General features: G+C 39.7%; 3 protein-coding genes and 1 long non-coding RNA gene across 5 annotated transcripts in view; 2 read left to right on the forward strand and 2 right to left on the reverse strand.

Moving 5' to 3' along the window:
* The first annotated feature begins 1755 nt into the window (after positions 1-1755).
* On the forward strand, positions 1756-45575 carry LOC147176776 (uncharacterized). Its single transcript, XR_015094479.1, has 5 exons — positions 1756-1956; positions 23120-23196; positions 33706-37963; positions 44573-44717; positions 45289-45575. It is a non-coding gene; the product is annotated as an uncharacterized LOC147176776 (long non-coding RNA).
* pou4f1 (POU class 4 homeobox 1) lies at positions 28503-31614 on the reverse strand. Its single transcript, XM_086071376.1, has 2 exons — positions 31160-31614; positions 28503-30780 (listed from the first exon to the last, which is right to left on the reverse strand). The coding sequence occupies exons 1-2, from the start codon at positions 31280-31282 to the stop codon at positions 29767-29769; spliced, it is 1137 nt and encodes a 378-aa protein (XP_085927502.1). The 5' UTR covers positions 31283-31614; the 3' UTR covers positions 28503-29766.
* Positions 32302-38258, reverse strand: obi1 (ORC ubiquitin ligase 1). Its single transcript, XM_086072457.1, has 6 exons — positions 38125-38258; positions 37802-37937; positions 37161-37252; positions 36613-36834; positions 36405-36493; positions 32302-34859 (listed from the first exon to the last, which is right to left on the reverse strand). The coding sequence occupies exons 1-6, from the start codon at positions 38194-38196 to the stop codon at positions 33593-33595; spliced, it is 1878 nt and encodes a 625-aa protein (XP_085928583.1). The 5' UTR covers positions 38197-38258; the 3' UTR covers positions 32302-33592.
* An 18436-nt stretch (positions 45576-64011) lies between the features above and the next one.
* LOC147176779 (uncharacterized) overlaps positions 64012-67419 on the forward strand; it is a 22636-nt gene continuing 19228 nt past the window's right edge. Inside the window, exons 1-4 of one of the 2 annotated variants that reach the window (XM_086072420.1) lie at positions 64012-65670; positions 66276-66419; positions 66511-66673; positions 67065-67125. In XM_086072420.1, the coding sequence (XP_085928546.1) occupies positions 66639-66673; positions 67065-67125 (96 nt within the window). In that variant the 5' untranslated portion in view covers positions 64012-65670; positions 66276-66419; positions 66511-66638. Of the gene's footprint in view, positions 65671-66174; positions 66420-66510; positions 66674-67064; positions 67126-67419 lie in introns of those variants that run through there. The other variant, XM_086072419.1, reaches the window with a different exon arrangement.

Raw genomic sequence — 67419 nt, forward strand, 5'->3', positions numbered from 1 at the left:
CTACTCTACTCTACTCTACTCTACTCTACTCTACTCTACTCTACTCTGCAAAAGCCCCGTCTCCACCAACAATTCTACCCGGCTCTACTCTACTCGCTTTTTCTGGTATTGCCCCTATGCGGTTCTAAAAAAAAAAATTAGCCCAGTTCCAAAGTGTGACGTAATTATTTTGGAGGCCAATGATTGGTTCGAGACATGTCGCATCAATGTCAAACTGATTAATGCTTGGACTTTTGAGGAGGTGCCAACCTTTTTAACATCATTAAATGCAGTCTTCTGATTGCTACAATATTCATTCGATGTCTTCTGGCTGAAATAAACAGGCACAAACCAAGCACCGGGTACGCGCTCTCCATTGTTTTTGCCTGTGTGCGCAGTGCACGCCAGCTGCGGCCGCTTTAGCATGACATCACTGGCGAGTTGAGGAGGGTGTCCCGGGTGGTGGCCATGGCAGTGGAGACGCAATGCTCTTTGGTGTAGTGCCAAGAAGAGCAGAGCAGAGTAGAGTAGAGTAAAGTAGATACCGTCGGTGGAAACGAGGCTTTTGTGTTGCTTCCAGATATGGCTTTCATAATTAATTGCTCTCTCTGTACGCACACGCACACAACAGGAAGCCAAGGCAGCCAATCACAGTGTGGATGTTAAAGGCCAACGGGAGCTACAGGTGCACCTGACTGAGAAGGATTTCTGTTATATGTGTTACTAGTGCTGCACTTGTAGACCTCCAATTGTTTCCCCACTGTTTTTATTTAAACACTAAAAACATCAACTTTAAAGAGCTGAATATGTTCCACTTTTTTTCTGTGGCTACAGAGTGATGTGCTTGTCATCAAAAAAAGCACCGACAAAAACACTGCGCCGTAAATGATTTCCTTTTCTTTCTTTTTTTTCTAACTATGCGCAGAGCACTTTTCATAAGAGGCACTGGCATTTTCAAGTGGCGTCTTTATGCAGCTGCATGGGCTTCTTTTCTATTTCAAAGGGAGGAGCAGCAGCAGTATCAGTCAGCACTTGTAGGGTCCATTGCTGCAGCTTCAGAAGGGCACATTTACAAAGCAAGCTGTTTCTCTCACTTTTTCGCTCTCTCACTTAACAACTCTCCCCTTTCTCTGCTCTCGTTCTCCTCCGCTTTTGCAACGTAAACAAACACCATTTGGAGTGATTCCTCGCAATCCCGTCCCTGTGCTTGTGTAGTGTGCTTGAGCCCGGTTGCCTGCTTGAGCTTGTCAGAAGAGCTTCTTTCATCCCGGCGCCGGCGCGTGGCGTTCAAGGCCTTCTCCTCCTCGCAGCCATCTCGCCTCTTCATCTGTCAATCGCAGCAGCTTGGAAAAACTAAAGCCCCCGATGCCTTTATTTCAGGAGGTGCCTGATCAATATCATCAATCCGTCTACTTTACCCCGCCTGCATCCCCCCCCCCCCTCCCTATGCCACACACACACACACAAACACAGACACACTTTCTCTTCATCCTCCTCCCTCATTCTCTCTCTTTACTCCCCCTCACCCCTTCTCTACCCACCCTTCTCTCTCTCTCTCTCCCTCTCTCTCTCGACTGCTGCAGCTGTATCCATTTCCTCCTGGCAAAAAGGGACTTTATGAATAAATGATACTGAATTGCTGAAGGTTCAGATACTAAATAATGAATTTCACCACCAAAAACACAACAACTTCTCCAATCATAAAATAGCTCTCTCCTTCCATATTGATTGTGCTTGTGCAACCAGATGCAGAGAGCACAGTCTGCATCCGTGCAAGGTGGGAGACCATACGGGGGCAAAATGTATAAAATGAAGGGCAGCGAGACGCTTTTTAGCGCGAGCTCTTTGATAAGAGAAGGTAACAGCTGGGAGCATATGGCGGCTGCAATTTCTCTGGGCTCGACTCTAAGGTCTGGTCTGAGGGAGGCGCGGGAGAGAAGAAAAAAAGTGAAAACTTTCCTTCACGGGACATTTAAAGTAAGTGCGGTCATCTATTCTGTGCTAAGGCAACGGGCGATTGTTCACGCGGATATGGGGGAGAGCTGTGAGCGTTGTGTGGTTATAACGCGCGTGCGTGCGTGCATGTGTGCGCGCGTGTGCGTGTGTACGCGTGTGTGTGTGTGTGTGTGTGTGTGTTGGAGCTGGCTCGAAGGCGAATGAGTATTATCCGGCTGGTGAGGCCATGTTTTTTTTCCTCTCAGGTCAGAGCTGGTTGAGTTGCAGCTCTGCAATGCTGAAATTAAGATTTTGATTAGTCATCTCTTTTTTTTTTTGTCCTGCAGTAATAATAGTAATAGTAATAATAATAATATAGGGTGAGCAAAACAGCTCACACGGGCACAAGCATGGAAACAGGAATGTGTCTCAGGGGTAATGACATTATTGAATGAGAGCTTTCGGAATATTGCATTTCATTCTTATCTTTGCATGTGTTCAGATTCCTGCACTAAATGCGAGGAGAGAAATTATTTAAGAAAAGTGTGTGCGTGCGTGTGTGTGTGCAAAAGGTAGTACTCCATAGTGTATACTCTGAGAAGAAAATATATATATATATATATTAATTAAACAAAATTACTTGTGTTTTATTATAATGTAATGAAATGAATAACATGTTGAGACATGTCTATTTCAAAATGAACAAAATATTTTATTAAATTAAAAGGGCGGATTCTGTTTTTCGCATTTTTTTTTTATCTTTGGATTCATCATCACCCACTTTCCCATCATTGTTATTTCTTATTATTTCCCACTGATTTATCTCACATAACCTATGTATTATTCAGTCAATTGCCTATGCTGGTATGGTATACTGCATGGAGTCACATGGTAATGCAGCCAGTCATTGTGCTAAGGGATAAATAATTGATATCTCAATGAATATGCAAATGAGGAGTCGGCAGAGGAGAGAGCCTTGCTGCTCATGTGTAGCTCAACAAAAGGCCCGTGTGATTTCCGTGGTCCAATTAAGAAATATTACAGCCACCATGTTGAGACTGCAACCGTTTAGAGTTGTTTTGGGTCCCGTATTCATGTAGTTTGGTGCTGTGCTTTTGGGAAAGCCTTTGAAGTAATTGTGTTATATATTTCCCTCGGTAGGATTTTTATTTGTACATGTTTAACTCAATAGACTATAATTCAATGAAGGTTGGGGATTCATTTTAATGAAGTTGGGCTCCATTAGTATGTAACAGATGGATATTGTATTCACAAATGTACAATTCATTTCAATAGCATGTGCGGTCATCAATAATATATTGCAATGTATGGTGTTAAGTTTAAATGTAAGACGTTTATTTTACATCCTCTTCTGTCTTTCTGTCACCATCTGGTTTTATACTTTGCACATTTCATAACACGTTCCCTGCCTTGCATTAGCTTTATAACTAACAAACTCAGCACCGAGAGCGTAACAACCTTTCAGTGCACAACTCGGAGAGAGAAATTAAAATTTGATGCTGATCAAGTAGGCCGAGAGCCAGAGATGACAGGTGCTTTCTACTCTACTTACCCCCGTCTCTTTGCATTTGGTATCACCACTCTGCTTCAACACAGACTTACCCTTTTTGGCCTCTTCAAGTGGAACTTGCCTATCAGTCATTTCATGTTTTTGGAGCATTTATGATCTGGACCCGATGAGTTGGATGGTGATGGCAAAAACTGAAACTGTGAGACTTCTTGTGGAAAAACGTGTTTTTAAATATATTGTCATCCTGATCATACAAGATTTAGTTTAAATTTACAAGGGGAAAGTATCATCACGTAATTCCATTTAATTAATATCCTGCTTGTTAACCCAGCATCACTCCATGTGGGCTTGCTTCTTTCTCCGGAACAGACACAGACTGATAATAATTTGTTATTGATGTGGATATTTCATTATTTTATAAAATATGTAACATCCTAAAGAATAAGTTGATGAAATTGCTATGTAGCCAAGACTGCTCTTCTAATAGACTTACTTTACTTCCTCATAAATGCGTATATGTGGATGTGGAACTTTCTCAGCATCTTAGCATCTGTTCGTGTTTAAGAGGTTGCATTGAATTCATATGTTTCAGATTCATTTTTTAATTCAGTTTCTGGTTCGCTAATTTTTTATTTGTGTAATTTGTTGCAACTGTTATTACAGATGTCATTTTTATGCGATCTTATGGAAGTCAGTTTAAGTTAACATTTGTAAAAAGGAATGTCAGAAAAACAGCTGTTTGACTTCACGTGTAAACGTCGGTTAGCAAAGAGGCTGTTAGCTGTGAGAGAAGCTAGATAAATAATACGAAACAATAATATATACTACTTCATTCAGGAACATTTTTTACAAAGTAAATTGTGTAGAGTAAATTTCACTCTATTTAGAGTAAATGTGACTCTATTTAGAGTAAATTTGACTCTATTTAGAGTAAATTTAACTCTATTTAGAGTGGGACCAAATACACTCAGTTTTAGAGTACCGGTAGGCTAAGATTTTTACTAGGAAAAGAGTAAAATAAAAAATGTAAAAACAAAAATAAAAGTCACTCAATTGTTGAGGAACAAACTCACGACCTTCAGCTTGGGAGACTGCCACACTACCACCTGAGCTATGCCCCTCCTACTGTTTGCTTATCTGCAAGAGACCAAAGACATGTTTTTTTATTTATATATATATATATATATATATATATATAATTTATTTAAATTTAAATTTTAATTTAAATTTTAATTTTTATTTCATTTTAATTTTTCTTTTTATTTTCATCATCATAGCTAATAGCAGTGTAAAAATAAATTGTGATTGGCATGAGTCAAGTATGTCTTCTCACAATTCGAATAGACCCAGATTTTTTTTTTTACTTTTCCCTTAAGAAGTTCAAAGGCAAGATTCTAATTAACCAGATTGCTTGTGTCGTCCCTCTACTGCCTTCTTGCATGCTAGCTGGGGACTGCTATGATATTCTGTGTGCATATTAAACTGCATTGTAGTCTTCAAAAATGTGCACATAATTCTTACATAAATGTGTATTTGTATTTAAAATTTCTTTACAAAAGGATTTATTTTGGTCAAGATTCACAATTTTAAAATTACAACGTGAATGTCTCCAAATCGAATCCACAATCTCTATAATCCATTCTTTATTTCTCATCATCTTCAAATTATGGGGTTAATCCCCTTACACACTCCACACCACACACACTCTCATATCATCCCCGGGGGAGCAAGCTCTCAGACAGGAGTCACAAGGTTGAGTTGATCATTATGGAGGTCCTTGACGAAGGCTTTACACGATCTCGCGATCCCTAACATGGCCCTCCTCCATTCCCCAGTGAGCAAACGTGGAAACAAAACGTGAGTGTGTGTGCGTGTTGCAGGAGGGGGAAGTGAAGTCGAGCGTTGGAGGCTAATTACCTCAATCAAGTCTCACCTGCACATTGTTCTTCTAACTGTGGTCCGATGTAACTTTAATAATGTTAGGATCAATGTCCTGTATGGTTCTGCAATCTACGACTGTCTCTATCACTTCTTGGCTTGCTGATTTGTGCCGGCTGCGTATCAGACCAGCAGCAGCTTTGGAAGATGGAGCTCCTCTGCATTTTACAACCATTTTAAATCTTTGTACCCTTCTTCATGGGCAAGAACCAAATATATTCTTCCATTCTGCCCGCCGACTGAATTATTAGGGGCATCCGTATCTGTAGCGCATTGCCACGGGTTCCAGACGGTATCTGCTTTCATTATTAGTGTCAGCTCAATTATAGCTCACACCCAACTGTTTCTCAACATTTAATAGCGCCAATCGACAGGGATGGTTGATGAGCCGGCTCCTGCGCATGAACATTTGCTAGCACACACCGCCCATAATTTCAGCGGTGCGCATTCGTACCTCCCGCCCATGCCTTTGCATTCCGTCATCTTGCTAATGCACGCGGCTGGGAGGAAGCACGGGGCTTATAATGGAGGCCATGTTCTTAGTGGCGATGAGCAGCTGATGCAGCCTAGCCCATTTTCATCAAATATTAATAGCATGGAAAAATACACGCGGACTGAGCCTGCGTCCGCAGCTAAACTGAAGAGGTTGGGGGAAAGAGCAATGGGGAGAAAGTGCAGAGAGTGTGTTTAGAAGTACTGTCTGATGGCCATAATTAGGGCTCCCCAATTAAAAATTCAAAAGCCCCAGTTTATTTGAGCGCATGAATCTTCCACTGGCTGCGGCATTTATTTCCCTTTTACAAAGTATTTTATTTTACAACGTCAATTGCACGGAGCTGTTGTGTCTCTCTTCACTACTTTCCTCTGTCTCTCGTTTTCACTCACTGCCTTTCAGCCATTAAAAGGAAATAGCACAAATATAGACGTATCACATAATGGAGACGCAAACAATGAAGACGCATGCGGCACAAATGCACTTGTTGGGGTTTGAAACAAATGAAAATAAAAAAGATATTATGATGTACACCAAAGCATTCACAGGAGCCATTTTTTTCCCATGCCGATTACTAAGGTTTGACAGGCCGCAACCAAAATTATCGAGCACAGCAAGCTGCTCTTGCTCCATTATAAGGCAATTGGGATGACACAGTGCAACTTAAGGCATGCAAGAAATAAGGAAAAACAGCAGCATTGAAACAATTGCTTCACCATAGGAGAAGAGATCAAAAGAATGAGGTGACCATGTCTTCCTTCATTTTTTTGCTCACAATAAACGCCTTTCACGCACCCTTTCACCATCATCTACTGTACTTTCACCCATTTCCCCTCTCTTTTCCATCTCCTTTCTCTCCTCCAGCTCCTAGATGCACACACAAACCGATGTGAACACGACACACCACGGAGTCGTCTATTCTTCTTTTGAATAACACCTCTTTTATTAGGTTGGGTCTTTTCTCCCTTGCCTGCTTTAAACAGAAAGGGGAGATGGGATTCTAAAGAGCTGCCAGGGGCTCAGTTTGCACAGCGCTTTGATGTCACGGAGATGCTGCGAGTGCAAACAACACGCGCAAGTCGCAAAGACACCTCCACATACGGAATGGAGGCATCAGGACCCCAATCGTTCTAAAATGCATTTGACCACAGCCCAATGGAGGTTTAAGGCAAAACTGCTCCACATTATCAGCTGTAATTCTTCATGGTTAATATACTAGTGTATTTGGAATCTTTTTAACCTAAATAATATTCATCCATCCATCCATTTTCTATACCGCTTATAAACTTTAGCCAATAAATCGGTTAAAGTAATCTTATTAATTTACCAACCGTTTTGAAGCTCACAGCTACTTCTTGGGTAGGCTACCCATTTATATGAAGGCCTACCAGTTTGATTCTCAAATGAATCTTTAGTAATGTTATTAATTCATTTATGTGAAAACACTGATCATGTTGATCATTTCCTGTAAGAATTTCAAAGCAGATAAATATTAATATGAAGCCCCTTTTTTTTTTTAATCAATCTCTGCCAGTGTTCACATTTTCAATGGATCACGACAGATCTTCACCATTCTTAGGAAATCACAATCTCCCATTACAGGTGAGCTATGTTTAGAAGAGGACAACAGGCTACTTATGTGGTCCCGCCCATCACATGACTCATGAAATTGTTACTGTTGTGCTACTGCTAACAGTCGCTGACTAGCATTTGTGAATCTATCATTTTGCTTACACTAATAGATACAGTAGTTTTAGTTTTATATATTAACCAAATCTATGGATCTTTTAAAAGCTGAGCCCATTTAGACTTGCCTCCGCTCATCAATGATACAAGAGCGCTTAAGTGGCTTGCCAATCAGAAGTATCAACAGTTGTCATATAAAAAACAAATTGATGACTTTCCACCAAGATGCAAACGTTTCGCTCACAGCGATAGACATTCAAAGGCAAAGCAAAGAGAACTAAAGCACCTTGCTAAAATTACTAAAATGTGTAGTATTTAACCTGGATTTTAAAAGCATTTTTATATATAGGGCTGAATTCACTTCTATTAGCAATTTATTAGATTTGCCTGCAGCATAACAGCCAAATGCTGCTTCACCATGTTTGGTTTAGATTTGTTTTGTATTTTTATTTTAGCTTGATGTAACTTATACTTAATATTTATTTATGTCATTCCGGTTTGAAATTATTTTAATTTAGTATTGCAGTACTACATTACTACTACATTTGTGATGTGGAGATATGGGGTCGGGTGCAGGCGCCAGATAAAACTTCACTTAACACCCCAATTTGGTCAGGGGCAGCCATGATGCTAAAATGTAGTTATTAATGTTACTCTTGAGTAGAAAAAAAATGATTGAAATGCTTCATTTCCATTCCTGTTGAAAATATGATAGCTTACTGAAGTTGTAATATTCCACATGAAATCACTTCATGATGCTTGATACTCTCTTGTTGTTTTCTTTTATAACAGGTGGTCTATTATCCATATTGAGTGGTCTAATATATACCACCCTCTATTAGCATCACACAGGGACATTAGCACGTTAACTTCCTTTGCCCCGTTTAAATGAGCTTTGGTCAAAAGGCTGAGAACAATATTATTAAAATGGTTCTTTTAGTCCCCCCAAAGATACACATTCATTCTCTTCTGTTATCTTGATTTTAGTTACGCAGATTATATTTATCTTCTCAAAGAGAGGTCAAGAACCCCGGGAAATTGAGAGAATAATCAGAAGTGGGTTCATGTCTTCATTATGTCCAAATGAGGTTGGGTGAGATTGGACAAATACGACACAAGCACATTGGGTGCTTCATATTCATGACCCCATTAAAACGCTCTGGACTCATTTGTAGAGTAAATTTGATCAGCTTTAGCTGAGCCGATGGTGCTGATAAGCGTTATTTGTGACCAGACGAAAAGAAAAGACTGCTCGGAAATGTCTGAGGGGAGTCGACGAGCGTTCAACCAACCTTGACTAACAAGCATATGTTAATTATGGAGGAGATCACAGGCGGGTCACCCAGCACTCTGCCACCAAAATTGAGGAAGATGCAACACTGGAGGGCATTTCAGGGCTTGGGGATGAGTACAACACCGCCAAAGTCCATATGCGTCCTTACCCTCGCTCGCTCCCTTCCTCTCTTTTCCGGCCTCCTCCTGCTCAGCATTGCCCTTCAGCAACCAACTTTTATCAAGTGTTTCTGCTCTTGTGTTTTTGTGCCATCTGCCTTCTTTATAACGCCAATGTCATATAAAATCACAGAGAGGGGTTCTCAGACATGTTACTGCTCTTTTTCCATGCCTTATAACATTTGGTTGCATCTCTTTTCTTTCTTTGTTTTTCTTTCTTTTTTTCTTTCTTTTTTTTCTTCTTTTTTTTCTTTTTCTTTTTTTAAGAGCTCAGTATTGTTCATTCGGTAATTATACCGATTTGACATATCATCATCATTGCTCTCCTTTTCTTTTTCTTTTTTTTTTCTATGTGGGTGAGTAAGTGTATGTGCGTGCGTGTGAGTGTGTGTGTATTCATTAGTTCACCAAAAACCTATTAAAAAATCCCATACCGTTCACCTAAACCGAACACCGCCGTCAGGAGACCCGAGGAAGGACCAAAGAAAGGAAAGTGAAATCCAGCACCGACCAGACACCACCCACCGGGCCATCTCTTTTCTGACGAATTGACTATTTAGTTCCCCTAAATCTTACCAAGACAATTTGGCAAATTCTGTGCCTCAAACTTCGTGGCAATGTTTGGGTAGGCTCTTCTTATGTTTCAGGGCTCAAAGTCTATAAGGGCATGTGCAGTGTGGTAAAGTGTGAAACCGCTCGAACACCTTTGGGATGAACTAGAACATGGTGAGCCAGGCCTCTTCTCGGGCGCAACATTGGTGACCTCTGACTTCACATATCCTTTTGAATAAATGAGCAAAAATGTCCGCAAACACACTCCAGCAGTAGAAAGTCTTCAGGGAAAAGTGGAATTTATTTTAACACTCCCTGAGTCTTAATATTTCTGCACATCGTACTTTAGTTCTTTAAGCAGCCCTCCTCAATGATCCCAAGTATCTGCCATTTATCGTCTAGCTTTCTTTACGTCATTGTGGTCTTTTTGTGATCTTTTGTTGTTGTCAAAAATGGAGACCCAAGGCCTCTCCCCTCAGGTCTTGCCCCAGAGTACATTGATTCAGCTCCACACCTAATTACCGCATATAATCTATTCATTTTACCAGCACCAAAGAGAGCAGCAGCTGTCACACTCGCCACTTGGGCACTGGCAAGTGGGTGTGGCTTGACGGTTGGGGAGGGTGGGGCCTGTGTCCGCCCTGTGGAGAAGCTAATTATTCAATAGTGAGAATGTGGTCCGAGTTTGTATTTGGTGCAGGCATTCAGAATGATGATGACGATTTTTGTAAAAACAGCTCTAATAAAATCGGTGCAGAAACAAGAGATTTCGAAGTCTATCTGTCCCCCTGTTTGAGTTATACCGCGTGAGTGTCAAAGTCAAAAGTCAGCGGGAAAAAACACACCCAGAGATATGCACCTTTCAGGCCGCCAAGGGATAATCAGCAGTTGTTTGTTTAATCTGCTTAATCTGTTGGTGAGCACCACTGGGCGTGCCTAATTAGCAAAATTAATTTGTTAAGACATTAGCATCATTAGACACGGCCAAGTGAAGCTGCACTGTCTCATGCAAATGGCGCAGGCTACGTTACCTCAATTAGACCATTCTTTGATATGGGCCTCTTTTTTTTTTGTTCCTCCTGTGTCCCTTCTCGTTCCTTTCATCTTTTCCTTTTCTCCTCATTATCACACTCACATTCCGCTAATTGTGACATACTGCTTTTGTGTGACGGCAAATATGCTCATGGAGGGGGGAGGGAAGTAACACTGAAACTGATAATATCCACCAAAAATTGGGGGTGGGGGGGTTTCAATTAGGGGTGACTCTGTGGCGTACGCACTACCTCTATGGCTGCTCTCATCAGTACTCTGTGTGGCGTGTGTGTGCGCGTGTGTTTGTGTGTTAGCTCGGTCACGTCTTATCGTGTGTTGCTCGGGTAATTAGTTTCATGGATGTTGCACCCCTCTCAAGCCTGTTTAAGGGTTAATGAGGCCCCAGCAGCTTCTCAGCATGGGCTGGGGGCGGGTGGGGGGTGTTGCTGCATGCGGTTCGGGCTACGTGCAGGACTAGCTTCAATAAGAACCCACCCATAGGACTTCACTTTGAAGTGTCAGAGGTCCCCCCCCCTTGTTCCGGGTGGCTCCTCTTTCATTTGTCTGAGTGGCAGCATAAAATATAGATGAGCTGCCAGACAACACAATCCAAGCGAGCTTCTCCCCTAAAAAGCACTCGCTCACGTCACGCATCACGCCGCCACCACCCCTGCCATTATTCACAGATTAACCGACTGCCTCCCCCCGCATCACCCGATAATGACCTCTCTTCCTCCTAGTCTACATTTGCAGGGTGACAGTAAAATTAGACACACTGAGCTTAATTGCCGATTACTTCGCCTCCCGGTAACAATTAATGAGCCCAACACCACCAGAAGGTGCGAGTTCATTCAAGTTATTACATAAGATAACGCAGCCGTGAAGTTTACGGTGTGTATCTGCTGGTTTTGCCCCGAGGAGAGCTTTTGTAATGAGCGCTAATGCAATAGAGGTGCGAGTGATCTGAACTGCAGCCTTGAAGATTTGTAGTTGCTCGCTCCATTGTGGACGCACACTATTTCATCCCGCCGGGTCCCAGTGGGATGTCCGACGGTCCATTTAAGGGTCGGCTCTTGTGGGAAGTTCAGCTGTGCCCACAAACTACAAAAGGCATTTTGCTATTTGTAAGTTTTAAGTGTGACAGCTGGCGAAAGGAATGACTGGCATTACAACCAGATTAAAAATCAAGCTTTATTTGGTTGAACCTCCTGAGACCTACACTTTAGTGTGTTGTGCTTTGTGTCAGCTTTTAAAATGCTCCTTGCGATTTGGAATCAGCACACAGTTTTAGCCCAAAATTAAAACTGTCCACTTCGACAATGTAGTACTTTATAAAAAAATATATATATCATCATCATTTGAGGACAATTAGCCCTGCTGTAATAATATTACCGTGTATGACACAAATACAAATCTTATTAATCTTGAGATCGTCAACATTTAATATTCGGTTGTGTGAAAGTCATTTTATTGTCACCATTGCATCTCATAATTTGATGACACAAAGTAGACTGTGCTCAGTGTAAAAATAGGCACAACTCATTTTTGTGTTGAGGCAAGTGTTAGCGTGCTTGTAAAATTGGTAGACGCGCTAACCTCACTGAGTCTTCCGGCTAGCGCAGCGCATCTTGCAATTTAGCGACAAAAAAGTAGACTTGAATTACGCACCCTCTGGCCACACATCAAAATTGTGGTCAGGGGGGGTAGGGGGGCATTGTGTCGCACATAAATGCACAATTGAGGCTGCTAGGCGGTCTCTGATTGCCCACGTCACATGCATGGGCAACAGGCCAACTCCGTAATCCATAAGGGGAGATCTTGCCGTTCACTTGTATAAACGCATTTTGCGCACGCCAATCGCATCTCCTAGAACACAGCGAGTCAGTTTCTGCTTCCACAATGGTAGTGTGTGTAAATGGCATTTTTATGCGAATGAGGAGAGGCGCTTCGATTGGCCGGGAGTCGGCTGCATTCCATCCTACAACAATAACTCCCCCTTACGCCCAACCTGTACAAAGTCTAGGAAAATACCAAAAGAAAGAAAACTCCACACATGCACACAGTTAGGCATGTGATCCACAACTGTTGAAATAGAACTTTTGCACCACGCTGCAGGCTTTCAGATAGACTTTTGAAGCCCAAGAATCCTAAACCTTTGCATTTTGCCAAACACAGCACGGCTGAGCTGATTCCAGCACAAGTTCTTCATGCCAACTGATTTGGCTTTAGTGGGACTTACTGTTAGAATGGGCAAGCTCCCGTGACTGCAATTATACTTACTTACTGACGAGCAGACTTCCAGCATTTTTTATGTCCATCATTTGTGGGTGCTGCCCTTGGCATGCCATGTCCTAGCTCAGCCTCATTATGTGCATAATGCTCAACACACTAAAGTTTCCGCCCACTTTTCTTCACACATTAGTGCTCACTCTCATTATCATTATCACCATTTTTCCAAAAATATTTATTCCCATGAACTCCAGTTACAAACTCAACTGTTTTTATTTTCCATTGGAAGATTAACATGTGACAAAAATACACATTTTTATAACCATATGTCACTTTGACAACCTGCTGACAATAAAACACAAATATTGGTAAGTCGTAACATTTTCAAGTTCAAAATAAAAATGACAAGCGATATCCAGTCCGTTTTAGCTCGAACCCCTCTCATAAGCAAACATCAAGTGCATTAAGTAAATCTTCCAAATGTCATTGTAGCCGTTCACATCATATTTCATCTCTTATTCTTAAAGTGAATCTTGCCCACGCAGTCCCCTGATGTTAATGTTTGTGCTTGTCTCGATTTCCAAGGCGCCCATCAATCAATAGAAAGTTGGAGAAGAGCATTAATATGGCCTCATGATGACAAAATGCATTAGAGTTGGAAGATGCCACGTTTCATTACACACTACAGGGACCTCTAATTCCATTCCAGTCCACTTTGTGGGAAACGACAAAATGTTATTACGTTCAGCGGGTGTATCAAACATTACATAGCCGCTATTTATTTTCTCTTTATTTGCTCGAGCTGCACAGGCGCATCTGCAGGTAATTCTTTTAAGGTCGGGAGAGTCTCTGCGTGTCATAAATCATCGTTTTCCCTTCCTATCTCCGGGGAATGCCGAGATCCGCCAACTTTAAATGGTTTCTCTTGCACCAATTCAACTTTACTCCACTAACTCTTTTCAACTTTTTCATCCCATTTGTTCATTTTGTTTGTTTTATTTGTCACCCATTTGACATTTGACCTCTTACTTCATGTTTGCTTCAGATGTGGAAACTGACTGTAGAGGTTGTTGACAAGGTCAAGTGTTAATGATTGGGTGTGTTTTTCTTACTAGTCTTAATAAAAATCCGGCTATAATTTTTGTAATTTAAATACTTATCTTGTTGAGACAATTTAGTATTTTACGCAGAAGTGTTCTGAGTTATGTCTATCTAGATGTGAGATAAATGTTGACTTAAAATACTTTTGACAAATGCAGCCAGCAATTGGGCTGTGATTAAAAACAAGATACCAGTTTTAGGTCCTTTGCTGAACTTTAAGGAGCAAATAAAAGCTGGCATGAGGACGGATGAGGAGAATTATAAACCAGTGGCAGCCGGGAAGTGGAAATTTTCATCTGAAATGTATTACATCTGGACTACAGCTTCTTCAAGGTTGATCAGATTGCTTTTCCTAATCATTGCGCCGCGCATATGTTTGATCTCCATGATGAACAGATGATTAGTTTTTCATGAAACCGTTCAAGCAAAACGCAATGGCGAGACACTGTTGATTTAGCTGTTTGAGAAGCAGACGCCCCCCTCCTGTCTGCTACACGCAAGCCTGAGCAGGAGCCCACATGGGAGTAGGGACGGGTCGCGAGGGGTCAAGTCTATGGGTAATGATATATCACCTGCCATGTATTTAAGGTTTTGCTAATTCTCCTGTCAATTACGACCGTTGCTTTGCCCTGTTGGCCCTGGAAGCAATGAGGCGACATAGTCAATTTAAAAAAAAATTTTGGCAAGGAAGTGACACCTTGCACATGTTACACAAGTGAAAGGCAGGTAAGAAAACTGACAATGACATTTTCTGTCATCAAAGAAATATATACTTAAGTAAGATCACATTTATTTAAGTCTAACTAGCGACTATATGTCACTTAAGCTGACATCATAGAAACGTTACACATTATGATTGAGTTATTTCTTAATTGGCCATTGTTCGTTTCACTAAGATGCACACTGCAGAGAACAAATCTTCCATTCTAGATCGATTTCATAATTTCACAAACACATTGAGAAAGCTTAATACTATGAATATTGAGTTGAGGCTACAGTGATCTGAAGCCACATGACTCCACAGTCAAGCTTAGTTTCGCTTATGTCAGAAGGAGAAATGATGACGAACGACGAACAACGTGAAAGTGGCTGAATCAGCTAAGACATTTTCAACCATTCTGTTGCTCACTATGACAGAGAGCTCGACATGCCACCATAATGGGATGGCAGCTCCTGTGAGCACGGCGATAAAAAGAAGGTGAAACGGTTCATTTCATCAGAGCGTTAAGAACCACAGGGGGCTCCGCTCTTCAACATTAACTTTGTTCTGCTTGGTTAAAGTCAAGGGGAGGGGGAGAAAGGCGCTATGTTGATGTTGAGCTCCATTGCAAAAATAATGTACAGTCACAGCTATTGCGACATTTAGTACACCTTTGCCATCCTTAACCACTTGATTATGACTTATCTTAGAAGTCAAATTACCGGTAGCGATAAAAAAAGAAAGAAAAGAAGACACATTCAAATTGGACGAGTCATGATCAGGATGTTTTGAAAGAACTTCTCCACCTATTTCATATTAACATATTACATTAGGAATTCAAACGTTTTCTCGCAATATACCCACAAAGGTACTGCAAAAAATGCTAAGGCGGATGCTATGGACATTTTGCTACAAATATTTATATCAATATTTATATGGAAACGACTTAATGAATAGGGTTTTCCTTTAGCTTTCTTGTACTGGTGAATAAATGAATGAATGAATGGTTTCACTCACAAAAATATTTCAAGTCTCACTTACATAACAAATTCCCATTTACTTTTTCAGATAATTTCCTTACAAATCTACCAAATAAAACTTAACTTTATGTATTTAGTATTAATAAAGTATAAATTACGTTTTTAAATATTTAGAAATAATATTTTTTTTTAAAAGGCTGCATTCATCCCATAAACAAAAAAATGGACATAAGTGTTTTTCACGTATATATTTATCATGTATAGGTAACCTGATTATTATGCAATTCAAACAATATACTTTATGTATATTAAATCAATACTCTTATTATTATTTTTTTATGTATTATTTAATACATAAAACCTGAGTATTATGCATTTCAAATAAATAGGCTTTATTAGATTAATGAATATGTATCATATAAGGTTTAATTGGTAGGTTTGTGTTAAAATTATCTTCTTTTTTTTTTAGGTAAATGGGAATTTGTCATGCAAAGAAAATTACATAAATCTTAAGTTAGTCTTGAAATATTTCTGCGAGTGTTATTTTGACTCCATACATAGCACGGAAAAGAAAACACAAACATTATTTCGAACAAGTTAACTAATAACTGAAAAACAAATATGCTGATGAAATGTGCCCATAAAGAGTTGAGTACTCTTGAGTACTGGTATCGGTCTTACAATAAGTGGTACATCCCTAGTTGAAATAAAAAAATAAAAAAATTATCTTGTTATAGCTCCTGATTTATTGTTATCCGCAAATGAAACAGTATGTACTGTTTATATAAATAGTCTAGAGTTGTGATGTTTTATCTTTTTGTTGTCTCCAGATGGCAGTTTTCATAGCAACTAGTGCCAAGATGAGTAAGGAAACTAACAAGCGGCTGTCAGTTCTCAGCCATCATCCTCTTGACAGGCCACTGTTGTGGACTTTTCCTCTCATCTTTCCTCTTTCTCACCTCGCAGTCATCTGAGGGAGCATTTCTGAATGTGTGTGCATTGTGTGTGAGTCAGAAACTCAACATGAACTTGTCTCAGGTGAAGGCCTTGGATCACCCTGGCCTGTTCAGTCCAGACCTGACAGCGAAGCTGAACTAATCAATATCTCCGTGCAGTCAAAGGTGGGTTCTGCCAGGAGGCCGCAGGGGTGCACTAATTGATGGAAACTCACTGCCGGCTAGCTTCATGCCCTGCGGCGTTGGAAGACAGCAAGCTCGGGCCTTCCTCTGCAGTGGAAGGGGAAAGAAAGGACAGCGAGGGCCCAGAAATATGAGTGTTTAATGTTTGACATGCTGCTCTGTTTACATTAATGGCACTACAGGGATTTACATATGTGGGACATGCAGTGAGCTTTGTGACACACCTTGTGGCCTGTAGTCGTTTTTTTTAATTTGCCATTTTCATCTCATTTGGAATGCTTTTTGTCACACATATCCACTAATATTTGGGTTCACAGGTGATGTGTGGTAAACAGTCCTATCGATTCAAATAATGTAGCTCCAAACCCATCACATATTGTTATTAATATCATTCACAAAAATGTATTGTGCATCATCATGATCATTTTTAATGTACAAATATAGATAGATTAAAACACAAGTACAAACTTGGTAGCTGGGGGTGCATTAACTAATATTTTTTTACTGTGTTTCAGTATTTACAAAACATATTTTGTTATCTAGCAATAGGCTACGATAGATTACAAATATTTTGGTCTAGTACACAACCTAACCCTTTTAGGAATATTGCATGTAAGTAAAAATCACACAGATTAGCAGCAATATATGAAGTCAACTACAATTCTCAAATGACTGGCCTTCCCTTTTGTACTGCAATATCGAAATGAACCCCGGAAGGACAAAAATAAAGGACATTTTTGATACCATTATAGTTACCCAGTAGCTTGTTAGTTTTATAAACACAAAATGTTATTTTTCTTTGTTTCTTTTTTTTATTTCTTAATTTCCTTTGATTTGATTCACTATAATTACCTTGTGGACTTTATCTGAAGTTGGTGGTTATTTACTGAAAGAGCGACTGTATTTATTTACAGTAGTCTCGCTAATCACAACAACAACAAAAACAAGGGTTTGTTTGTTAATTCATAGAAGGGGAGCCTCTTCGAATACTCCCACTCTCAGAGTCGTCTTAGAGCATCAGAGTGAGTTTCCGAACGCACCCATCAAGTGCAGTGACCAAACCCTTAAGAAACACAAAAAAATATCTAACAGGGATGTAAAGAAAGGCAGAGAGAGAGAGAGAGAGAGAGAGAGAGAGAGAGAGAGAGAGAGAGAGAGAGAGAGAGAGAGAGAGAGAGAGAGAGCCTTGTTTAGTTGTTCAGCTAAAATCTCTCGATTGTGACTGTGACCGAGCCAAGCCAGTTATGTGATACACAATTTACAGTATATGATTTTCCCTTTTTTCTTTGTTTCGCTTTCTTTCTTTGGAATGATAATTCAAGGGATGCAGGAATAAAGCATATCCCCCAAGAAATAAAAGATGATTGGACACAAAGCCCAGTGACTTGCTTCTTGTTAAGAATATATTGTTATCGTGGAGTCTAAGTGTGCCATGATAATTGCCATCAATAATTGAGTAAGGGGAAATGGCAGAGAGAGCTGCATTCAGGGTTTGCAAAATGTTCCTGGGAGAGGCTCAGATGGACAGTCTGGCCAGCTCACTAATTCGCCTCCGTTTTAATGTGGCACTGAAGATTAGCTTTACGACTCCACTCGCCTTGCTTGGCCTGGGAGCTCAAACAAACACGAAAATATCCTGTTATTGCCACTTGATCAGTTGCTTTGAGCTACATGGCATTGTTTGCATAACGCTTTAAAACTATCGTTACTTTATATTATATTGTTGAAAAATCTCATTTGCATAATCACAACTATTTCCCAATGAAGATTGGTGTTGGGTTGGGCCATCAACAACAAAAAGCATTGCCTTGACAAGCAATAGTTGCATGTTTTTTTTCCCCCCTCTGGCTTGCGCTCTGTATACAGTATGTATTATGCTGACAGACATGTTTTCAGAAATCTTGATTCTGAGGTAACATTGATGCAGAACGAGCTCGAGGGCTTGAGTTTGTAGAAGAGTGAGATTGTCTCTAAAATAGGCCACGGAGCTGTTGTAATTCAAACACAAAATCACTGTAAAAGGATTTTTGGCCTTATTGCTGAAATATTTGTAACGAGTCAATTGAAAGGCATCTAAATTTTGGGAGCACAATAATTTGTTGAAAGTTAGTATGGGACCGTACAGCCACTGCCGTGTAGTGGTTCACGCAACTGACATCCTCCAGTTGCCATGGGATTCTCACATGTCTGTGTCACTTTTTTGTTAATTAAATAAAATAGAATTTTTTTTATTTATTTTTTTTGTAATGAAAAGTAACTGAAACTACATTTTGTGTTCATAAAACAAACTGAAACTAATTTTTCATTAAAGTGAAAATGTCATTTTCTTTGTCAATTAATATCATACATGAGCTTTCAGGTTTAATTTCAGATTATTTATTATTTATATTTATTTCAGTATTTCTGTTAGGGCCTTAGTTGGAATTGTAGCTGAATTGAACTTTATTACATAATACATTGTGACTTTTTTTTTATCTTGCACTTGATCAATACTCCATATAATAATTAAAAAAAAGAAGATCATTAATAAATACTAACAAACTTGTTCTAAAAACTAATTAAACTAACTTTTTTTGTCAAAACAAAATAAAAACTAAGTATAAGGAAAAAAATAACCTGCTTTGTGGTTAACGATTGGATGGAGAGTGCCATTTTGATTCAGTGGGTGGACGGCATACGCTGACAAGAGGTTTGTTTATTTATTCACTGTACCAAGACAGGGATAGTTTGTTTTAACCCAAATGTATGTGGCCACTGGAGTTAAGGTTTGTACTCTATAGGCAGAGGAAACCCATGTATGTTTTCTTCAATCTTTAATAGGCCATGTTTCCTTGACGTGTTGCGCGTGAGCCCTTTCTTCATCCCTCAAAGATCCGGGTGTAAATATTTCATCAACCGTGTGTCTGTTTCTTGTTCATGAGCTGTCTCAATTCACCAAGGCCTATTCTTACTCTCGCACTATTCATTGGACATTAGAAGAGAGCAAGCTGAGCAGCAGAGCTTGGCACAAGGAGGAAGGCGAAGTGATTGCCCGCCTTCATTAAACGAGGCAGATCCTGTATAAATCAAACTAATTATTGAGCCACTAAAGTATTGAACCCTTGGTGAGGAAATGAAATGATCAGAGGCAGGTCACAGCTCAACGAAGAGCAAGTTAATGAAAATATTAATTACCTGATGATATACTGAGTATCTGGTGCTTCCTCCTCTCAGACCTATCTACCACCGCAGAGAGCATTTGTTTTAATTGAGTATAATAAGATGGTTAGATCAGCCTGAGTCACTTGATTTGAGTGGGTAATTGACCAATAAAGGTCTATGATAGCCAATTATAATTACTTAGCAATGCGTCTGCTTGACTAACATAAAACATTACGGTGAGTCTTCTCATCAGTACCTTGGAAATCCTAACTTAAAAGTCAAACTAGTTACTGGCGTGACTTCGATTCACATGACAGATTCAAGATTCAAGTTCCCTTAGTGCCTCATAGACGCTCTTGTAGTCTTGCATTATAATGCAAAGTATGCTATTAATGTCAATTTTCACCCCTTTGATCGATTCCCTCTGTTTTCATTTTTAATTATTCAGTGTGTTTTTTTTCACCTTACCTTCCTCTCTCTTCCTCCACTACTCTTCACCACTTGTCTTGCTATTCAATATAGGACCACCAGATACAGTATGGATGACATCTGTGTGAGGGGCCAGGCATATAAACTTGCACAGGAGTCAATCGCGATAATTGTATGTAAGAACAGTTGTCTGGGCAACAGAGATTTGAGGAGAGAAATTTGCTGAACTTGATGATACACTTTTGATTTGGTCTTAAATTGTGCTCACTCCTTCACTGCCAGCCAATTTAGAGAATTCTGACTATTTCAAGACCTAGTGATTACATATGCACCAAATCTAGCAAAATAAAGAATAGACAGTCTTTTCACCAGGAAAAATGTTTTTCTTTAATAATCAGCAGTAGTACAAAGGTAGGTTTGCCAAAAGGAAGCCGTTTCTCACAGGACTCACAAACTGTGCGGATCTCAAAAAAATGTTGAATCACTGCCATCTACTGGTGGCTGTGCATCACTAAAGTTGTTGCCAAGCTTGACATTTACAGTAAAGCAGCATCAAATAAGTCCCCACCAACCTTAATTGAAAACAGCATTAACAAGTATACTCGGTCAATGGCGGTGAATTTAAATACACCCCATTACATAACAAACGAGAATAGCACTCAACAAAATAATAATGAGAAGAGAAAGAAGAAGAAGAACAAGAAGAAGAAGAAGTTGCCAAGTTGAAGGAGTTAGTTGCCAAAATAAGCTGAAGGTTTGAAAACAATCTGATATGTCATGTTAATTGACACGTATGAACTGTAATATAAAAGACATGCACGAGTGTCTAATTGTAGTACAAGTATAATTAGTGATCTCCGCTTATCCAGCCTGATGGCATTTACTGCTTTGCTCCATTCGGAGTGACAGGCTAATCAGTAGCGTGTCAGTGTCAGCACCGGCTCTGCCTGTCATAGCTGTCAGTCTTTTGAGGGGCTGATGGAGTCCCCTGTGTAATAAACAGGAGAGCTGATATCTCACCGTACGACCTGCGTGCTGAGAAGCCAGGACACCGAAGAACATAGCAATCAATGTCAGAACACGTGGTATTGATGAAAGATGTCAGAAATGGCGAGAACTTACATGGGATCCCGCAGGCACACAATGAGTGTCTCTTGGGCGTGAACATGATTAGCAACAGAACACAAGATGCTAATAACAATGTTCGCTGATAATATTATTCTAGCTGGAGAAGAGTTTGTCCTTATGCCTTTAAGAGATCTCTGACTGCTTTTTATCACCTAAAACCAGGGATTCTAAACTGGTGGGTTAGAGACACAAAGAAAAATCATGTATTCTTACTTAGATTTTTCTGCTATAGTACAGAAGCATAAAAAGTTCCCAGTTCCCACATGGAACATATTTGGCTAAGTGACAGGAAGTTTACGCTTTAGCTACTAATTTATTCTTGCTCGCGAACATCATAATGAGTGATATGCTTATGAGGGTACAGCAAACTCATTTACATGTTTTGTCAGACACTGTTTTTAAATAAAACATGTTCTTTACAGATCTTAATGTCTATAAGTGTGGGTTGAGACCATGCAAAGAAAAGAAAAGCAACATAATACCGTCCCCCAATTTGCAGGTATATTTTATTTTCAGAGTAAATAATATGAATGAATATTGAAAACATAACAATAAAGTGTAAATGCTATTAAATCGAGGTTAAAAACTACAGAATGTGCGATATATATATATATATATATATATATATATATATATATATATATATATATATATATATATATATATATATATATATATATATGCTCCTTTGGTAATTTTTGTATTTTTTTTCTTTACTAAGCTTTGAAATCAGTGGGTCTATTTTATTATTTTATTTTTCTTCTTTTTCCAACATCTAAGTGCCTGCCTCGGTACTGGTAAATGTCTAAACAATGTGATATTTTTTTTGTACGTTAAGTTTTGTACTTTTAGCCAAAGGCTACCAGTTGCAGACACACTTCTGAAATAACAAATGATCTCAAATTACCTATTTTAACAATTAATTACATTTATGTATGTTAAGACACTACAGTAATTATCAACAATGATTTAACACGGAAGGAAACTGTTACATATCATAATGCAGCACTTAATTGACATAAGTAATGGGGGGGGGGTCATTTATATTTCATCCAATCTGGTTGTCAAGGTAAAACAATTGCATACTGCATAGCATTGCTGCCTTCCTATTTCTTCTTGGAACTTAGACTGCTCTGAGCACTCACCTTTAAAGCCTTCCTAGATGGAGTCTACATGTTTCTTTACATGTCATAATTGGTCATCTTATTGTTGGATTTTCCAGTTTCCACCACTTGCAAAAACTTGTAAGATTAATTTTCATCAATTTCACTTCACTTAGCCAAGATCTGGATTGGCCCGTGGGTGCTACACGGTTGCTGCCCGCTGCTCCTCTGGGATGGCTTCCTAAAATGCAGAGAACACACACACACACACACACACACATGGTTCATGTAGCTTTGTGTTTATTCCAAAAGTGTTTGAATGCTTTACCTTGATTGATTTGCCTTGCTTTGTGCGCTGGCACTTATAAAAATAGACATCGGTACAGTACATTCGAGTATGCCCTGATTGATTTATTAATTACATAAAAGTTTGTTTAAACAATGTAAAATTATTAGACTCTATTTTTAGCCCACCCAATGGAGCAGAAGTTGACATTTGTATTGTGTTGGCTGGCTGACACTCATTTTGAAAGGCTGATCTGACAGGTGTGTCATGTGTCCAATATTGTAGTAACGGGATCCGGAGGATGATATTCCAGTCTGAGTAACAAGAAGCCAACAGGATCACAGAGACGCGATCAATGACCGGTAAGATGAGCTCTCTCTGTCTGTGTGACTCACTCAGACATTGGTTTTCCGATGACTGCCTTGCACTATTCTGAAAAGTGTGCGTAGGGAAGTAACAACACGATATGCGTACAACCGTGCACATGTGCGCATGTGTGTGTGTGTGTGTGATCTTCTGCAATAATCCTCAAGTGTAGTTCAAGAAATGAGGTGAACCAACCTTCCTGTGCATTCTTTCCTCTACCCCAACCACTCATGAAATATTTAGTGCACCTCAGTAACCTCTCTCTCTCTCTCTCTCTCTCTCTCTCTCTCTCTCTCTCTCTCTCTCTCTCTCTCTCTCTCTCTCTCTCTCTCTCTCTCTCTCTCTCTCTCTCTCTCTCTCTCTCTCTCTCTCTCTCTCTCTCTCTCTCTCTCTCTCTCTCTCTCTCTCTCTCTCTCTCTCTCTCTCTCTCTCTCTCTCTCTCATACATTTATACTATAAATATCCAGGCTGAGGAATGTAAACGTCAATGTAAGGGAGGTGTTAAAGTGCAAGTGTTGCGCCACACTCCACCCACGAGTACTCACCCTTACATACATGCACAGGTTGGACTTCATGGTTATATCATCGCAAGTGTTATTCCATTCCCATTTGATGTGTTCCGTCTAGCTGTGTGCGCATGAAGGTAGCAGGATACAAATTTGACACCGGGACGATTGGCAGCTGCCGGCTGTTTAATCAACAGTGATGAATATTTGATGGCGTGGTGGCGGACAACCGGTGGCCGACACTCGCCTCATTATTGAAGTCCGTGTGTACAGAGAAACATATTGAATATCAAGGAATGGAGAGCTGCTCTCGGACACACGTAGCGTGCAATGCCTGAACTGCCCTGACAGAAATGTTATAGTCTATGTGGAGGTACACAAATCAGAATTCTTGAAAGTAAAGTTGTGCTTGGAATTGAAATAATTAGAAAGGAAAATGTTGTATTAAAAGAAATTTGAAAAACTGTCTTAAGAAGACTTACAGAATTTGAATGGTTAAAAAAGTTGCCAAGAATGTAAAATAAGACTAAAAACCATGCTATTGTCTCTGCTGCCCACTGTGGGCGTGTCCACTAAATGCTCATGCCTCGATCAGCTGACAATCAAATACTTCTACTAAACCCGAAAACTTGCTGCTTCATTGTCTAGCGACTTTTGCCCACACATCCTTACATATTTGAACCACCCGAGCCAGAATCCAATTCTGAGCCAGAAGACACTGGCCTACCTGAGAATCAACCTCATTCCCATCAGTCTCTAGTAGAATTGTAATTTTTCTTCCCATTTCGACAAGGATTTGTTTGAGAGACTTCATTTACGGGGCCTTTACCAAAAATAGTTTGGCTCAGTTTAGATGGACATTTTTGTTTTAGTTTTCTGCAATGTGTCATTGTTGCTAACATTTAGGTTACTTTGTTGAGCTATGTGAGGGGTTTTAAGACCACAAAAACTGGTTTCTTATGTCTTAGATGAGCTGGAGCCTCTCCCAGCTGATCGAGTCAGGGGTGAGGTGTGTCCTGAACTGGTCACCAATCGCAAGGAACATACAGACAAACAATAATTCAGTCGCATACGTTTGAAAATTTTCAATTCAGACAGTTTAACCGGAGTAGGCTTGAGTGAAGTGGGGTGGAAAAAGAGGAGACCAGAGTTACAATCTCAATGGCTCATGGAGCATAACTTGATAAGCCACCAGACCGACTGACTGCAGCACCTGACGTCATTCACCAAACCACGCCCCTTAAAGACACATATCAACAGACATCCTATGTGCAGTAGTTACATTTCTTATTATATATTATTTTACATTTTAAATTTGCATTTTACACTATACTGTAGTGCTGTTCTTATATTGCCTTTAACACCATATCAGTAGCTTATTTCAAGAAAGCATTTGCAAATCAAAAGGGATCTTGTCTTGTTTTGCGGCAGGTGCGATGACGACAGCTAAGTGGGTTCAGTACTCGGGTTCAAAGAGCACGTCGCCCTAGGGCCATGACTGCGCTTGAGAGACAGAGACTGACAAATAAATGGCATTTAGCTGTAGTGTGGGACATTTTTCACGAATTGACATGTAATATATATATATATATATATGGAGGGGTGGGGGGACGTTATCTATATAACAAGCAAAGGATATCGTTAAAATGTTCTGATGACTCAATCACATGGGGGATTTTACATTAAAATAACTTGATTGACAATGCAGAGTTGGACTATTTTCATTACATTTCAAATGCTGCTGCAAGTGTAATGAAAAGTTGGCTACCATGAGACTTTTATAATTAAAGTGCAGCCACTTGCACAGTGCACCATTTTTAGTTTTTCCAAATTCAAAGTTACAAAACGAAAACATTGAAAATTATTTCAATCCTGTTGACCACCGAACCAAAAATGCCAACAACATTCTTTATTCCAAAACGACAGTGAAATATTGTGACAGATTTCTTGATTTTTTTTTTATTGCATGCATGTAAAACCGCCGAAGAGACACTTCAACCTGCACAATATAATACTATTTTTATTTTAAAAAGCAATAGGAATGTCTCTTATCTGTTCACTTGTAGTCCACCTAATGCGCATTAACCTGAAATACTGCAATGTCAAACTCACTTTGACAAGCAACTTGTGCGCCCTCCACCTCAAGTTTTCCCGACATGCGCAAAATATTTGTGCGCACTTGCTTGCACTGTTCCCTTCCGAGTGAATCCAATTTGCAAGATTTCGATATGCAGGCAAGCTGCATATCCTTGAAGCATCAGTGGCTACATGACAAGAGGTCAGCCCCCCCAAGATCAAATATTTTTTTTACTAAATGGCGGATTTATTATACAAATAAGTTGTTCGTCTGACTTTGAACCCTCTGTGATTGAAATATACCCGTGTGTCAACAGCACCGCTTCTCAAACCAGTCCCGGGCGATGCATGGCTGCCACCGCGGATTACTGAGCAAATATAATGGGAAATGAGTGCAGATCTGGGGGATCTACCCCCTCAACATCCCCCGGTTTGACATTTCCGTCAAAGGCCATGCAGCCTCCCTGCGCATTGTTGGCTCAACTGGGCCCTCGACGGGCGTTCTTGTTATTTTCCTCTCAGACCGCATTGAAGTTAAACAATGTCAGAAAAGCTCTCGCATTTCTTTTACCTTTTAGCGGCGTTCTAATGATGTCATCCATCTTCACGTAGGTGCCTAACAGCTGCGATTAGCTCACAGGCCCGCTGGCTTCCGCTAGCAGCCTCGAAAAAAGTCAGACGCTCGTAAATCTGCCGCTGCACTGCGTTGCCATAACGTGCGCTCGAATCATTATTTGGCGACGTGGTGTCAGAGAAGCTCACATCTCATCTGTCAGGAATCCAATTTCCTCTTATTTACATCCATGCTATAGATTAATTACTGCCCTGACTAATGGCCTGAAGGGGTTCCATTTCTTGTAGGCACCAAAGTGACTGTAGGAACTGTCATCATGATAATGGATTATTATTATTATTATTATTGTTGCTTAACTCGGTGCTGAATTAGCCTATATGTTGCCTATAGGCTGCAACTCGAGACCACTAAGTTTCTTGTAGTTTTACTATAATAGGCCTACGTATGAGCATTTTGCAGGGATGTGCAACACTCACCCAAACTCTGAGTGGGCCCTTGATTAATTGAAAATAATAATAATTATTATTTATTTTTGTTATTAAATTATAAACATGTCACAACTCTAGGACAGTTTGCCCCGCATACTCACGGTTCGGCTCTCGCGATTCATTTCACGGATATTTATTTTCCCTAATCCTTAAAAATTCGTGGAAGAACAGCCTTTTGGAAGAATTTGGTTAACAAACAAGGAAAACAATCCTTCCCTTCCACTCCTCCCATTTTTCCTAAATGCATTTCATTGGATCATCAGCCCTTCTTCTTCTTTTTTTAAAAAAATAAAAAATTGTTACAGTAACCCCCCCCCCCCTCAAAAAAAGTTTTTTGTAGCCTAGTCATTTAAAAACGAGAAAGAAAAATAACTGTTGCCTTTTCACAATGTTAACAATTATGACTAAAGATAAACTCCGTGAGCTGCACCTTCATCCAGATGTGCACAAATTTGTAATGGTTTCACTTTTTACCTTGCCCTATCGCTTTGAACCATATCCTAAATTTGTTTCGGCCATGGAGTATAAATGTGGATGAAAACATAACCTCCCTGGAAGGAAGTCATCATAATAATAATTGGGTGATAACTAAAATGGCAGGTATGATGTGAGTCATGTGACCGAAATGTTCCAGTAAGAATGCAGGTCTATATCACAGGTCAGTAACGACACCTCGGCCCGTTATTAATGGAGCTTTAAGGGTTATGATATCGGTGAAGTTACTGATGAAATATGCCTCTGATTAATAGAGGCCTCTGTCGTAACAGGCTGACATATGGTAGGCGAGCCAGCTGGGGACGGAACCTCAGGCATCCCCTACGGCCATTAACATATTAGAGGCTATTGTGCAGGCAGACCGTCCGACTTCATCCACGGCCCCTGTGCAGCGAGACAGCAGCCCAGAGCTGTTTGATATAGCTTTTCAATAATGCATCACTCCTCGGTCCGCCAGCGGAGCTGTTCGTGGTGCTGAAATTATTGCCGTGTAGCTGCAGCGTTCCAAACAACATGCAAATTATGGATGGATTTTTCGGAACGTGGGGGGATTAAAACAAACTCATTGAAACGTATACGCACTTGGAAACATTCGTTATAGGTCCGCGTACGCTTTATGCAACTCATTAGAAAATATAATGCAAAAAAAAAAAACAACAACCGCAACAAAAAAAAGGCACAAATTAAAAATATTGTTACTCACGTTTTTTGGGGTAAAGGATTTGTTGATTTCTGTCTTGAGGATGCCAAACCTGCAGACTATTTTCTATACTGCATCGTCACATTACTTGAAATTGCATAAAAAGAGGTGAGTCAAAAGGCAAGTAGCAAAGAAACTGAATTATATTTGGGGCTTGGCAAGCATTTCCTTATAACAAAAAAAAGAAAGAAAGAAAGAAAATAAAAGAAAAAGAAAAAATATCTATACATTTTAAAAGTAAAATGCACAGTATTTTACTTGTTTTGCTCGTCATGCAATCAATATCTTGGTTGGCTTTTATCGTCATAATTGGTTTTGAGAACAATTTTATTCAGAATATAGAAGCCAGACGAAGGCCTTAAAAATAATTACAAAATGAAAGCTCGCTTAATTTAAAGCATTTGGCATTAAAGTACCACAGGAAATGTCTTCATTTGTGGGCCATTCACAACCAGAGGAAAACTTTATTTTTTCGATTTATTAGAAGATTGCTGGAACACACCTCCCTGTTGAATTTGGCGTACAGGATGAAAAATACAATTGAAAGTAAGAGCAGCAGAAACGGGGACAACAAATGCGTGGTGGACAAGTTGTGAGGAGAGCGGATCGAGTTAAAGAGATATTTTCCATGACGCACACACGTACGTCGCCGCAGCTCTGTAAACATATCTGTGCACAAAGTAAAAAATAAATAAAATCGTACTTACAAGGTTTTCCTTCACATTTAACACGACAAACAACGTGGTGATCTTCATGTGAAAACAGGCAGTTAACAGTGACTTACACCATCACAAGGCAAGTTCTATTGCAGTAGACATCGGCTCTACTGTACCAAAGAATATGAATCATTCCTCGTCCAATGCATAGAGTGCTTGCACTGCAAACTAAAACACAAAAAGTACATTTCAGTTTTGTTTTCATCGGCAGACAAGGCTTTTCGTGCTCTCTGGTTGTTGTTGTTTTTTTTTAACCTTTATATAAGATGCCAAAGGTGTCCACCGACTCTATCATTTGAATTCTAACACAACTCCAATCTTGTGATAAAGTGATGTTTGTATTTACAAAACATGTGGACATTTCTTATAAATAAAGGGTATTTGTGCAAATTGAAATAACTATGTCTACAGACGTGAACGCCTATAGGATAAAATGCTGCCTGTGAATTAAGGTTTCCATGCAGGCCTACATTTTCGTTTCGCCAGAAGATTTCGCAACGAAATTTTAATTATAGCAGCCCCCAAAATGGGAAAAAAAATACTCATGAATAAATAAACAATCATGTGGATTATTCTATAACAACGACAAAAGCCAAACCAAAAACACAGTAGGCTATACGACAATCAATGAGGTAATTTGTGAATGGCTATTAGTTCAAATAATAGGCCTGTTCGGAGAAATTAACTCGTTAAATGTTCCCTTTCTCGCGTGTTTTTAAAAGGCAACGTCGACGTCGCTAAACTTGTTCCCTTGTTAAAGGAGCGGCGCAAGGTGGGTGTAATCTTATTTGCATACTTCACATTCACCGATAACGTGAAAAAATAATGAATATATATGAAGCCTCTCATAGAATGACTGAAGCCCATTGCGCACCAGCGTATATAAACTCGCCGGAGACAAAAGACTGAAAATGGTGTTCGAGTCTTTTACTGTCCATTGGTCCCCAAATTCAGTCACAACAACTTTAGTTTTCGTGTCTGTTTTGTTTTTTGTTTTGTTTTTCCGTAGCATCAGTGGGATGCAGAAAATTTCAACCTTTTCTGCTTTTGTCTTTGGTTGCAAAACCACACTCGCACCACGTTCTTTTTCAAGTCCAACTTCTCAGCTATGGCTGCTATTTTCTCCGAGGAGGGTCGCGGCTGAACGGCGAAGTACGCCTCCAAAGATCTTTTCTCCGGAGCAGCTATCGAGGTCCTCTTGCGTTTCTTTTCCCCTCCATTGAATATGTCCGGTTTGCTCATTTTCTCCCTTTGGGCCCCCTCGGCCTCCTCCAGCCACGCCTGGAGGATGGGTTTGAGTGCGATCATGTTGTTGTGGGACAGAGTCAACGACTCGAACCGACAAATTGTACTTTGGCTCAGCGACCCCACGCCGGGGATTTTGAGATTAGCCAGCGCGCCGCCCACATCCGCCTGGGTCACCCCCAGTTTGATCCTCCGCTGCTTGAAGCGTTCCGCGAAGGCCTCCAGCTCCCTGGGGTCCGTGTCTGAGTCATTGATGGACGGCAGCCCGCAGCCCGTCAGCCCGGGGCCGATTTGACTCCCCCCGTGGTGGCCCGGTAAGAGGCCGTGGTGGGTGAGAGGCGAGTTCATGCTCATGGCCGCCTGGTGCGAGAGGTGGCTCAAACCGTGCATGTGGGGGTGTGCGTGGGAGTGTGCGTGGGAGTGTGCGTGTGCGTGCGCGGAGGAGGTGGAGATGAGCCCTCCGCCGCCGCCGCCTCCTCCACCTCCACCTCCGGCCCCGTCGTGCGCACTGGACATGAGGGCGAGGGAGGGCGAGCTGATTTGGTCCATTAAGTCCGGGGATTCCAGGTTCTGGTGGTGGTGGTGGTGATGATGGTGATGGTGGTGGGCCAGCGGCACTGTGGACGTCGACGAGCACGGCACGGTGCTCATGGTGTGGTACGTGGCGTCGGGTTTGAATGGGTGGGTCTTGCCCTGGGACACGGCGATGTCCACTGCCGCCAGAGCCTCAGCCCGGGCCAGGAGCGTCTCGTCTAAACTGGCGAAAATGTTGCTTTGCAGCTGCGGGGGTAAAACAAGTAAAAAGATGAGAATGATGTGGCGTTCATTTAGTAAGAACGTGTAAAGAGAGATGAAAGGGGCAAACATTAATAAATGCATCTGTCAGTTGGGACTTTCGGCGACACATTACACAGTTGAGGTAGTCCTTTAGAAGCAGCAAGTAAAAAAAAAAAAAAAAAAGATCTCTGGAAAACAGTGAAGTCGGCATTTGCGTGCTTTCAAAAAGATCACAGCGATTGCATACATTAAAAAAACATTAAGCGCGCGCGCGCAAATGCGCCTTGGAGCGACCCTTGGAATTACGCACAGTCGCCGCTCAGCACCGCGTGCAGCCAAACACTTGAAACCCGTGCAAGTTTAAAGCAGAATTAATTTGTACCTGTGGAGTTTGTAGACATGCTCTCCGTATCGCCTCCGAGCTGGAATGCAGGGTAGTGTACTTATGCTCCGGTAGCGACGGATGCATGGCGAAGTGCGCCTGCTTGCTGTTCATGGACATCATCTTGGCGAGCTTCCCCAATTAAAGTGCACGGACAGAAGAGGGCTGAAACGGCCGAAAGAGCCCGAAAAGACAGTCCTTGACACCGCCAGTGATCCTTTGTCTATCCGCTTGTGATGCAGCCGAGTGCGCAGTGTTGTGTGCGCCGAGTCGAGCCTTGAGCTCGGAGATCACAGAGATGCCTGCAGTCTCTCACGCGCACTTTATCTGTCTACTGTTTCCCACTGCTGGGATGAGAGAGCCTCTTACACCTGAGCGCCTCAGATCTCGTCAAGCCCAGCCCGGCTACTCTCGCGAGACATAAAGTGCCAAAGCAGTGAACAGGCTGACAGATTAAAAAAAAAAAAAAAAAAAAAGCTGCTCTCGGGGCATGAGGCACTAACGTCAGGAGACGAGACGTCTGCGGTTTTTAAGGGTTTATGCCACTCCATCCAGCCGCGGAACTGGCCCCTTGATTCTTTGTGATGGAAAAAGCACAGAGTTGATTTCATTCCGGCGGCCATCAAATTTTAGCCAGGTCGCGAGCCACTGGGAATTTGTTCCCTGTGGAGATAGTGCGCTAATGATGGGTGATCCTGATATAAATATTAACAATCTAAATTTAAAGTAAAAAAACAAAAACAAAGATAGTTGAATATAAATTGGTAACATTATGTTAATAAAGTTAAGTGTAAATATAGCCTATATTTGCAGTCAGTTTTTTTTATTGAATGCTTTAAGCTAAAGCAAAAAAAAAAAAAAAGCTTAATGAATCATGTTACTTCACATTACTACGCTTGCACATATGAATGAGAACAATGCTGTCTTCACATTAATGCTTATTTTAAATGCTTGATATAATTTCATACGAGTAAAATTGTTGCAAGTGGTTTAGAACAGCACAGTAGCAACTGTCATAAAGGGGAAAAATACAGTACAGAAAATTACTGATAAAAAAAAAAATCACATAAATTTGATCATATTTTGTTGCTGGTGACTGGAATTATTTATTTTTTTCTTGCTGATACAGTAAATAAAACGATTTCCTTTAAATGTACAAACTAGATTACAATGTCAGAAAGCTCATCATCTCCAGTTGAGCACTAAGCAAATTGATTTAATACTCCAGTGTAACCTTGTACAGTCTTTACCTAAATTAATGAATCTCAATGAATTAACACTTCATTTATTCAAATCACAACGGTTGTCCAATTAAAATTTCATGCCAGTGATTAGCAGTATGTGAAATACACGTGATATCGTTAAATTTGCATAATAAAGTGCTTTCTGCTACAATTGAATCACTGTGTTTGTGTGTGCGTGTGAAAGGTTGTGTGTCATGATAATATACATCAAGCGCTCAGCCGTAGAGTGGCCACTTTTCTGCTTTAAATGACAGAACATTAATAAATTACAAGGGGACTTATTGAAGTGTGGCGTGAAGAGGAAGCGCCTCAGAATGGAAGCAACATTTTTGGAACAATTAGTGATGTTAGCTAAAGTTTCAACACTAAATTCAAACGACTGAAAGTCAATGTATTTGCCCCAAGCTGAGGTGTTAAGAAAGTCGAACGTTTTATTGCAAGATCATTTGAATTTATTACTTTTTTTCAGTATAGTTTTTTTTTTGTCTTGCATAACTAACAGCTTCTAGGACAAAACAGGACAGACAGTAAGACAGGCAGTGTGCTAAGCTATTCAGCAGAAATTTGTCTTACAACTTTGACACTATCAGACTTTCTTTTTTTCTTACACAAGACTTTAAAATCTACACACAAAAAAGCAATATGATGTTCCAGTTTTTCGAGATAGCCAAGATACAAGTTTTAAAGGCAAAGTCAACTTTTTTTCTTTACAACATGTTCTATGCAGACCCACTTGTGTAAACACGGCATTCTCATTAATTTGTAAAATATGAATTAAGCAAAATCCACCCAATTTTAGTCATCTCAGGGGCCAGCCATTTTGGCACTTGCTGTCAACTAAGAATGACATCAGTTTCTCAGGGTTCACGTAACGACCAATCACGACCAAACTCAAAACAAGTGAGCCGTGATTGGTTTTTACCTGAGCAACTGTGATGTCATTTTTAGTTGACAGCCAGTGGCAAAATGGCCGCCCCTGGAGATGGATAAAAACAGATGGCATTTGCTGCTGAATTTATATTCCACAAAACAATATTAATCAGAATACCATGTTTAGACTATCAGGAGTATAAAACATTATTGTAAAGAAAATCTTAAGGTTGACTTCACCTTTAATGGACGAAATCTTGTGAGCAACATGTAACCACAATATGTTTCAGTGCAGAGGACAGCGAAGGGTTTGAAAACTTCACATGAGCTTTGAAAGTTTTGTGGGACTGCTTGCGTTGAAGGGGCTGTGGGACTTTCTCTTTGTTGGCTGGCCAGTGTTGAGTGTGTGTCTGTCTCTTGATGTGTTCACAGCTTTCCCACAAGGGGAGGTGTCGCGATCCTGTTGTCGGCCCGCTGGACTGACAGAGCCGGAGGGACTGGCCTGCGTCTCTTCCAGAGCATCAAAGAGCAAATCAAACGAGAGCTCTTCGGCATGAGATGTCCCTTCGTGATCCACGCTGCCCTCGTCCACATCCGAAAGCAGGGGCGGAGGGCATCCTTCTCCAGCGCAGTCTTCGGAAGCCTCTTTGTTATTCAACGCGCTGCCGTGTGCTACGACGTCAGGGCACGCTTGCGGTTCTGCGACAAGAGTGTGGTCCAAGTCGGGGGGAATGGAGGACGCCGGGGAGAGCTGAGAACCACGGCTACTGGAGCTTTCTACATCCAGCATCATGGAGTCCAACTCGGAGATTTTATTGAGATAAGCTGCGTCCATGAAGGCCTCACTGGACTTCTGGAAACAATCGGGCTCAGCGTCAGCCGCGGAATCTGTAGCCAAGCCTTCTTTACTCGGACCAGGAGATGATTGGTCAATTGATTCCGACAGCTTCCAAGTTCCCCAAAAAACAGGCTTTAGTGGCTCCATGTCGTCGGTATTTTGAGGCAAACATTTGGGGAACAAGTCCGTGCTGCTGAACGGCTGTTCTGTGCTGGTGTTCCCCGGACTGGGAACGTCATCAAAATCAAGCCTCCTGAGATGAGTCACAGGCTTAAACGCAACTTTCTTCTCACGCACGCCGGGGCTCCTCAGCGTCAGAGAGCGGAAGGCAGAGGAGGGGGTGGAGGGCAACAAGTCCGAGGTGGTGTCATCCAAGTCCTCGCTCTTTTTGGGGAGTCCACACAGATTCTTCGGAGAGTCCTTGTGATCCGCGCACGATAAGAACATCGTCTTGGAAAGTGTCAGAGCATCTGCCTCAGGATTGCTGCAGATGGAGCCCCGCTCGTTATCACTCAAGCTTCTCATCATCATGTGGATCCTTTGCTGCTGGCTGAGAGATTCAAAGCCGGGAGTGCATTTTTTGCATGACTCCTGCAACTCTGCACATCTCTTTTCAGACACCCTGACCCGATTCTCCAAGTCATCAATGTACTGGTCACTGCGCTCTAGAGCCCTCTTCAAGTGCTCGACGTCTCTCTGGTACTGCTGGATTTTGGCTTCCAAGGCGGCAACAGTGTAACGTCCAAACCTGAGGATGAATCATGTTTTAGAGTACAGTTCCTAAAAGACAATTGTTTGCACTTTGAAATGTAAAATATTTGAATCGCCTTTTTGCATTCTGAATGAAGGAATTAACTGAGGCTATCGAAAAGATTTAAAGCACAAAATGAAGACGTCATTTTGCAAGTCATTCAACAGTGAGTGAAATCTGGTAGGATAAATTTGCAAGAACCTGAACCAAAAGCTTGTGAAATACTTTCATTCAAATCTTGTGGTGATCCTCACCAAATGAATTTCAAATATCACCTCAAAGTCAAATCCATCAATGAGTTGCATGGATGGGTATGAAAAATATGATGTGTTGTTCCTGATCATCATGTAATGTTAACAGACTAGAAAAAGTAGTTGCAACTTGCAAAAACTTCCTGAACTAGGTATAAATGGGAGAAAAGATGTTTTGAAGACATTTTACTTTCCACTGACAGTTTATGAAGCACACGTGAAGAATGTGAACAACAACGTAATTCTTCTGAATGCAGTGTTTGATTTGTTGGCAGAATTTCAGTTTTGTGAGTTTTAAAGAGAAAAACTTGTTTTGGCTGACCTTAGCTGGTAAACTTAATTTATGATGGATAAAACCTTGATAGGATTATGATTATGTAGTTATTCAGAATCCCAAAGACCAAACATGACTGTTGGGTTTTTTTGTATCAATTTTAATTAGTTTTCTCAGCAGGTTATTTATTTATTTTTTATTAGTTTCATTTTTAAATTCTTTGTTTTAGTGAATTTGTGGCTTGAATTCCCGAACAAAATTTTTGCTATAGTTATATTTTTTGTTAGTTTTTTTTCATGTAAAATGTAGTTTCAGTTAGCTTTCGTGTTGTACAGCATTTTTATTTTATTTCATGTGTTTTTCTTTTGTTTTATCAGTTTAAGTTCGTCAGTCTTCATTATCTAAAATAATCTTGCTATAAGATTGTGTGCATATCTTTATGATTTTATCGTATGTCTGTTAATCCAGAAAAACATTTGAGGTCAAACACCACCGATATTCGATGAAAGGGCCTGGCTAAATTCTAATGAATCCCAAAGGGGGGTGAATAGGGTTGAGGTCAGGGTTCACAAGTTTTTCCATATCAAACTTATCCGACCGACCAGGCATTTATGGTTTGTACTTGGTGCACTGAAGCTTTCCCCAAGGCGTTCCCATAAAACTGAAAGAACAGATTATCTATGGCCCGCTGCACAGTCACCGAGCGATGCAGCCGAAAGTGACCGAACTTCTCAATGGCAGAAAAAAAAACAGCTCACTGTAAATGGAAAACTTATGACGGCAGTGTTTTTATCAAGAAAAATGTTTTGAGTTTTTTTTTTTTTTTTAGGCACAAACAGTGTGCGGTTATCAAGGAAGAAGCGGTTTGCACTGGCTAACGTTTGTAACTGTGATACAAGCAGGACAATTTGTCCATTTGCCTTTACAACGGCATCTATAACTGGACATAAACTATTTCTCCACAAATGAAGACTCTTGTTCTATAACAATAATTACCCTCCAATATGAAATACTTACTTCTGTGGGGATCTACTGACTACCTCAGCTTTCAGCCTCATATTTTCTTGTACCAGGTCAACATTTTGAGATCGCAGTGCTTTATTAGCCTGAGGATGACAAGAGTAACACATCTCATCTTTGAGTGTCTTTTCATAAACTACTTGATTAAAAAGGTCAGTAAAAGGGAGTCTGAAGACTATAAAGTACAACATTAAAGGTCGCATACCTCCTTGAGTTTGAGCATGTCCTGTTTGACTTCATCACAAACATTTTGGGCTGTTTGCAGCCTCTTTGCCAATTCCTCCATGAAGACTGGATCCACTTTTTTGTCATCTGCTTGCACAGTGTTAATACTGCAGGGATCCAAAGCCGTCCTCAGTTGCAACTCTAAACTTTGATTTTTGGTTTTCAGCGCTTCATTTTCTTTGACCAGATTTTCCATTTCTTCCTGCCAAAGATCAAATGCATAAAATGCAAATTTTTACAATTATTAATATAATTTAAAAACAACAAATACTGTTTATATACTTCTTATTTTTAAATTAACGAAGAAAATGAAAATTTTGTACATAAATTATGACAACTGAGGCCAGTTTGAGCCAAATAGATTTTTTAACAATGTATCGCAACACTACTCAGATATGACCGACCCAATATACTGTAAACGTTCATTCTTTTAATGATTCAACTCAATGGGGCAAATGAAGGTTTGTAAGTGTTCTAAAAAAACATTGTATAATGTCTATTAAACAATATGGCCTGATGGTCAAATACCTCATACTCTCGCAGAAGTAGCTCCCCCCTTGTTTTCCTGAGACATTTTCTCACAGAGGGACTCTCAGTGTGATCACTCTCATTTGTACCCCCTTTAAGGGAATACACAAGGACAACAACACAGAGCTTAGTAGGTAAACTTGCACATTTTTGAGATAAGGATTTAAAATACAAGGATGTTTTTGTTTACCATTAAAGAAAACGCTGAACTTCCATGTAGGGCTGTGCGCTATGGCCTGAAACTCTTATCACGGTATAAATTGCATCTCTTCATGGTAAAGGTATATAACATGATATAAAATTAAAAAGGTACAAAATATTGGTCTATCTCTTGTATTAAAAAATATAGAATTAAATTTTGTATAAAAATAGGTTACTTATATAGTCCATTACAAAAGCAAAATTGATTACATAAATATGAATTATGATATGGGCAAATCACAAGTCAAAATAAAAAGGTCCAAATAGTGCAAACAAAAAATATTATCTTCACACCACCTCAAAACAACAGTTACAATATAATCTAACAACATTGCTCTCTGGCTGTGTGGGGGAGAATAAAAATGCAGACCCTGGAAACAGTTGTTTTGTATCTCAAAAGATCTGCTGCTGAGTGTATTGTGTGTGCTGCAACTGCTCACCTATAATTTCTCTGCAGGGATTTTCTGACGTAATGGGGATTCTGCACGAGGGACACTGGCTTGCTTTTTTTAACCACATTTCCATGCAGGAGGAACAGAACACGTGGTGGTTGCCACATATGACCGGCTGTCTGACCTACAAGACATTGAAAGTCTGTTTTGGTACGTCACGCTTGAATTACACCAATCGAATAGATTCAAAACGACGTTGTCGCCGACGTTTGTGCTTGCACAAACGATTCCGGCTTGTCGTCTTGACGCCGCTTTCACCGCGGGAAAATTATCTCCGTAGCTGTTGCAAATTGAAGAAGAATGATAATTACCTTTCCGAGGCATATCTGACACGAGATCGGAAGAGTCAAACATAGTGTTGAAGTTTGAAAGTTGAGTGCCATGACTTCAAGCACGAATGTGACACGCGCCTTCCTGAGGGAGGTTCAAATGAGCCAACAGGAAGTGTGGAGAAACGCGCCAAATCTGACACGGAAATTCAAATCGGGCTACGGAAAGCCTGAAAAGCCAAAACACTTTTGTCACGCAAAACGACCAATCAGTAGCCTGGTGGCTCTATTGTTGGTTTATTCTTCTCTCTCTTCTCTCTCAGAGAGAGAGAGAGAGAGAGAGAGAGAGAGAGAGAGAGAGAGAGAGAGAGCGAGAGAGATGGTTTTAAATGGTAGTGTGTACATTATACAATGATCTGGAAAATTGTCAGTTTCTCCGATTTTGCTATTTGTAAGTCCGCTATATGGTTGAATTAAATCGTATAATGTAGAATATAAACAGCTGACAACAAAACTACCAAATTCCAAATGCAAAAATTGTTAGAGCATTGTTTTGGAATTCATTAAATACATTAAATACCACAAAAGTCTCTCTGATCTCTTAAAAAAAAAAAGCTTTATACATTTTTAGTTAATTTATTTTGATACTTTTTTTATTATTTTTTTACTATATATTTTTTTCTTTTTATCTATTTTGGCCAACACAATGACCGCAGGTCACCCCAGTCAATTTCTTCTTTGGAGGTGCTGTCAAAGATCAAATATTTTAAAGAAATAATATTGATGACGCATGCAAATCCATAAGAGAAGCTTCTCAACAACAATATAATTCATAATAATATGTGTGGATGTGTCAAAGTGTGCTTAGTGTAGCCTACTAAAGGAATGTGTCCATGTTGAAGGCCAATATTTTGAGCATGTAAGAAATTATACTAATTTCTCATTTGTGCATTATTTTGACACGTTTTTTAAAAAATATATTTATGTTTATTTTCAATAATGTGTAGGGTGTCTGTATATATTATGTCAATCTTGAGGTTGTGATGAACTGGTGATGTTTATCTGTCTGCATTCCAAGTCTGGATTTGTGAGAAGCCGCAGGTAGACCTCAAATCGGGAATCCTTCAAGTAAACCTATGACCAAATGATAGTCTTTCGTAAAGACTCTGCATTCTTAATAAAAGTGGTTTGTTTTGTATATTTGCACTTGTGTCAAAATGTACTTATACAATATAATGTCACATCATGCCATATTTACCTAAAAAAAAAGTCTGTACTTGTTTTGAAGGAGAATACAGTCTACATGCCAGAAGCCTACTGCTCATCCCTACTGCGTTGCTTAAAATAGGATGTTATTTGCATAATACAACATAACTTTGAACATAAAAAAAAAGTTAACAACGAAGCAATATCAGCAATAGTGTTCAGCTGCCATAATATTCATCTAGCAGATAAGGCAGCATGCGCAGTAGTACTAGACAACATGCCTTCATTTCAGGTTAAATTTAACTTTTCAACAAATACATTTGTTGTTCAAGTAAACTTCTATGTCCTTTATCTATGTTATGTGAAAACATTGAGGGGCTGGGGTAGTTATTGTAAAGAGAAAATGAAGTTCTCATTGGTTAAAATAAAATACTAAAAATAATATTCCAATTGTTGGATGATGTATGATGAGTTTTCATGATTCCCACATTTCATTTTATGCACAGTTTAAAATAAATAAAAATGTGTTATTGCCTTTTCGGTAATTACAAAGAAATCAAATTACACGATTCTCATCACAAAAGGACTCACGAGTATACGTTCTCTCAAAAGCTATCAGTCATATCTAAACCAACATGTCCTGTGCTTCATTTATCTCCAAGCAGGACATCTCCCCAATACAATTACAATTGACTGAAAACTAAATTAATCTGTAACACAGATTGTGGTTTGTAAGCATAACAAGATATTGGCACTATTTTATTTATTTATTTATTTTATTCACGTTTACATGTCCATTAGGTACATTTGGAATTCAATCCAAGCAACAGACAGAAGCAATTCGCACAATAAATTGTGGTTTGTTTAACCATCATGACCAATCTCAGGCTCTATTAACTCCAAATGGAGACTTGAAGGCTTGCTTGATTATTACGGTATTCAAATTCTGTTATTTATGTGTTGTGTGTGATATTATTAAGATGATCCATCGCTTCTTATTATGGTTTACAAAGACAATCAAAATCTGAACATGTGCTTTCTGCACCAGTCTATAAGCAGAATATCCAATACTGGACTGAAGTGACAGAAATTTTCAATAAACCCCATTTCCCCTCTTCTGAGATTGTATTGCTGTGCAACAGGCTGGTCATTAATTGGCGACCGTCAATTAATCACTGCTGCTACAGACGGCTGCATCTATTGATCTTGTCCAGCACTTATTTTTCATCCCTAAATGACAGCAATTGCCAGATTTGACCAGCACGTGTAATGGACAGCAAAGAACCAATGACCCGGGTGTCAGTCTCACCAGTACTGAGCACGGCTTCCCCTCCCCCCCAGTGCTACCAAATAGCATCTTTACCATTTACCTCGGAAAGGTTTAGACTGCCCTAAGAGCACAGCAGCGAAACAGTGGGCGCTGGTGCTCAGATGACCTTTTCTGTTTAAGGCTTAATCTGTGACAAATGCTTGCTTTAATTAGTTTGATACCCCCTGCCTGGACTGCCACCCCACCCGGCTCCCCTCGCTCTCTCCACGTTTCTCTGTCTCCATTTTGCAATCGCACATCAATGTAATTTAGGAATGATTTAGCGGCACTGTAGCCAGAGGTGGAACAAAATATGGACATTCCAGGAAACATATGGCTTCTTAAATGATACGGAAAATGTAATGTTGGAAATATAAAGCTCACGAGAAAGTTAGTGAGGTAACCATTGTTTTGTTAAAAAACAGTCATGTCTGAAATATCCAAAGGTGGGCATTACGTCAATACTGACAGAGGGTCGGTCAATCTGTCAACGACAGACAACAGATTGGTGAGAGTGTAATTGTCAATAACTGGGTCAATATCAACTGACGGACTCCCGTTTTGTATTTATTGGTACAACTGTATGGCATACACTGGCATTTATAGAGAGAGACAGAAATTAACAAGAAAATGCCACAGAGAAATCAATGTATTCAAGTTAGACAAGTTTCACTTATCGCTATGGAAGCATTAGCAGTCCAGAGCTATGCGGGCGGTCCCCACAAAAGCTGTTGCCAGCAGTATATTGTACTTCCCGATTCTTTTTTATTATTATTATCATTTAAATGTCCGTAGACTGTTCACCCTAAACTAAATAAATAAATAAACAAAATTGTTGTCTTCTTCTTTTGCAGCGAAGTGTTGTTCAAGTGACATAAGTCAGGCTTCCATCTAATTGTTTCAAAAATTTTAAGCAAATTTACTGAATATGCGAATATTGAGAGGGGACTCCACAGCTGTAGGTGGCGGTATACGCCACAGAGACGTGATCCACCAGTAATTTAAAAGAAGAAGAAGAAGACCAGGAAGCAACTGCGCCGTGCGATGACGTCGTATGAGTTTTCTTTTGTAATTCTTGATAAACCGTAGCGTTTCTTTGACGTTTTCCATCTAAAATAGTATTAATATTCACTTATTTAATTAATTCCAAAAATATTTCAGTTTCGTCGTCCCCCCCAAACATAACTTACTTTATCGTCCGACATTTCTTTGTGACTACAAACGTGCGTGCGTAATAGCCGGTCAAAATGTGCAACGTGTGTATCCGGTCTTGCCAGCGGTTATTCGCAAGACCTGTTTCCATAGCCAAAATTCGCATTTTGCTTTTTTCGATACACTTCAAAATCCCCCCCACCCACACCCCTCTAAGCGTAAAAACTTTTATTGCAAATTTTGGGCCCTTTTTTCAAATTTCTAGCATTTCTATTCAGATTTATTTGCGCATTTCTTGAAAATTCGAATAAAAATGGGTGGCTGGAAACCCAACTATAGATGCTCTTCACTGCCTCCTATTGCCTGGGAGAATATAAACTACAACATGGACAGGCCACGTTGAGTATAAAAAGTTACAATCCGCCAATAAACTAAGAGAAGAAGAAGAAGGAGGAGATGAAGAAAAATAACCGAAAATACTGTATAGAAAATGTAGAATATATAGAAGTGCGAAATATAAGAAAATCCAATTTTTAATACTTAATTTGAGCTGGTTGTGTCATTTAATAGAGTTTGTTAGTTCATCTCGATAATAGCGATAATGGCGTGACGGACTGACAAACCGGTGAAATTGACTGACGGCCCTAAAAATATGTAATTTAGCGATGATGGAATAAAATTCAAATAACAATGACGGGTTAGATTAGGGGTTAGGGATAGGGTTAGGATTTTTCCCCAAACGTCACAAAATTAAAACGTTGCTCTTCCTGAGCTTCATCCAAAGACAGAATCCGATCACGGGTTCCACTGCAGCTACAAACACAAGTAAAATAGATGCATGGCCACAACCCCCTGTTTTATTGGAAAGGGCCCTAATTATTAGGGTGTAAGTCAGGCTGTGACTGGAGGGCCGTGTCTTTGATGCAGGCCTAGTTTATATTTATCCCCTCCTTTGCCGCTATAGCAGCAGTGCCACCGTCACTACCAGCAGCGTGTGGCGGTTTTATTACATTGCCCACAGGCAGGTTCAGCCTTGTCTTGCTCTCTCTCCCTCTCTCACACACACACACACACACACACACACACACACACACACACACACACACACACACACACACACACACACACACACACACACACACACACACACACACACACACACACACACACACACACACACTGTATACAGCCTGCAGGTCCGGCAGCCGGTTGAGTCCCCTCCACAGCCAACATCCCCATGCAGGCCCACTTGGTCCCTTGGGACCGTGGAGGGAGGGTGAGGGTATTATGGTAATGCTATAGCCTGCTGCTCCCTTCTCTGTGGTGTTGCACAGCTGGGAAGGGGCCATCATGACAAGTATTGTAGCAATCGGTTTGAGAAGGACACGTCACAAGGATGAGTACTGCATGCATAGATCACATAAAATATGATGAAAACGCGCATGAGGGCGACCAGGGATAAAATGCAAAACTTGTTATGAACCCCTTATATCAAGTCTACTGTCGAAACTGCCTGCTGTAAATCTATATTTTTGCCTCTTTACTTTTGTATTTTATTCAATATTTCCCATGTTAGGCTGGTCATATCTCAGGACAAGGGCCCGTGGCACATGAGCAAGAAATAGGACATAAAGTATTTGAATCGCTAATGCTCCGTAGAGCTTTACCCGAGAGTATTGTAATCCATTCAAAATCCATTAGAAAAGTGGCAGAACTCAAATAACCTTGTGTTGCACCTTTCACCAAACCGCTCTGATTTCATGCGAAGCTCCTCCATCCTATTAATGTACATTTAGGCACAAATGAAAGCCGGACAATAATGATCTATTATCTCATCATATCATTGAGTGATGTCCCAACATACAGTGTGGATATTCCCCTAAATGAATTATTTAGAACTGTGTGAATGTTGTCTGTTTTTAATACGACCTTGATGATCACTCATGCAAAGTTGGGTTCGGATGATTTGAAAACAAATGTTCAGCTTTGGCGTTAAAATCTCTGTTCAGACCAAATTTTGAAAAATATTCTTCATTTTCATGTTCACCATGGCAAGAGAATTGGAAAAGTCATTTAACCGCAGCTTTTATGCAAAATGAAAGGCCAAAATAAAAAAACTAAATAAATAAAAAAAATTTTTCTGGTGGACATAAGGTCAGGTTCTTTCTTTGCAAGTCATTACATACGTTCAGGGACGGCGCTAGAGGGGAGCTACAAGTATAGCCCCATCACAAATCGGTGTAGTCCCATTAAGCCAATTTTATTTGATTATATTTAGAAATTATTTCTCCGCCCCACTTTAGCCCCGGGAGAGAAAAAAATCCTGGAACCTTTCTTGCACGTTATCTGAGAAGAATGTCCTCGTTTTAACAGGAGGGAATATCGGATATTTCATATTAAACTTTTAATATATTGCCCCCTATTTCTATTGCCTGGAAGTGTATAAATGAAGCAATAACTTTTTGGGATTGTGTGCAAAAGACACCTTCATTTTGTGGGGTTGCAGTAAATTGATGATTTGGAAACAGAAGACATCTGGTTTTGTTGAAATTTTGCTCAAAATAGGCGATTCAGCACAATCCTCCAATCCAATATTGGAAGTGGGGGTATCCATTACATCAATTCTATTTTCAGAGCAGGTTTGACCAGCAAACGGTTTGATTAATTACGTGCATAGTGCATATCTGAGGCGAAGGGTTGTTGAACATTCTGAAAATGAAGTATTAAAAATGCATAGTATGTCATTACTCCTGCTGCCAAATAGAAGTATAGAAGACAGAGAGAAAAAAAAGTGTTCCACTTTTTCTTCTTTTTTTTTTTTAGGTTTTCTGACCTCACAAAGGGCAAAGAAGAGTGTGTGTAATGGGGATGAGTGGTCTCCTTCATTTCACTAATCTCCATGAAACCTGAGCTTTTATTGGATCTGAAGGGCATTAATAGACAGGCGTCCTCCAGCCCTGCGCAATAGGTGAGTGAGTGTATCGTGCAACTAACTAGCAAACAGTGTGTACAACACGATGTTGGTGAAAACATCACAGGATTTAATTTCTGTATCAATTTTCATATTTGATTAAATATCTGCTAAAAGTGGGCGGGTGAAACAACAATCAACTAAGACATTGTCAGCACAAATGCGGTGTAATCCCCCCCAACACATGCGCGCACACACACAAACACACACTCAACTCCACACATACACACTCACACACACCAGGAGGCCTTATTAATTATTTGTAGCCACTTGACTTCATATTGTGCAGCCAGTGGCTTGGTCAAAGATTATAATTACCACTTCCCTGTTTGTATCATTTTCCATCTCTTGTGCTTTTAGTGCAGTATTACCTCTCTTGTCGCTCTCCCTCCCTTGCTTCCTCCCTCTCTCCTCTGCCGTATACACAAGACCAAAAGTGCAGGCACATCATTTATTGATAAGACAAAAAGAATGTAATGAAATTATCAATGTTCTTGAATTAATTATGAACATGATTAAGAAAGCTAAAATCTCAGGAGCCGGTCTCTCATTACCCATTCACTCTTAGGGATTGCTTTCATTCAGTAAAGGAGAGGCGAAAAAGCCTCGCAGCAGAGCCCAGTCTGGCTCAGTCCGCCTCCCCGTGAGCCTGTCCCAAGGTCTCCACTGCCGGGCTCCACTGGCCAAACCTCCGACATGCCCGGACCTCGCCCCAGCTCGTGTGCCTCCCGCTGGAATGTGGCCGAGTGTTGCGAGCTTCCCCGTGGCCCGGAAATACAAGGATGCGCTCAACTCAGCTCATGCTTGGCTTGACATCTCCATTGTCCAGCACTGAAAACTTTTGAGGCACCCAAAAAAAAAGTTGAATTCAAGGTAGGTGAACTTTTTCAGACTTTTACTATTGTAAATGCTTTCTGTTTTGTTTATAGTTTAAAAAAATAATAATAATAATAATAATAATAAGCAGCTTAACATGTATCTGAATTTGTAAAGACAACATTGACTAGCATGGACAGTGTGTGTGTGTTTTTTTTTTGTCTTAACTATGTCATATGAATATCATTTAAAAACTGTACAATTTGTGTTTTGTTGAGTGACTTGTAATTGATATTTCATATTTATAATACTGAAATTCCTGTCATAGACAAAACACTCTGCTATCACATGTCAATTCTGGGCTTCTTTTTTTTAGTTTGAAGCTTGCTGAAAAATGTTACTTTTGAACAATCTGTGTAACTCAATGTTTTAGAATGCACTACTACTTAGTGTGACTAGTGTGACACTAGCAAAGCACATGGCACCAAATTCAGCGACAACCCATTTATATTCCGTGGGAGGACTACAGATGCTCTTCAGAGCTGCGTGTCTTTGGTTCAGCCTGCCTTTCTTCTGCTCTGTCATATGGGACCATATATGGGGCAAGATTCCCTAAAGTATTGGGAGTTTTAAGGAAAGTCTCTCTCCTATCCACAACATCTCTTTTATGCATATTTCTAGCTTTCCTGCCTGCACATACACTCAAACATGAGTACGGTAAGCATGTGCACCCCTCCACACACACACACACACACACACAAGCCTTTGCCTTGTTCTCTACTTTCCTTTAAAAAAAAAAAGAGCATACACTTGCACAGGCATATTATCAATGGACACACCAGTATGTAGTTCCATGTGCAAAATTCATTTCAAATAATGTAAATAATAATTAGAAGAATCTGTGACTAGTTTTACTGTAACAATATGCAGTTCAGTGCAAGTATTGTCTACTTACAGGGAGTTTTCTTATTTAGCTCTAATCAAAGCTGTTCAATAATGCATATTATTAGCATACTTTTTTTTCTTGTGCTAAGATTAAGAATGTCGTGGCCATTGTGTGTTGTATTGTCACAATACACGCTCAAGCTATTGAGACTGCAGGACACATTAGGTGATTAGCATTATATCTCACAATACATTAAAAAAATGTCTGCGTGAATGTCTTTTTTGACATCTTCAATTCATCATCACACTTCAAGCTGCAGGCTCAAACGCAACATTCAGTCCACACACACAAAACAAAGGAGAGACAAGAGAGAGATCTCAGGGGTTAATGGCGAGCCTCCTGTCCAAGGGATTGATCCAAGTATTGGATCGCACATAAAGCTGCAGTTACTGGATATTACCCTGCTGCTATCGGCCCACAGTGATGGCCTGGATAAGAAGTGCTTACCAAAGAGGATGCTCCTGCAGGGCAGATACGGTTTCCCAGCCCTCTGGGAACAACAACCACATGCCGGCTGCTTGCTCAGGAACTTTCTAGCTCATCGAGTAAATCCAGCGGCCTTATCAAGTTACTGGCCAACTCAACTGCTCCAGAAAGTCCTCCAATTTTGAGCTGGATGGCAGCAATTAAATGGCACCTGCTTTTCCTTGATAACAGTGACGATTACTTGGTTTGTTCGGCATGTGTATCTTGGAAAGAGAGCTTAGCTCAGATTCAGCATCTGTGCCATAGTAAAATGCTGTAGATTACCCCCCCCCCTCCCTCAGAATTAGAAAAGAGGAAACAACTATAAATATTTGCTTACAGACCCAGTTTAACCATTTTTTAAAGCCACCTGTAATGCTATGCTTCAAATTGACCCCTTTTAAAGTAAAAAAAAAAACAACAACAAAAAACAACCTAGAAATATTATTTTTTCGCTATGAAATTTCACATCAGCAGACAATGAGAAATGGTTAACATATTTGCAATGAAAACAATTAATAATGAGCTATAAAAAAAATTCTCAGGAGGCTTTTAGAACATTGAGCATAGCCTGGGTCAAACTGACCCATTTTAAAGTAAAACTATATATAAATGCAAATGTTGTTTTTGTTTGTTTGTTTGTCTAAGAAATGGTTAAGTTTGACATATGTGCAATGGAAATGGTTATTAGTACGCTGTTTATTGGGTTGCTTTTGGAATATTAAACAATCCAGGTCAAATTGACCCATTGTACAAATATTGGTTTTATATATATTTAATAATAAAAAAAACCTTATCAAGAGGCAATCAAAATGGTTCATTTTTACATATTTGCATTGAAAACTTTAAATCATGGGCTATAATGTATTATCAGGAGGCTTTTGGAAAATTAAGCATAGCAAACTGACCCATTTCAAAGTTAAATAACTACAAATGGTAGTATTTCATAATGAAACCTAAAAATGTTTTCCCATCTGCATTTTAATAATTAAAAATACCCTGGGTCAAATTAACCCGGGAACATTATCGCTCTTAAAAAAAAAAAATAACAGTAGGGTTAAATTGTTTAAAACTATCAAAATCCTCAAACTACTCCCATATTTTGACTTAACTGACTTCCAGATCTGCGCCATGCTGGGCATGCAGCTTTATCCACGCGCATCTGCTGTATGCCTCTCTTTGGTATTACCCATGAAGCACCTGGCTCATGCCACCCGCCAACAACCACAGCCCAGATGGCAGCTAAGCAGGCTAATTATGTCAACACAAAACTCTGATGGCCCACACCGAGCACTGTGGGGCCACTTTGGCACACTGCGTTTCCCTCTCCAGTTATGTTGAAGAGGACGTCTGCCACATAGCTATAAAGATGTCAAGTGGGTAATCATGGTCGTAGACGAGGCCCATAGTGCTTGGCGCCCCCTGGCAAGATGCTGCATTGTCTTTGCCCAATGCTCACTGATACAGCTTCATGGTCAATTGCTCATGTATGTTGTCAAATGACTGCCATACACTAGGGTACTGTGGATTTATTTATTAATTTTTTTAGCAATGTTATAATGATCATAAACAATGAGAATTCCACTTTGGAGGATGCACACACCAAGGCTTTCGTCATAGGGCTTTGTGTTTGTGTTTGGTTGTCATCTGTCACTTATTTCGCTGCAGGCTACTTCCTGGTTCATGATGGATCTTCCAATGGTTTCATAGGGACATTAATTGTTAAAACAAATCTTTATCTGCACATTTGCATCACCCTTCTATAATATTTTGGCTTTGTGGTTTTTGCATAAAAAACAAAGTTAGTGGTGGTCCAAGGCATTGACTACTGGTAAGATGATAGTGTTGGGGTCCAGTTAATGTCGCTCATGGTTTTACAAAGGAAATAAATTAAATACTAAAGATGTATATACTACATACATTCAACAGTCAGATCATTTGGTACACGTTGGCAATCAAAGTCCGCACCAAAATACCAAACATAAAAATGAGATATATATAAATGTAACATTAGTATGGTTCAGTTAATTTACTCACGATTTATTTAGCTACATTGATGTTGTGAAATATGAAAAACGGCTCTCAATAGATGATGTACAGTCATGAGATTTATTTATTTTTACTTCTTTTTTTTTGCGCCTGGGTACCTAATTTTATGGCCTGTGAATGTGTATGTCAAGTGGGCTGTCTGCATTGGGGATTAGTCGCTAAGAGTGGCAGTTACAGTCTCTAAACTACTAGACCAGCAGTTCACTGGCACCTAACGAAATTATGCCTTGTGCATCCGATACTTATCAACAGTCTATACATCTTTATCTTTCATGAAAGTTTGCTTGTTTCATTGCTCATACAAAAACAAATATAAATATACTATTAAATGAATACCCACCTTAAAGTGTCATCTGATCTAAACAATAATGTATTTTTAAAGATAAAATTTCAGATTTAGCTTCTGTATTGGATATCATTAGAGTGCACAGCTTTACCTAATATTATGGAAGTGTCATGCTCTGTACTGTTGTTCTTTTTGGCAGCACCAGCCAAACCAAATGATGAAAATCATTACTAAAAATCACTGACAGTGTATAGCACTGCCTGGAAAGTCCTACCAACGATTAATTCATCCCATACTATAAACTGAGTTTACAGTATTTGTTTTGAGTCAGTAGTTTGAGTTGGATATTGTGTGTTTTTATATACAAATACAGAGACAAATTAGCTGAAATAAAGTCATAAAGACTCTAATTTGTCCCAGTACAATTCTACCTCATCTCTTCAACCTCCTCCTCCTCTCCCCAAAGTATGCCCCATCTGCTTTGGGGAGCTCTTGCCAGCATGCAGTAGCAGGATAAGCACACCATTTCCCTGTCAATACTTTGCTATTAGCCCCTACAGATCCATATATCACTAAGCTGGAGGCTATAAGAGGGTGTAGGGTGTTCTTCTTATCTGAATCGCTGTGTCTGAGGTTCTCTTCTCTGCCCCGAACTTTGATTCAGCCAGCTGAGAGGTTAATGAGTGATGGGGGGAAATAACGGGATGTGAGAGAGAACTGATAGAAAGTGTCCAGTAGAATGTTGTTAGGAAAAGCCGACCTGCTCACAAACGAGACTGAGGCCACTGAGGAGTCATTGTCTCTGTCTGGGTTACAGTCCTGACCCTTTCAGAAGTCTGTTCACTACTAATAACAATGAAAAAAATTCATTCATTCAGGCCATTCACACAAGCATAGGCACTGGACTCCCTTGTAAACGACATGAGAGAGTATGTTGCTAACTAGAGGACCCTTGACCAGCTTGAATCTCACTCAGATTGGGGGTATTGTCCAAAGAAGTGGAAATTTGTAAACGGTAAAATGGTGCACAGGACAAAGAAAGAGCTGTTTGACCTGAGCAACTTTACCCAGGTTGTAATTCTATAGCATTCTTATTCATGGCATGAAACTAGAGGAACAATTTAACATATGACCTCAGCTACCTGAGCTATCTTGATTTATCATTCATCCTTAAGAGTGTGAAGTAAATCTATAAACACAAAATCGCCAAAAGAAAACATGTAACTTCTTGTCACTTGGATTATGTTTTATTCTACTGAGAACAATAATCTCTTAAAAATTGTAACAGACGCTGAAAAAGAGCATGTTGGGATTAGCATTACCGGTTTGACAGTTTACCGTGGTTTTAAAAATTCAAGGTTTCAATAACTGCTAATACTGGCTGTCACCAGTGCTGAGTTCTTCTTTTGTTTTTCGAGGGCACGTTTGAGCAGGGCATAATATGATTGGCTGATTGCAGAGTTGAATAAATGAGACACCTCTTTGAAGTTAATTGCCTTGCAAACACAGCAGCCTTTTCGCCCTGATTAATCTGTAAAAATAAAAATAAATAAATACAAAAGGTGCCAGCAGGTACTAGTTAGCCCCAAGGACAACCCAAGTAGCTCAAGGGTCTGTTCTACAAAATAGCTCACCAGTGATAGGACTCTGTGACTTACTTAGAACAATTAAAACAGAAGAATGTTAACATTTATTTATTTGTTTGTTTGTTGTTCACTCACTTATTTATTTAAACTTAACATGGTTCACATTCCTTCTGTACCAACCAAATATATTTTGCTAAAAATAAAATAGATTGTTGTTAATGGACAAAAATACCATTTTTATTTACTGAAATAGCTCAAATTTGACAAGAGGGTAAAGTTTGATGGAGGACCCAGTCGCAGGGAAGCAGGGCAAGGAGGCAAAGGTGAAGTGAAAAAAGGGACTTTAATTTCTACAAAACAAAAAGCGAACTCCAAATTACAAGGTCAAACAAAACATGGGGAGGACAACAAGGCAAAAACGGGCAGCATGACATGAGCAAAAGACAATGAACCAACACAGACAGAGGGGAGACAGGTGACTAAATACATAGACGCTAATGACACAACAAGACACACCTGGGGCAAGACACAAGTGGCTGAGGGCACTGATTGGTTCACACGAGGAAGGACAGGATTACACGCTTAACAAGACCAAGGGAGAACACACAAGGAAAACAGAACCCAAACATGACAAAATTAAGTTCATTTTACAGCTGTAATTTATTTTTTTATGCTCACGGTTCATCATACGATCAGAATCTGATACCGACCCATACCTAGTTGTGATTTGACCTTTGACCTCTGCTTCCTCAGCCCTTTTGTGACAGACATCATTCGGAATCAATAAGACGATCTTCCAGTGGCAGCGGATGCGTCCGTGCTTGCTCCGTAAACTCACTGACAAGAGGTGACGTGCCTCACACAAACGTATAATAGGATATTTTGGAAGGCCACGTGCATGTTCTGAACACTTTGCTGGATCAGCGACTTAGATTCGCTGTTATCGGTGTGTTATGACCTGCAGAAATTTGGACTGAGTCCAAACAGAAAGTAACTAATGAGCAAGCTGTGTTTGTGTCCTTAGCAGCTTCTTCCCCTGCAGTCTTCGGTTTGCAGTGTTTGTGTTTTATTGTGCGTTTGAAAGGGACAGATTTTCTTTTTCATTGAAGGCATTTGTGATTCTGAAGAACATGCATCGAAACAGACAAACTATAGAAGTGTCCTACTTAGCAATTATATTCTATTACATTTGTGAAAGATAAAATCCTCCCCCATCCTCCACTTGTTTCAACGCACCTTCCATGAAAATATCTAGCATATGGTTGCATGCTTCTAGCTCATATCCCAAGGCCAGTTTCCCAGCTGGTACTTAGGGAGAACACAGAAAAGGGGGAGAGAAACAGAGCAGGGAGAGGAAAACAAGACAGGAAGAAGATGAGATGAAGGAGGTGGTCATGTGCCTGCTATTCCTCACAGGTCTACGGCAGCTGTGTTGTAGGTTCAGGCTGTTAAGCACCTGATAATTAGTTTGCCCGTGAGGCAGGAGTCATTATGTATCAGGAGTGACTAACAAGGCTCTGCCGGGGACAGAAGCTTTTCTCTGTGATTTAGCACTTTAATGTGATGCGGCTTCGACCCCGTCGTTTTACACACACTCCACAATACATCCCAAAATAGCTTGCACACCGAGCTTGAAAGATAGCATTTTAGGGTTGCATGACCTGTTCAGGAAATTGTGTGCTGATACGCTCTATACAACTTTGAAATGCAGAAGCTGAATGCATCTTTGACTGCTGCAGGAATGATGGTGAATACCCTCCTTTATTGACGTCTGTCACATTTGTTTTCTTTCTTGAATTGATTACACTGTCATGATCTTACCACGCCAGGACAAGGCTTACCTGCCCAAATATGTTTTTGGAGGAAAAAAGGGGATTGTATGTTTTTATTGTCTGTACAAGTGCAGAGCAACGAAATTCATTTCACCAGTCAGAACTTGTCCAAGAAAGATGAAAATAACAATGACCAACAGAGGGAGACAGAATGGGAAGCAGTGCCCTAAGTTTCTTAAATGAAAAAGAAAGAAAGAAAGAAAGAAAGAAAGAAAGAAAGAAAGAAAGAAAGAAAGAAAGAAAGAAAGAAAGAAAATATGAGGAAGTAGGAGAGAAAAAACAAGGCCCAAGATTTAAAGGGAGGCACAGTACGGACATGGAAAAACCTCAGAACATAGCAACATAATAATGACGTACATTGTCAAAACAATTTCAGACAGCCTTGAGTCTTTCACTGCACTTTGCAAAACAATTTGACTTATGCTGATGACAACATGAACATGTAAAGTAATAAAGGTACAGAAATGTATTGTTAAAAGTGTGCCAATAGTGGAGTCTCCTCTCGGTGTTTAGTGGGCGAAGCGCTGCAAAGGCAGTGGCGTGCAACTCACATCCTCAAGCCACTCAGTGGGCCTCCTGTGCTGCATATTGAATCAGATCTTTTATTAGACTTTCTTCCTTTCTTTTGACACCTGTCTCTGCATGGGAATAACGTCTCATGCAGCCTTCACTCTCGAGAAGACCATGCATGAAATATCATAACTTTCTCACGGCATTCATTAAAAGGGCTGATGCCACTTACTTTGTTGCAGTTGCAACAATTGTAATCTAGAGACGGATCATTACTAATAATTGCTATGGGTAACTTTTTTTTCAGACCCCCAGAGATTTCCACTATGCTAAGACAACAATCTCGTATTACTTTCATTTTTGCATGCTCACCAGGTGCAACATTGGGTATCTGCACTCTCCAATTAGATGCAATACAAGAGATGTATCAAATACTTTGCCTTTATGAAGATAATAGCCTATCTTTTTTTTTTATTAAAGCAAAAGGTTTCATACAAAGTCATCAGTTTTCTAATAGTATTTAAAACTACAGTCATTGGCAAATAATTAAAAATGGTCTGCAAACTTGGAGTATTCATTCAGTCGCGTCTGCTATTAAGATTGCTGCGCCACGCCGCCTTTTAGGCGCCTCTAACCTGCAAAGCAATCTCGTCTTAAAAGGGTTAAGGCGACTCTCGTGCACCAATGCTTCAACATCCATCATGTTTCTCACTAACCAGATCATAGCTTCAGTCATGGGTAAGATTACATATTTGTCTATTAATCTCCAATATTAAGCAGATCCATTTGTGATAGCAAACTGCCCGGCGAGGCCATCCCTTCACATGGTGTCTCCAAATCTAATTAGCGAGCTTAAAGACATGTTACTGAGGGTCACAGGAGATATAGATTGGTCTGCATCTCCCAACTCTCGGGCTGAATTGTTGCAAGAATGAATAGTTTGATGTTCTCAGACTCCTGAGGATTTTTGTTCATGTCACCTTGCAGATGGAAAGCGCAATATAATGTAATGGGCAGGATTTGGAATGTGTACTGCTTAACAATAGATTTTATAAGTCTATTAATATCGGCTGAACACGAGTCTGAGTCTCAAAGTTTCAAATCAAAGAGAAGCATGAGAGCATTTCATTAAGAATCAAACAGGGCACATTTGGTGCTGTGTCTAAGCAGTGTGGCTTTCCAGATGGAAGCTTAAATAAAAGAGGAAGTCGGTGTATAAGATCTGCGGCGATGGGCAGATCTGTCCTTTCTCATACAGCTGACACAGTGAGTGCTGTTCAAGTACTTTACATGAGTTAAAAGTTGCAATAACACTTTGTTGATGTCATGTCACAGTAAAAGTTGCCATATAATCATGCCAGTGTGTTGTTGCTGTCACAACTTTGCCTCTTTGACAGAACCGGTGAACGTTTACAAGATAAAAACCTCGTATTTAAAACAAAACAAAACAAAATAAAACAAAACTATTGCATTCAACAATTACGGTCGTTCATTTGAGTCCACAAGGTACCTGCGTCAATAAACAAAAAGGTGTAATATTATCCACTGGAACTATTTTAGAAACTAAAATTGTTCCACTTAAAGATGCTCTATGTTAAGATGGTTAATAAACATTTTTCTTTATTCTGCTACAACCAAGTAGTTAACACGTTGAGCATGGTGTCCAGCTTTATTGGAAATGACCAAAAAATAATCATTTTATTTTATTTTATTTTATTTTATTTTATTTTATTTTATTTTATTTTATTTTATTTTATTTTATTTTATTTTAGTTTAGTTTAAATTAGTTTAGTTTATATTATTTTTATTTTATTCTTGAGTGTGAGTCAGAAGGATTTGAAAGACGTGCAGTTCAGTTTCAGGCATTTAGTATTTTGCAAAGTGAACAGTGATCCGTTGATTGTGTCCACCGTGATCCTTGAAAGCAACAACTGTACTTGACAGCCATTGTTTCCGTCAGTTCACCATTCAGAGGTAATTTTCTGCATATAATTAGAAATTTGTATCCATTTTTCAACTAAATATCTCTGTATGAAGGTAGTGAAGGTGCTCAAGTATAAAAATAATTAATAAAAAAATAATTTTGTACTTCAGTGCTCAGTGTATGGTGTCCATTTATGATGGGAAAATGCTACATGAAGCATTTGCGGTATCTTTTTTTTTTTACTCCTCTAGATGGTGCTCTTGTTTAAAAGATAAAGACTAGTGCATGGACCATATCTTCTGAGAACAACCCATTTGTATAAATTCAGGATGAAATGTATTGATATCACCATAGAGAGGACTGCAGGTAATTTTACACTGACTTGATTCAGGAAGACAACATATGTACAGTATTGGCAGTTCATTTGGAGGACATAATAGCAGTGAAGATGATGATGATGATGATGATGATGATGATGATGATGATGATGATGATGCAGATGATGTATTAGGTCTTTATTTAGCCATCTTACTTCAACAGATAGTTGAGGAGAAGAGCAATAACACTGAGAGAAGCTATCTGGTTTCCTCTTTGTGACTTGGCCCGGACAAGGAGGAGCACCAGGAGGAGGAGGAGGAGGAGGAGGAGGAGGAGGAGGAGGAGGATCCTCTTACAATGAGGAGCAGCGAGCGTTGGGACAGATCTGTTTACTCAGGCAAGTTCATCGATTGGGGGTAAAGGTGGTGATGCGGTTGAGGGTGCACGTGGAGAAGAGCGAGTCACCGTGGCTATTGATCATGTGTCGTGCTCCCGCCATAACCTCCCATATGCTGTCTGTGCTTTTATTGCACCGTAATGCCACAGACGATTGTTTCTTGTAAAAACAGCAGGAAAAAAACAACGCGTGCTCAATGAAGCAGCACGACCGTCACTCAGGTTCAGTTCACTCGGTGAAATTGATGTTTCGCTTTTTTTAGTCCACTTTGGCCTCAGCAAAAGTGAAGTCGTAGAAGTAAGCGGGCATGTCCATAATATCTGCATTCACATGAATCCAAACATTTCCAAACATCTATTTTTAAAAAGTAAAAAAAATCAGGAACCGATTTGGCTGTAAAGGTCCCATCATCACTGAAATTAGTTATTGATGTGCCAGTATGAAATCATTCTACAAACTTTTGAGCCAAACAAACAACAACAGTATGCTGTGAATCTCCTGTGATTTGTTCATAACAAAGAAGAATTGCATCCCATTTATATCAAATGCGTTTTCATCACCTTTAACGAAAAGTTATATTGTTTTATCTAATGAACACGTCCTACAGTAAAAGTGCAATTACCATGTACCTATCTGGGGAGGAAAAATGCACTGGAGAGCAGTGACGTCCACTTTATTTAGTATTGGACAGACCACATTAATTATTCAACTGCGGTGCTGCAGACTAGAGAATAACCATTGGGCGGCACCTTGCATGTTACTATGTCATCTCCTGTTATGTGGATCTTAGATGTTATTGCAGAAAACATGAAGGCAATAACTCATTGGCGAGATTTAAAAAAATGTAGTAGTATTATTTTTTAAAACACAGGTTTTAATTCTATATACTATCTAACATCTTGAGAGTGTGAAGCTCGTGTGTGTAAAAGTGCAGACTGTAATCCTCCAGTGGTTCTTAACTTGGTTTCGATCGAATCCCAAGGGTTCGGTGAGTTTGTCTCAGGGGTTCGGCGGAGGCTGAGACTCGCACCCGACTCAAATAATTTGTGATGATACGCCTCGATTGGCCATGATTGGCTGTACGTGATCACGCAACATTGCTTGGCCTATCTGTGCTGCTGGGAATGTGGTGCGCTCAGTAGTCGACTTGTGGCTGTTGTGATGGTACGTCGTGTGATTTCTTTTTTATTGTAAATCCCTTCATACAAACTATGTTGTGCAAAAAAAAGAAAGTGGTCGGACAAATTTGTGCAACATTAATTCAAATGTGTAACATAACGTATGGTGTTCCACAGGGTTCAATTCTGGGGCCTCTGCTGTTTTCATGATGTCTGCTTTTCTTTTTTGTTAAGTTCTCTAACTGCATGATTTGCAATGCCAAGGTGAGCAATTCTAATCCAGCACAACTAACAATCTAGCAAAACTAAGTTGTCTTTAAGATGAATGGAGATGAGGAATACAAGACCACAGTGGCTTCTCATTAAAGCTGAATAAAGCCAGATTCAATTAAAAGACTACTCTATACCTCATCATGTTTTATTTTTCAAAAAAGAAGGGTTCGATGAATATGCATAGGAAACTGGTGGGGTTCAGTACCTCCAACAAGGTTAAGAACCACGTCCTAGAAAGAGAAAATAAGTGATGGTGGAGGTGATGGGGAAATGATTGCTCAAGATTGTTTGCGGTGTCATTTTAAGTTGTTCAATGTTGGTCCTCTGCTGCCTGGATGGCCGTTTCTCTCTTATCCACTCTGAGGTGATGCTTTTTAAATTGAGGGCAAAGCCCAGAGCCGCCTGTTTGTTTTGAGGGAATGCGCTGTCGATAGAGAGGCTGCACAGCTCGAATTATTTGCAGAGTTAATAGTGGTTTGATGATGTCATTCTCAGTGACCTGAAGAGAAATTGACCCCTGTTGTATGAGTATTCCTTAAATGCCACCTGCACAATTATGGTTGGAGTGTCCCTGGGCTGCTCCACGTCGTGTTTGTTTTGGCGATGACACACACGTACGTACACACACACACACACACAAGCCAACACACCAAATATGTGGCTACAGTTTAAATTGCTGACCCATACCTCCACATGTTGGAAAATCATGTTCATTGAATGTCAGTAGGAATTAGATTCCCAACTGTGCTGATGAAATGATTTATTCATTATGAGAGCATCATGAGAGCGATTTTCTGTGAACCTTCCAACTGATCAGCCCGGCACAGACGAGCGGTGCCAAAATAAAACATTTGCATGAGCTCCCCAGATATGGAGAACGACAATCCGACATTGCTCGTATTTCAATGTGTAAACAAATTAGTACTACAAGTATGAGTCCTTTAAAACTTTTTTTTTTCTCCTGCTTTGGAGGGGAAAGTACAACTAAAAATAGCTCAAATAAAAGGGGGAAAAAGAAAAATCATCTCTAGTCTAAAAATGAGACAAAGGCTCTGGCATGCTATTTAGGCTCGTCGTGTATTTCTTTTATTATCAAATCAGTGTCCTGTTTCATATTTACTAATGTAAATATTCTTAAGATGTTTTTTTGTATTCCAGCTCAGCGACGTCGAGAGCAAACTGCGGCCTCCTCTGCAGCTCTTGATCATGAATTATACAGAAAGAGAGGACTTTCCGTGCGTGGGAAATAGCATTGTTCACAGTTTGTGTCACATCAGTGAATGTTTAACTAGGCACAACAAAAGCTTTTCAATATTTTACAATGTAGGGAGCCACTGGGTGAAGAGTTGTGGTTGCACTGCTGCTCTCTCCTCCCACGTCACCCCTGTATGATGTCACATCCTCTGAGGTGCCTGATCTCTCCTCTTTGGTTTCGCAAACCTCGTAAAACGCCGCCTCAAAAAGCGACTTCCCATCATCATGTGGTCTTGGTTCTTGTACAATCAAGCCAAGAGACGCAAATCCATCCCAATTTGCATTTATCTCACTCTGTCTGCCTAGTACTGATGGATACATTAGTGACAAGCTTTTTAAGTGTGTCTTCTAAAGCAACAACCCACATTGTTATGACCACTTATACAATCATTCAATCAATTGTTATGACCACTTATACAATGAAGCTCGTACGTACCGTTCTACTGTAGAGTATATTGTGGTGTGCTTGTGGTTTGCAGTGGTGTAGAACTGCAGTATCACATTGAGAGCTGTACCTAATAATTTGCAAACAATTTACAAAATTTAGTTCTACACTATTCCAAAAAATTGCTATACAGTAATTATCATTTTCGATTCGATACCACATTTTTTCCAGATAGGTAGGAGTATTCACTCTATGAATACTCGCCAACACCGAGCACCAATACCTCCTGTACTTTTGCTATATAAAATTTCATTTTACACAAAGACAAAAAAATTGTGAACAAAACCTTTCTTTCTTTTGTTTTTTTTGTTTTGTTTTTTCTGGAGAGCTCAGTTCATTCGGTAATTTTACCGATTTGACATGTCATCATCATTGCTCTCCTTTTTTTTTTTTTTTTTTTTAAATTAATTTTTATTTTGTATGTGGGTGTGTATGTGCATGTGCGTGTGAGTGTGTATTCATTAGTTCACCTAAAACCTATTAAAAATCCCATACCATTCACCTAAACCGAACACTTCAGAATCCAGAGTCGTGAGGCCGTCAGGAGACCCGAGGAAGGACCAAAGAAAAGAAAGGAAAGTGACATCCAGCACCGACCAGACACCACCCACCGGGCCACCTTTCTTTCTGATGCACACGATGATTCCAGGAGGTGTCAAACTGCCACAGTATAACGCCAACTACTGCTGAGGACTTACTCAATGTCAGATTTTTGGGGGCCTTAAGTATGAGTATGGTATCGGCATCCTCCTTGAGTACCCCATACCTTAAAACAGTGGTTCTTAACCTGGGTTCAATCGAACCCCTGGGGTTCGGTGAGTCATTCTCAGGGGTTCGGCTCAAGACACATACTCGACTCATATGAATCGTGATGACACTTACCCGTCATTGGCTGCAGGTGATCACGCAACATTGCTTGGCCTACCTGTGCTGCAGGGAATTTGGTGCGCACAGTAGTCGACTTGTGAGTGTAGTGATGGTACAGCGTGTGAGTTCTTTAATATTGTAATACGAATACCGTCATACTAACGATGTTGAGCAACAACAAAAAAAGTGGCCAGCCGAATATGTGCAATATGAATTGAAGTACTGTATGGTGTTCCAGAGACTTCACTTCTGGGGCCTCTGCTGTTTCATTGTGTTTTCATTGTAGTCTATCTGCTTTTGTTTTGTTTTTTTTGTTTTTTTAACTGCTATACAAATTTGTGAGTTGAGTGATGGGAGTCAGCATTGGCATGATTTGCAGCGGCAAGTTGAGCAATTCTTGTCCAGCACAACTAGCTATCGAGTAAAACTAAAGTTACACTTCCTTAAAATGCATGCAGATGGGGAATACAAGAGCACAACACTTTCTGAATTCAAGGCAGAGAGCCAAATTCGATGAAGAGGCTACTGTCCCTTTTCATTTTGTCCACCAGTAAGCCCTATACCTATGTCTTGAATTTGAAACTAAAATCATAGATTTTTTTGTCAATAAAGAAGAGTTCGGTAAATGCGCATAGAAAACTGGTGGGGTTCAGTACCTCCAACAAGATTAAGAACCATTGCATTAAAATAAGACTGGTGTCAGACCAATACTGATATTTGGTATTGGTACTTGCACATCCCTAGCACATTATTGTGGACGATCGGTGTGTGTGTGTATGTGTGCGCGCGTGTTAGTGTCTCGTTAATCAAACGGCAAACAGGTACACTGAGATTTGTGTCTCAGAAGTCCAGTAAAAATCCAGGAATGATTAACTCGGGTTCCATTGAACAGATGCGCCGCAAAGAGAGGGCCTACATTTGGTTTAAAAAAAAAAAAGAGTTGCTCTTCTTGTGTTTACATTTGAAATCTCCATTTCATTCCAATTGTTTACACCAAGGAGCCCTTGTCTCCTCTGACCCTCTTTGTGCTTGTCTCCTAAATCAACCTCAGCTTTTCATGGCGGTCCACGTGTGCAGGGACTTGTCTGATTAGGCATTCGCTAATCAGATGTGACCAGGCAGGCTTTTAAGTCACACATCATCATGCATAAGGGCTGCGTAAATGTTGATGGATGCATGAGACATTAACTGTCGAGCATAATGACGGGATGTGCACTTCCTTGGAGTGGTCAACTTGCAGAGGACATCTGGCCACATTTGTCTGCGAAAACATGAAGGATGGTGTTAAAAGTGTTTTGAAATTTTCAGCCCTGCAGCATACAGTACATAAACTTATCAGATGGGGATTTTTGTTTTGTTTTGCATGTATTTTATTTTTAGACAAAAACTACTAGCACTCTCCAGTAGGTATCATCCATGATATCTGTTATTGTACAGCTGCAATATAAAATATGAAATATTCTTCCTTGGAATAATGTTGGCTGTAAGGTAGCTTTACCTTTTCTGACAAGCTGACTTTACAAGCAAAATGGTTTTGAACAGCCATTAAAAAAGTGAGAGGGATTAAATAAGACATGCTCGCCCTGTCAGATGTTTCCAACAAAAACTCACAAGATGGATAAGCAGCTAAAGCCAAGTGACAAGTGACAATAAAGCAGACATGAATGCAGACATTTACATTTTGTCATAAGAAGAGCTGCAAGGCACCGTGCTGATGTTTCGCCTGAGGCTGTGGCACACAGGAAAGGATGTGATGATACGCTATCGTAATGTTTGATCACCATCATTGCACGAATGATGCATGACGAATGCACAGATGGCACGTGTTGTTCGCACATGGATCTGGAGTGTGTTTAGATGTAAACAGGTTAACACGTGTCACTTTGATGATGTAAGCGGCATAAATATAAGGTCCAGTCAAGTGCAATCCAGGCGACAACCACAAAGCTAAACTCTCCAAAGCTGTGCGTTTATTGACATCACAGCACAATTACTTGTCCTGCACACAATGGATGTTTAATCAATGTATGGATCCTGCCCCCTATTGTCAATAATGAAAATTACATCTATAATCAATTAGACGATGCTCAGTGTTAAGGGTTGTCACAGTGACAACTAGCAATAAAATTATTCCTCTTTTATTGACGTGCTTTTGGGGACTTTAAAAGGACTGAGTTTAGCTTGTTTAGATAGTCTGACTTTTTTTAAACAGTCATGTTCACTTTTGAGTGGGACAACGGAGAGGTTTCAATTGAACAATATGCATTAGAAATGACAAACTGTGCCAAACAAATCTTGTGAGTGACTCAATAATTCTGAGAGCTGTTTTGCTATTTTTGCTCGCTTATTTATGAATAAAGGGTGAAAGTGGTCAAAACACATTTTTGGCAACATTTTTGCAATTGCAGACTTCATCATATGGCGCGTGGGTGTGTGGCTAATGTCTTTGTTGTTATGTATGTGGTGTTAATGAATGAATGCATTTGAACCTTTGCAAACACTATATTGCTTTAATGTATGTTGGTAATATAATGCCTACAGTAGCCTAAAATGTCAGATAAATGTTGCTGCTGTGTCTCTTTAGGAGGTGTATGCTAGTTTCGCTTTTAGGTCATATAACTGATAAGTACTAATTTAATCTAGATTTAATGTACAGTACGAATCATTTAATGATGTCTCCATTTGATTGTCATAAAATGGTGAAATCCCTTTCATGCACATCTTAAAAAAGAAAAAATAAGTTTAAGCCTGTTTTTACCGCCAAGTGCATTTCAAACCTACTTTTCCATGTTTTTCTCTCTTAATGGCATGAAGTCTCTTGGCTCTACCAAACTGCATTTCTTCCTGACAGCCTCCTGTTGTTTGTAGGGAACACAGCCTCCTCTTCTGGACAAACGTGAAAGTAGCAAAGAGCATGATGAAGCCCTCGTCGGTGATGTGTGGTGTGTAACAGCCCTTGTTGCTATGAGTCCTACAAATCAAGTTTACAGCAATCATGGCAGTTGTTCAGGTAATGAAATAGCATTTTATCACCGTGACTGGAGTGGATGCTAAATGCGTTAAAAATCAGGCTACTGACTCTCTTAGTGTCCCTTAGGAAATCTTGAAATCTCAAATATCTGGCACCACTTTCTCAACAGATAACCAGTTATTGGACTGGAGAAAAATCATATTATTGCCGGGAGAAGCGTTAAAAAGCGTTCCATGATCAATGTATCTGATTAGTTTGCTTTGACGGGGGAGCTAATCAGGCCGAAAGGGATCAATGGTGTGGCTGTCACATCGCCTCGCGTTCCTATCTTCAGATAAGTGCAATGTAAACGATCGGACACTAGTGGAAAATCTACTGGGACACATAGCAAACTCTTTCTGTGCTGCATGTGGGAATCTGTGCACACACTTGACTCTTCCTAATCAGTAGTACTGAGAATTGACTCCATATTATGCAGCCCTCTCGTCGCTTATTATCATATTCACTGCTGATGTACTCATTTCCAGATCAGTTTGCACACACTGTCATCTTCACAGACACCAGGCTCAGATTTGTTCAGCATTGGCCTATAATCTTAGTTAAAACAACTGGATTTCATGTAGTCGCTTCAAGGTTAAGGCTAGGATTAGAGTTAGGCCAGTGGTTCTTAACGCCTTGTTGGAGGTACTGAACCCTACCAGTCCATGTGCATTCATCAAACGCTCAAAATGAACAGCGGGAGTAGCTTTATCATCGAATCTGGCTCTTGAAGTCACAATTAAACAACATTAAAATTGAGATCTTGATTATCGATTAATCATCCCAATTTCATCCCCCAAAAATCCAAAACATAATTAGTTCTAGTCTTCCTATAGTAACAATAACATGATTTTGTTTTGTTTTTTTTGTCTAATTGATATTGGCTGCAATATGTTGTGCGGGTGTGTCATGTTGTTATCATATTTTGGAAAACCGAGAACAACAGAAGAGTGACAGCATTTGATGTTTGCCATGTGCGTACAATCTGCTTCGGTATGTGTGAAATGTCTCTTCACCTGATGATGTGTGTGTGTGTGTGTGTGTGTGTGTGTGTGTGTGTGTGTGTGTGTGTGTGTGTGTGTGTGTGTGTGTGTGTGTGTGTGTGTGTGTGTGTGTGTGTGTGTGTGTGTGTGTTTGCCTTTGTGTATTATGAGGACAAGTCACCTGAATACACGCAACACTGCGAGGACATTTTGAATTATGAGGACACAGCCCATGTCCTCATAATTCATTCAATGCAGAAGTGCTTCTAGGGCTGTAGAAGGCTTAAATCCAAAGTTTTAGCCAATGTCCTTGTAAACCATAATTACATGAATTTGTGTATTTTTGTGTATTTGATGACGCCCCCTGTAGGAAGGTCCTCGTAATGCACCACTTCATGAATTATTCACACCAGTGTATATTTCACAGCATTTGATTGGCTGACCGTCACCTGTCCCCACAATTACGCACATGTCCCCATAATTCCGTTTTTTCTCAAAATGCTGTGTATTGTGAATGTTTGTCTGTAGACGCAGAGCCTTTTTTTTTTTTGCAGCCACCAATTCTTAAGTAGATAAATTAAATAATGAAATACACTATGACATTTAATTATATATTTCAGCATTTAATTCTTGCAGTGGTTGTTTATTTGAAAATATACAATGGTTAACAGCTGTTTATCACATCACTTTGAACAGCTGGAGGCAGAGACAGAGAAACTGTCAGTGCCGTATATTGATTCATCATTTAACATCCCACCCTGCCTTTACAATGTAACATCTTTCTGTACACCAGTGGCCAAATGTTTTGAGAATGACATTGATTTTCTAAAAATCTCCAGTGCTGACTTATTATTATTGTTTTTTTATGATGGCAATTTGCATGTACTCCAGAATGTTATAGTGATTAGATGAATTGCAAAGTCCCTATTTGCCATGAAAATTAAAGTAATTTCCTTTAGTGACCTTACAAACTTTAAGTGAAGAAGGCTTCAGGGCACCCAAGAAAATCCAGCAAATGCCAGGACTATCTCCCAAAGTTGATTCAGCTGCGGGATAAGGACATCACCACCAGTGTAGAGCTTGCTCAGGAATGGCAGTAAGCAGGTATGAGTGCATCTACACCCATGGTGAGGGAGTAAGACTTTTGGAGGATGGCCTGGTGTGACCAGTGAAAAGGGGATTCCATAAATACAGACCAAAATAAGAAAAAGAGAGTTATTTTCTCTGATTAACCCCCTTTCCAAATGTTTGGGGCATCCGGAAAAATGCTTGTCTGGAGAAGAAAAGGTGAGCGCTACCATCAGTCCTGCTTCATGCCAAAAGGAAAGCATCATGTGACCATTCATTTGCAGGGTTGCTTCTCAGCCAAGGAATTGGGCTCGCTCACAATTTTGCCAAAAAACACATGCATCCATTACTAAAGTATAGTACTAAAACATCCTCGGACAGCAACTGTATGACAGCAGCAAGGTTATTTTATTTACTAAAGCAAAAAAACATTTTCGTTAATGAAAAAAAAAACCTTTTTAAAAAACTGAAACTGAAATCACATTTTATGATTACAAAATGATCTATAATTCTAGCAATAATATCCTTTGTTTTCGTCTGTGGTAATTCATTTAATATATGAGCCTTTGGGGTTCATTTTAAATGTGATCTATTTTTTTTTATTGACACTGTAAATCATAGAACAATAGCCACTCTTATCAACAAAGTTCATAATCCAACGACTGAACCAATTTGTTGATTTGAACGGGATTTATTATATTGCCCTGAGTACGGAAGTGACGTCATCTAGCAGCCCCGATAGAGAACCGCCCCCGGCTCTATTTACTTCACGAGATGTGATGGCGTGTAGCTGTGCTAATGAGGTAGGTTTGAAGCTCGAATTTTTCCTGTTGTTGTTGGTCGCTTGTGTACATTGCTCCCTCTTTCGCGAAAATGATTTATAATGCAAGTCCAGTGTAAGTGCAGCTAAGCTTACGTTAGCATACCTAACCATCTGTTGATTATGATGGATGCAGCTAATTATTTAGAATTGCTACGCTTCTGTTAGCGACGGTTAGCATAGCAGAGCTAACCGTCTGTTGAGTAAGATGAATGCTAATTGCAATTTTTAAGAGGAAAGCAATAACAGGCTGGTTTTTGATGTGAAAATATACAATGGCTTAGTATTACCAGTACAGTATAAATGAAGTATTGGTAAATTGCTGCATTTGTGTTTACTTAAATTTGTTCTTTCAATAGAAATATTTCAGTAAAGTCTGTTAGTGTTCATTACATTTAATTTATGCAAATATTTAGCCGAGCTGTGCTATCCACTGTATTTTATTTTCGTTGGCACATTTACTGCACACTGCACATGCTATTATGGTACACTGTGACTTTCAGTGTACCATAATTACCATACCATAAACTTCAAGACATCTGCACCAAGTTACCTATCAAACTGATTGAAACTCATTTTTTTCTATAGCTTTAGATCATTATCTTCAGTGAGACATGTCAGTCATGAGGCCACAGAGGGCAAAAGTTAAACCCAAAGAAGAGGTAGCATACTTTTCATCCTTAGGTAAAGACAAGAATGGCTTCACCATAAAATATATTAATTAATTCAAAGGTGAGTATTGGTAAAATATTCTTTAGTATGGGTCTAGTTTTCATTATTGTTATAATGAAATATTTCTGTTGTATCCTTTTTTCTTTGTAAGGTCGAGGAGTGTTCAGTTCCTGCTCCTTTCAGAAGAGAGACTTTCCTACTGAATATCGAGGAGAAGTTCTAAGCAAACAGGAACGTGAAAACAGGCTGAGAGTGTATCATGATGCCCGGAAGGTTTTCATGTTTGAATTTCGCTACAATGGAAAAACACTATGGTATGTTTATATGGTGTGTTGTCACACTTAATTTTGTTTTTTTTGGGGGGATATCGTGCAAGGTTTGACAAAACATAAAAGATTAATTAAAACTCAAAAGCAAAAGTACATTCTTTTCTCAATATAATTTTTTTATTTTTTTATTTCATTTTTTACAATATTGTGACTTGTTTTTTTATTTTACTTTTACAGTTATCGTGAGTATCGCTAACCTCACAATATCATGTTAATTATCATATCGTGATTTCTTATGACATTTGGATATTGTGTCATACATGTGACATACTAGAATTACTGGTCGCACATTCATGATTACATGAAATTATATTATAGCAGTCTAGTCTTAGTAAGAATTTAATTGTATTGGTATTTTTCTATTCATCTGCCCCAGGTTTCCACTGAAGCACAACCTGATGAAGACACAGCTATCAGACTGCGCCAAAGTTGACCAGGTGACTAGATTTCTTTTTGAATGTTGTTGAAATCAGTTTTCCGAAGCAAGACATTAGTGGAGGGTGGAGATACTAGGGCTGCACAATATGTGGAAAATATCTTGCCGCACGAATGACTCATGCAATATGTGTATTGCAAAGACGTGCAACAAATGAATATTGGATTAATTGTATACTTTAGTCTGAGGCTAAGCGATATGGCCAAAAAATAAAATAAAAAGTATTTTAAACCAACCATCCAGCATTCTGCCACCACTTGTGCAAAATTACAACTCACAATAACATCTGGATGTA

This window comes from Leptonotus elevatus, chromosome 3 (genome assembly GCF_054856555.1).
Source record: "Leptonotus elevatus isolate MCC_2025b chromosome 3, RoL_Lele_1.0, whole genome shotgun sequence".
NCBI classification, from domain to species: domain Eukaryota; kingdom Metazoa; phylum Chordata; class Actinopteri; order Syngnathiformes; family Syngnathidae; genus Leptonotus; species Leptonotus elevatus.

Excerpts from the sequence above, each read along its gene's own strand:
- pou4f1 (XM_086071376.1), bottom strand. The coding sequence starts at position 31,282 with ATGATGTCCATGAACAGCAAGCAGGCGCACTTCGCCATGCATCCGTCG. Across the intron at positions 30,781-31,159 it reads CATGTCTACAAACTCCACAG|CTGCAAAGCAACATTTTCGC; the intron begins GTACAAATTAAT and ends TTACCCCCGCAG.
- obi1 (XM_086072457.1), bottom strand. The coding sequence starts at position 38,196 with ATGGCACTCAACTTTCAAACTTCAACACTATGTTTGACTCTTCCGATC. Across the intron at positions 37,938-38,124 it reads GTCAGATATGCCTCGGAAAG|GTCAGACAGCCGGTCATATG; the intron begins GTAATTATCATT and ends AATGTCTTGTAG. Across the intron at positions 34,860-36,404 it reads GTCAGTAGATCCCCACAGAA|GTTTGGACGTTACACTGTTG; the intron begins GTAAGTATTTCA and ends ATTCATCCTCAG.